Here is a 55,000-nt window from a genome sequence, read left to right on the forward strand (position 1 = left end):
TATATATGTATATGTATATATATATATATATATATATATATATATATTATATATATATTATATATATATATATATATACTATATATATTATATATATATATATATATATATATATATATATATATATGTATATATATATATATATATATATATATATATACTAACGTTTCTATTGTATACGCAACGCAGTATAAAGATTAACTATACACTTGAAAAGGTCCAGTACTAGAAACTGGTAGCCAAATAAACTAAAATTTAAAGAGACAGTCCTTGTACAGAAAATAATTTCATGTTATACAGAACAGCTCGGCTTCCTTCCATTAACGGAACAGTTCACAAATATTTAGACAGACAAACTGCAAGACAATACCATTTAGCAAGGAATGCCTAAGGAATTGATTAAATATAATGGCATCCCGCACTAGTGTACCGCTTAGATTCTAATTTGAGATAGAGAGAAAACCCTTCTGTTTTCAAAGACAAGCTCATAAAAGACCTCGCTACGTTATTCAGGCCAGGTCACGGCGCGACCTTGAGAAACAGGTAGGCGTGGGAATTGCAAAACAAAAGTAAATGGTCGGAAGTCTTTTGAATAATCTCAGTAAACCCTCCGAAAGATTGTATTTTACTGATTTACTTATATTTTTATCAATTTTATTAATCTATTCATCTTTTTTCTCTTCAAATAACCGATCTTCTCTTTCTATATTTCCTATTATCTTCTGTAACTTCTTTCAAATGAACGCCATATTCTTTGAAAGCTAGGATTTCAAGTCATTGGGCCCTCTGTGCTTGTTCCATATGAATTCCATATGAACTGGGCTTTATGTTCTGAATAATAATAATAATAATAATAATAATAATAATAATAATAATAATAATAATAATAATAATAATAATAATAATAATTCCTATTATCTTGTGTAACTTCTTTCAAATGAACTCCATATTCTTTGGAAGCTTGAATTTCAAGTCATTGGCCATTGTAAGTATTTGTTCCATATGAATTGGGGTTTATCCTCTGAATAATAATAATAATAATAATAATAATAATAATAATAATAATAATAATAATTCGTATTTCTCATTTGCAGAAGCGGGACAGAGGGAACACGAGGCCTGAATACATTAACACCCGGACTGCTACGGAGGTAGACCGATTCCTCTCAAGGTAAGTGAAAACAACGAGTTTTTGTAAACGCTGTTGGTCCTCCCGTTCCGGGGAAAATCAGCCATATCCTGAAACCTCGTCCATCAAACGTGTTGTAAACATTAAACAGCTGCTTCCCTGTAGGAGTGGGGGGTGTTGGTGCCGTCAGTGCAACTCATGCAGTTTACTGTAAGCATTACGAGGTACTTCATGCTCTTTGCGGCGTCCCTTCGGCCAGTAGCTGCAACCTCTTTCATTCCTGTTGCTGTGCCTCCGTTCATATCATCTTTCTTCCATCTTACTTTCCTCGACCTTCTTCTAATAACTGAGTCATAGTGCAACTGCAAGGTTTTCCTCCTGTTGCACCTTTCAAACCTTTTTACTGTCAGTTTCCGTTTCAGCGGTGAATGACCTCATAGGTCCTAGCAACTCTCCTTTGGCCTAAATTCTATACTCTACTCTAAAACAGCTCCTTGAGTAATTAGCTAAATAGTAGACAAAGAAGACATACTTAGAGATTTTAACCAAATTCTCCTCATTCTTCGAAAAAAAACTTGTAAATCATTTTCATCCTCATTCATTGAGTTTGATGCATCTGGAGGTTGACCTCCTTCACCTCACGTCACGTTGGGGGTTCCTCACGAGGTGCAAATGGTGGTGGTGTTGTTGGTGTTGGTGTGGGGGAAGGGGGATGGGGGTTGGGGGGGTGTACGAGCAGAGCGGGGAAATGAATGGGGAGTTGCATAGAAAGAGGCGATTTTTTCCGGAGGATTCAGATGGAAATCGTGGGGAGAAAGAGATTTAAAACACGTACCGGTACTTTCGACATTTGCGTGTCCTTACGGCTAGGGAAGGGGGGTAGGACGGGTGAGGGGAGGGATGGATCACGTTTTTCGATTTTTATTTCTATGTCCATCCATCCATAATTTTTTTTTCACTTTCAGTATTTCAATATCGTTTTAGAACTCTTATTTTTGTTTCATGATTGTGGTTTTTTATTGAATAATTGTATAATTGTCCCGTTTGAGCGTTGGTGTGTACTGTACAGCTTACACAAATGTCATGCAGTGTTCATGATTACTCTCTCTCTCTCTCTCTCTCTCTAGTTTTATGAATACGAGGAGCAAAGAGTTGAAATTAACATTCGCTAACTAGACAATCAACCTATTTCAGAAATAATTTCACCCTCAACAGCGCGGGGTAGGGCTTAGTCATCCTGTAAAATCGAAATATTGATATATAAATATTCTGTAAGGCTGTACAAATACAAAATGAAACCAAATCAAATACATCGAAGTCACTGACGACAACTTCCTTGATCTATTTTAATGGGACGAGAAAAATAATACACGAGCAAACGCTTGCTAACGTGCGCTGGCGAGCAAATGTTTGTTTGAGTGACTGTCGGTTCGCTTATCACCAGATCACACTCGTTCAAGGCTGTGACGTCTGTTGCGAGTTGTAATCTCGGATGTTACGAGTATCTAACATGTGTAATGGAACGTGGATGATAGTATTTGCTTATATTAGTCAGAATATTAAATTTTTAATAGACTTTTCATGATAGGATGCAATGTAACGATAAACCAGATGCCTGGGTGTCATTCACTTTTGAGGCTTCTCGGCGAAATATTGGGTGTTGCTTTGGCTTGATATCTACGCATCGCCTACTCAGAGGTGTTAGTACTAAATACTGTATGGTAAACGCAAAGTAGACGGCCGCACGAAGATATAGTTTATCAATATAATTTGTCGATTACACAATATAGAAATAGGAGTATACAATACTTTGAACCCCGAGGGGCTAGTACTAAACACGGTGTCCCAAGGAGCTTCCGCCATGTTAGTACTAGCATCTCGATAATTCCGAACGAACGAAAAGATCGGATTAAGTAAACAAATATAAGTAAAAGAATCTTGTAGCCATGGTAGTTAAGGCCGTCTCTCCCAGCTGTTGTAAATTGAATTGGGCTCAATATGAACTCAACCGATAAGTTGGAGGTACGTTTGCTTAGTCACGTGACCTTAGGGCAAGGTTGGGCAAACAAGTTGACACCCCTTAAAAATGAACCGCAGACTGAGCGTAGGAGGTCGAGATGAAAAGGAGATTATGTATATATATTTATATTATTTTTTTCCTTCGATCGCAAACACTTTTCTAAGAGTCGTACCGCCTTTCGATATTCAGGCGTCGTTTCAAGTGTTTGCTTAAAAAAAATAAAGCACAACAGAAGCCATTGTCTGCTCGGAGTTTCGGGTAAACTTTGCACTGTTTGGTAGACAAATTTTTGGTTGTTATGGAAACGTTAAAATCTTGATTTATTACAATAAAAATTATTTGTATCCAACAAACACAAAGTATAATTTTCTTACTAAATTTTGGCCAATATTGACTTGACACAAACACACACACCCAAATCCGCATTCAGAACTGAAAATAAAGTTCGATAATAGCCTTATATCCTTATACTTATATCTGTAAATATGTACATAGTTACATACATACACACTTATTTACACGTGTACGTACAAGCGCGTTGTGTCTTTACGGTTAACTGTTTAATTGTCTGTATAAAAGTAAAGAGGGATTTCCTCTATGATAAGACATCAGGCCCGTCTTATTTAGCCACTCAGAATGCTTCAAATTGGTCTTTAGAAGTTGGTTTTATTGAAATTATACTTCCTACAGTTATCAAAAGGCATTACTTCACACAACACAGAAACATGTCATCAACACATGTCGGCAACATATCGCGTACATATCACAAACAAGTTGGGTACAAGTCAACGACTTGATGGTAGTTCTATCCAGTACTGCCCATGTGTTCGTTCACCACCCAAGGACGTTGACCTGTTTGCAACATGTTTGAGACATGCATGCGACAAGTTGCTGATGTGTGCTTAAGACATGTTTGACTGCAGTGTGGAGGCACCTTAAGTCATCAGGACTGCTTTACGCAACTAACTTGGAAAGCCACTGAACGCGAATGACTATTGTCCTATCAACTTTCAGCTTTCATGCATAATGGCTGATTTACAGCGTTTCTCTCATTCCCTTCTGTATAATACACTTAGGTTATCTTCGGTTTTTACCATCTGCAGATTTCTAAGCTCGACCAGTTTCTATCTTTCAAGTTCTAAGCTTGCAATTGACTTTTTTCCTCTTTGAAACGAGAATTCCGTTTGCCATGATCTATCATGAATAAATTCTGCCCAAAATGGAAAACTGCAGTATCTGCAAAATTGTCGAAATTGAGATATGCCACCTATTGGGCTCGTGAAGCACTAATACACAAGTTACTGCAGTTTCAGAATGGTTCTTCAATGCTTTCCACTAGTATTTAGGGGGTCCCATCTGCAGTATCTGCAAAATCAGTAGTAAGGCAAGGGAAAACTGCAGGATCTACCATTTTTCTCAGTTTTGTATTTTTGCAGATATCACAGTCTTCCATTCTAGGGCAGAATTCTGTTCAGAGCTTTACTGCCCATGGTAGGCGAGCAACTTGAAAACAAATCAAGGAACTGGGGTTAATTTCATGGTTGTCAAGAAGTCAGAAGTTTAACAAAGGGCGAAAGTGACAAAAAACATGGCCTACAATCCTACTGAGGTCACAGTGGCGGAGAGTATTATAATGTGACCTTCGGTTTCAGGTCACGGCAGACTCTTACTGTTTTCAGACGGAGGTCTTGTCCTTCCCGTGAATGCCATTAGAGTAAAAAAAGGAACTTTTCATGGCATTTTCATGACTTACAGGCGAATGGGTAGACGTGTAGGTTGCAGTACCCTGTGGCATGTGCAACATTGCTATCACGTGTATCCTTATTACCTTGGCTGAGTTGTTCGTAAATTGGATTTAGCATTGAGAATGAATGATGAGAGGTAAAAGGCAGTAACTCACATGTGCTCTCTCTCTCTCTCTCTCGCTCGCTCTCTCTCTCTCTCTCTCTCTCTCTCTCTCTCTCTCTCTGAGGTGTCTCTCTCTTCTCTCTCTCTACATTATATTTAGTATTGAATGAATGATGTGAGGTAAAATGACAGTAACTTGTTTCGTTCTCTCTCTCTCTCTCTTTCTCTCTCTACTCTCTCTCTCTCTCTCACACACACACACACACACACACACACACACACACACAAACATGAACCAATCTGTCTTTCATAAACACACACACACACACACATCAAAAACACGAACCAGTCCGTCTTTCACACACACACACACACACACACACACACACACACAAACTAATCATGCAACCCGCAGAGACGGCAATATCTCGCCCAGAATTCTTGCCAAACGTCACCACATCTGAAATCTTATCTCGATCCCTCGATCATTTTGCACTATTTATGACTTTATTTCCCACCAGGTGGCACACTTTCACATCGGCCTTTGGTGATCGAGGATCGTCGCTCTGGGAGAATGATTTATTGTCGTTTTTGGCCCATTGCTTCATTTATTGGCCTATATAACGCGTCTTTTATCGCCGGGTTTACGAGCGTGAATCCCACAAACGATACTTTGTCGTTAAAGAGAATAATATTGATGTTAATCGCGTTGGTTTTATTCTCGTTTTATGAGCTTAGGATATATATATATATATATGTGTGTGTGTGTGTGTATTGTGTAGATATATATATATATATATATATATATATATATATATATATATATATATATATATATATATATATATATATATAGAATATGAGAATAATAACTGATGCAAAAATGTTCTCAATTTACTAAATATATTGTGCATCACATGTATAAATTTTCATTTAAAAACTGTAAATATACAGGCATATGCAGGCGCATTCGTAAATGCAGTCCTACTTGCATATGCATTATATACCCTTGTTTGAATTTGCGTTTATTTCGGACAGTTCAACATAAGTAACACAGTCCTGAAGAAGTTACAGTAGAGTCAAGCATGTTATAAACACATATCGGCAACTTATCACACACATGTCACAAACAGTCTGAATAGAAGTCAACAATTTATTGGAATTCCTAACTTATGCTTCATATGATAATCCAACATTCGAAAAGATTCGTTCTACACTTACAGTGATCGACTTGTTGTCAACCTGTTTGTGACATGTATGCAATAAAATGTATACATGTTTGCATATGCAACAAGTTGCATACATGTTTTTTTTGCAACAAGTTGCATACATGTTTGTGTTTACAACAAGTTGCATACATGTTTGTGTTTACAACAAGTTGCGTACATGTTTGTGTTTACAACAAGTTGCGTACATGTTTGTGTTTACAACAAGTTGCGTACATGTTTGTGTTTACAACAAGTTACGTACATGTTTGTTTACAACAAGTTGCATACATTTGTGTTTATGAGAAGTTGTGTACATGTTTGTGATTACGACAAATTGCGTACATGTTTGTGTTTGCAACATGTTTGAGACACGTTTTACTGTAGTGCAGATGTACCTATGGGCTCCACGTGTCTAAAAAAGATTTAAAAAATCATTGAAGGGTTACACACCTGACCCAGGGTACTCCACTACTCTCCACGGGGGTTTGCGAGAGAAAAGACTAAATTAACTTCATACATGTCCGGGACGAACTCCCGCTCCCCTTCCCCTCCCCCTCCCCCCAGCGTCCTCATCAACATGCATGACAATCTCCCATAAACCGAACAAAAGGAGCCCTGCGCATGAACACTTTTATTTCCCTATTTAGGAGCGTGAGGTCAAGACGAACGTGTTACCCATAAACAACAAACTATTAATGCGCTGAAGAATCTCGTGCGCCGTAGGAGAGGATGATGATGATGATGATTCTGGTGCGCCTCCGTAAAAGGAGAGAGTTGGTCATTGCAGAAATGACTTCCTAGTAATGAGGGAACGGAGAGACGGAAATTATTCCATTTGCGAGGGTCATTAGCGGCCCTAATTGGGATATACGAATGGTCTCTCGTGAAGCCGGAGACGCTTCGAGATGTTACCAAGGTCGGTTTTCGAAGCGCTACCTCACGGGTGCCTGGGAGGGCTCTCTTTCTCCTCTTCTTCTTCTTCTTCTTCTTCTTCTTCTTCTTCTTCTTCTTCTGTAGATGGGAGAATCTGAGACCTTGTAGTTGTGGTTTTTTTTAGATTAAACTGGCCTTCTTCCAGCACGGGCTCTTCATGCTTGCTGCAAAAGCAGGCCGTAGGGGAAGAATCTGTAGGCCAGAGTTCCTCTTATTAATCAGTTTTTCTTGACTGCCAACGACAATACTCGTCACCTCTCCTCTTCCAGTATTACCTGGAATATGAAAAATAGATAAATAAATGAATATACAAATAAAGAACAAATATAAAAAATCACTTCGAATCATTGAAATTCATGAAATCTCTTACGTCGACCACGGATAATGCTAATAATGATGATGATGTCATTTTACGGAGATGAGATGAAAATGAATGATGAACTTTGTTTGAAAAAAATTATCACTAAGATTAATGGGACACGGTGGTTGGTTTTATTCTTTTTTATTTGAGGTTACGGTAGACAAAGGATGACATTGCCTACTCTGCGTCATATTAATCATTCTCTCTCTCTCTCTCTCTCTCTCTCTCTCTCTCTCTCTCTCTCTAGTACGTGTGTGCGCGTGTAGGTATGTATTCGCGTATGAATTTACCTATTGGGCCCTTAATTTTCGGAACTTATAAGATTTGGTCGCACTTAGATGGTACCTATTAAAATTTTTTTTTTATAAGAACACGTGACTGCGGAATCCTCTCAATTAGGGAAGGAAAATTGGAAAACGATCTTTGCAGGAGAAAAGATGGTCAGACCCACTTGCTATTTTTCAGACTAATTGTAATTCTGGTCACAGTCCAATATCCTGGAAAAAGACAAGGTCATCAGGAAGCTCAATATAACCTGTAATTAATTATGAAAAATATTTTTATATATATGAATTTATGAAAATATAAAAAAAATATTCGAGGGTCTTTGAATATCAAGGTAGTTATTCAAGACAGAGAGATAAATAGCTAAACACACTGACGGAGAAATTCCTTCTTAAGCTGAAGCTTCCCAGACGTGTTCAGCAAATGCATACTAATTACTTAATTGCTCGACCGTGACGGGAACATAATGAAAGAAGGTAAAAGTGGTCGTAAGTGGCCCCGAATAGCTGCGACCCATTCCGTTGGGGCAGTTGTATGATTCACGTATGATTTTATACGTATGATACTTGAGTGGAAGTGTACTTTATTATATTACCGCAGTCTTTGTCATTATTTCTGGCAGTTCCAGTCTCCGATAATCACACAGAAACAGCGACAAATAACGACAAATTATTGACGAGCAACCCCGTAGGGGATAGTGACGTCAGTGCACCTCACGCGGTGCACAGTAGGCTTTACTTAAGGCCCTTCACAGCGTCCCTTCGGCCCTTAGCTGCAACCCCTTTCATTCCTTTTGCTATGCCTCCGTTCATATTCTCTTTCTTCCGTCTTACTTTCCACCCTCTCCTAACTATTGATTCGTAGTGGAACTGCTTTGAGGTTTTCTCCCCGTTACACCCTGGGTCCTGGTTACACCTTTCAATCCATTCCAATTTCAATTTCAGGTTCAGCTCTGAATGGCCTCATAGGTCGCCCCATGAGGTCATTCGGAAAACCCTCGAATGCCACACGGGTCCAGAGATTCCTCATATCTGATTTCAATATCCCACCCATCTGGCTGACTCGTTTATAGAATTATCTGCATAAAGAGCATTGCTGGTTATCAGTACACTGTTTCGTTGATTGTTTTTTTTTGGAAGCCTTGTATATGCAGCTTTCAGATAAATAGATTATTCAAATGCGTTAAGTCTAGAACGACTTTACAACACAGTACATATTGCCTTGTTGTTCTACCACACTTTGTAAGTCGTCTTGTTGTTCAAGTATGTTGTTGGAGACTGAGTGGTTGGGTTTACTGCTTGAATCCAGGCAAAAAACGTCACAGAAAAAAAATCTGAAAAAAAAAAGTCACAATAATCTTTCCTAGATAGTGACCCCCAAGGGTTTTAACCCGGTATGTATCCACCTTTGCGGCGTGTTTAGTACGAGCCAGTTGGAGATTTACGTATAAACATAAACAAATATCTGTAAATATCATAAAGATAATGACCCCCAAGAAATATTGTCAATTTTTCCCCCGTGACTTTATTACGGGCCAACATAAATTAATGTGATTTTTCTCCTGTGACTTTTTTTCTGGCCAAAATTGTGACACTTTTCCTGCGATTTTTTTTCCTTTGACTTATTACCGGCCACCTACTGCTTAGACACAGCTTTAGGGACTCCAGTCACTGAGAAATTACCAGCTACCACGACCCAGTGTAGCTGTATTGTGAAGATATTTTTGATAGCCTGATAGTCTACAAGTGTTCATTATTATTATTCAGAAGATGAAACCTATTCGTATGAAACAAGCCCACAGGAGCCATTGACTTGAAGCTCAAGTTTCCAAAGAATATTAAGGGGTTCATTCGAAAGAAGTAACACAAGGTAATGGGAAATACAGAAAAAGACCAGTTATTAGAAGACCAGATAAATTAACATATAAATAAATATGTAAAATATTAAAATATGAGGTGAATTGCATTAGGGTAGTAATGCATTGCATCTTCGCCTGAACTTCTGAAGTACCAATCGCACGACATCCTCTGGGAGGCATACCTGCTGTTTAAACCCTTATGGAATGCACGATCACGAGGGAACCTTATTCAGTGCAGAGTGTATAAGAAAGGTGATAGGTATGGAAATTGGCGAGATGACATCAGCATTTTAATGAGGCCATGTTGTGTCTCAGTGACTAAGCACAAGTGGTCGGCATGATCACAGGCCTTCGTTTCATTTCCGCAATGGAAGGAAAGCAGTTTGTCCGAATTGCACTTAATGGAGAATTTATGGATCTTTCATAGATAGTGACCCCAAAGGGTTTTAACCCGGTATGTGCCCATCTTTGCGGCGTGTTTAGTACAAGCCCGCTGGGGATGACCGTAAAAACATAAAAGGCTGTAAATATCATAAAGATAATGACCTCCAAGAAATATTAGTCCTAGATAACGACCCCCGAAAACCTTTGGGGGTCACTGTCTAGGAAAGATCAGAATTTATGACCAATTACAAGGAATTTTAATTATCTCTAAAGACCCAAAGACATGAGAATTAAAGTACGAGTTACCCAGTACATAAAATTCATTTCAAAATACTGTACATTCCTTTCGTGATGAAGTGGGAGGATATGTATCAGAATTATTCAGAGATGATACTTTTTCAAAATCATGCCTTTTAGAGTCATATAAAAAATATATCCTTAATGATTTACCTAAACACTCTCATGTACTTGAGATATTCTTAATAATTCATATTCATTAAATCTCTTTGAAAAATGGGGAGGGGGCGAAGAATGCAATCTCTTAAATTCCACCTGAAAATTGTTTCACCAGAAAAAAGGGGTACTGAATATTTCAAGTTTCGTCTGAATACTCCTACCAAAGAGAAATCAGTTCTCATTCAATTGGACCCCGGAGAGAGAGAGAGAGAGAGAGAGAGAGAGAGAGAGAGAGAGAGAGAGAGAGAGAGAGAGAGAGAGAGAGAGAGAGAGAGATTTGTCAATGGATCGCTGATGATATGTGACAGTCCATCACCTCTCTGACATTTCTTTTCGCCTCGCTTGGAAAATCGCTTTTCGTCAGGACCAGTTTGTCACCCCGAAAACAAGTCCTGCTTTACAGGAATCCTCTGAGGGGCCAAGATTTTTCGGTACAAATATACGAAAAGACAAGTTATCAGTTTGATCCCCAACTAAAGTCAGATTTATTTTAGGGGAAATACAATTTGAAAAATAGCGTGACAACCCGTGACTGATAGGAGGTTGCTAGGAGTTTTATCTTGGCTACAACTAAAATGTGGACTAGTTTGCCCTGTGGAATTGTGGAATCTCTGATCTCCAAATATTTAAGCGAGGAGCAAATTCGTTCCTGTTCTCAGCTGCTGCTGACGTCTCCTGAATTATAGGCGTATAGGTGTTATTTTCTGTTCCCTCATATTTATTCATTAATTTAATTAATTAATTTATTTATTCATTTATTTATTTATCCATCTGTAATATCTGTAAAACAGAAACATTTCAGAGTATACATGTATATATATTTATATATATAATGTATATATGTATACATATGTACATATCTCTCTCTCTATATATAGTATATTATATATATATATATATATATATATATATATATATATATATATATATATATATATATATATATATATATATATATATATATATATATATATATATATATATATATATATATATATATATATATATATAATCTGGCTCCCTGTGGACTCGAACCCGTGAACTTTCAGCTGGTGAAGGAAACGTCCCAAACACTGGGCGTCGGAGTGAATGTAATTAAGTGAATGTAATTAACTGACAGCAAGTTACATGGCGTTGCAACTTCCAGGGTCGCACCAACGTCGAAACTGTGAATGCACTGACGTATCTCTTTTGTTTCTCTCACAAAGCATGAAGTTCCTGCAAAGAAATAAACAATTTCTATTAAATAGAAAAATTTCGAATCTGCGTAGAGGGATATAAACCGTACCCATAATACCACATATCCCTCGGTGGAAGGGGAGATGATACCACTGAAAATAATTGCTTTTTAAATCCCTGAAAGTGCCGATGCTTTTTAAAAGGAGAAAATTATTACATTTTAAAACCCAGAAAGTATCGAGATTTTCTGAGAGGGAAAATTTTTACCTTTTAATTAAAAGCCCTGAAAGTACTGGGACCCTTTAAAATGTGGAATTTTTACCTTTTAAAAGCCCAGAAAATACTGGGACCTTTTAAAATGTAAAATTGCTGCCTTTTAAAAGCCCATAAAGTACCGAGGCTTTTTAAAAAGAGAAAATTGTTACCTTTTTAAAAGTACAGAAAGTATCGAGATTTTCTAAGAGGGAAGATTTTTATCTTTTAAAAACCCTGAAAGCACTGGGACCTCAAAATGTAAAACTGATACCTTTTAAAAGCCCAGAAAGTATCGAGGTTTTCTAAGAGGGAAAATTTTTACCTTTTAAAAGCCCAGAAAGTACTGGGGCCTCAAAATGTACAATTTTTACCTTTTAAAAGCCCAGAAAATACTGGGACCTTTATAAATTTAAAATTGTTACCTTTTAAAAGCCCAGAAAGTATCGAGATTTTCTAAGAGGGAAAACTGTTGCCTTTTAAAAGCCTAGAAAGTACCGAGGCTTTATAAAAAGGGAAAACTGTTTACCTTTTAAAAGTCCAGAAATCGCAGAGGCTTTCCAGAAAGGGAAAGTCTCGCTTTACCTAAAGCTGGAAGGAAGCTGAACATTTTCCAAACAACTCGATATTAAGAGATTGATGGAGATTGATGGGCATTGATAACATTTTGACGGTTTCAGTTATTTAATTGTGTGGCTTTTCACTAGATGTGTTTGATATCATTTTGTCTCTATTTATTACGTTATACCGTCTCTCTTGACTTGTTTGTCCATCATTTAAATTTTTGTTTTTGTCTTTTTAAGCTATTTCTAATTTCAAGTTTTTATGTATTTGTTTTGCATTAATATACTGCAATTTTTGTTTCATTTTACTGTTTCTTAGCACAATGCTTGGATGAAAATAAGCAAAAAATAAGGTTATGCTACAACAGAAAATAAAAACGATAAAAAATCGGAATAGACGGTTCACCAAAAAAAAAAAAACTAAATAGTTCTCGAATAACACCCAAGGTAGAGCACATATTTATGCAAAGAGAAGGGAAGAGTGCAAACAATCTGTGATAGATAGATAGATAGATAGATAGATAGATAGTAGTAGTAGTAGTAGTAGTAGTAGTAGTAGTAGTAGTAGTGGGGGATTGATCTTTGGAACGGCTCTCAACCCCCGCAAGGATACGTGTAAGAAGCCTCACATTCTCTTGCAAAACGACACCTCGCTACCGGCCCATAGTGAACGGGAACGGTCCGACCGCTCACGACCTTGCTACACTAATGACCTCACACATGCCAGGAGAGAGAGAGAGAGAGAGAGAGAGAGAGAGAGAGAGAGAGAGAGAGAGAGAGAGAGAGACTGTGACTGCGGGAGAGACTGTGGGTATATAAAGGGATGCCCTTACGAGACGGGTATAGCTGCGACACGACTTGGAATCCGAGAACATCTTAGGATCATTCCTTCTTCAGCTCCGAGCTCCTCTTGGTCTCAAATTTTTTATTTCAACATGAAGGTATCTTCAAGAATGTTTCTCTCTCTCTCTCCCTCTTTAACTTTTAGAATGCTCGATGTGTTATTTTTGCTATTTTTTCTATCTGCTTTTTTTCTTAGGGAATGGAATGTAATCATTCATTTTTTACAGCAGTATAGATTTCAGGATCATTATTTTGTCACAGACATTAATTTGTCTGTTAAATCTGTTTTTGCCTCGTAGAGTATCAAAAGGTAGCTTTTCACATTGGATGTCTTTTTGGCCGTAGAACAATTGATACATTTATATAGAATAATATTTAGCACAGTACTATGCTCTCTCTGAGGACTTCTAGACAACATACTTCCAATTACTTTTTCCTCAAAGGAGGTTGAGTACATTATCTTATTTTGAAATCCTCATTGCTACAACTTCAGATAAAAAATTGCTGCAAGTAAGGGCGCCCATTTCTAAACATTTTGCAATGAATCGTGAAACTGCCTTTGAAAATTATAGAACAATCTCAATCAACGTAAGAGATCTTACGAAATATACCGTAACCTCAAAATCTCATCAAAGACTTTACAGTCGCATAAACTTTGATGCTTCATTTCTTTCTGCTAAACGCTCAGAGATTTTCAGTTTCCGTACTCGTAACTCAACGAGGTACCTGGCGTCACGTAGTGTCAGAATTGCCTGTTATTCTCTGGTAACAATTCTCGGCTCTCTGCAAAATATTAGAGCCATTTTACTCATTTATTCAAATGCATATTCGTTTTGGTTCTGTCGCTTATACAGACGACGTATCGAATGAAAAAAAAAAATTTCACAAAAGATCTGGCGGGACTTAAAATTCGAGAAATTTTCATTTAGCTGTCCTAAGATTTTACGATGAATTTCTACCTTACGTCTGTGTAACAGGTATCACGTAGAGAAAAAAAAAACCTAAGTGCATATACCTGAAATAGGTTTATTCTTTATATTGGTGTAATATGCTTCGATTTTTCATTTCAATATAATATCGCGCACGAGACCAAATGGGAAGTAGGATTGTTACAATGAATAGCCTCTTGAAATGAGTACATCTAAATACATCTAATTAGTAGTCCAGCACTGATTGTCTTCAACTGTGCTAAAAAAAACTGTAAATTACTTTTTAGTGGTCCAGATCAACGTTGTTTCGGTTAATCCTTTTTACAATTTTGTTAAATAGGTCATGTGCAACAAAAAAAAATTACAGTAGCAATTTTGCCCTACCGATATCGTCTGTCCCTTTCAAATTTTTTGCACAAATATTTCGTGTATTGGGTGAATTATTTTCGTGTTTTATTCATTATTCATTGCTTTTTCGTATTTGGTGAAGTGTTTTCTTATTCTACTTTTTATTCATTATTTTTTTGTATTTGGTGAAGATTTTTCGTATTTTATTCTTTATGTATTTGGTGAATTTTTTCGTCTCCTATTTATTATTCATTATTTTTAGTATTTGGTGAATTATTTTCTCATTTTATTCATCATACATCATTTTTTGTATCTGGTGAATTATTTTCGCAGTTGTTAGTGATATATCCTTACTTTTTCATTTTATTCATCATACATCATTTTTTGTATCTGGTGAATTATTTTCGCAGTTGTTAGTGATATATCCTTACTTTTTCATTTTATTCATTCATAATTTTTATTCTATATTATCTTCAGGTACTTTCAGCCGTTCTTCTCTTTGCTGCTGTGGCCCACAGCCTCCCCCAGGGGTACGATTACCAGCCCCCACCACCCCAACCCACCTACCTGGCTCCAGAACCCAGCAACCGGGTGGACAAAGTTGCGGTGAGTAAAAAATACTCGTTTGGGAAAACATTTAATGAATGAGTGAATATATGAATGATTGAATGAGTGAAGTACTCATTTTTTCAAACGTTTATTGAATGAGTGAAGAATATTCTCACAGGAATAAAGTCTTTTGAATTTTCCCGAGGTTGTGAAACCTTAACTCGAGCTCTCGTGGTCGAAAGTGATTATCGTATACAGTGTGATAAATTTTTTTCCTTCGTGATCAGGAATCAAAGATTATCGTACTTAATGTTTGTCGTACTTAATCGGCGTTGTCGTCTTCGGGAGCAAGGCGATAACTGGTTATCGTTTTTCCAAGATTCAGGACCCATATATATATATATATATATATATATATATATATATATATATATATATATATATATATATATATATATATATATATATATATATATATATATTGTGTGTGTATATGAACATACATATTTCTAATTATATATATATATATATATATATATATATATATATATATATATATATATATATATATATATATATATGTATATATAATATATATATATATATATATATATATATATATATATATATATATATTGTGCATGCGGACGTGTATGAATGTGTGTGTGCTTATGACAAAGTTGGCCATTTCGAGACTAGTGCAAAACGATACACGATTTGCTTGGAAACCTAACATCTAAAATAATTATTCATGGCTCAGTAAGCTTTATAGCGTTGCATTTTTCATTCTTTATCCATGTTCATACTTCTTCTTATCACCTGAACTATCTATCTGTCCAGTGTTGCTTATCAAGTTTTATCACTTATATCTTTCTTATTTTGCTTTTCTCTCTCTCTCCCTGTATCTCTCTCTCAGATGGAGGGGATGCCCTACGACTTTACCTGGGGCGTGACAGACTCAGACAGCGGCAACACCTTCAGCCACGTCGAGAACAGCGACGGCCAGAGGACCCAGGGAGAATACAGGGTGCTCCTACCTGACGGACGAACACAGGTAACATTTTTCAAGATAAACAATTTTAAAGTCTGGAGTCAGTTTTCTGTCTTATATTGTGAATATCTTTATCATGATAGTTATAATCTGACCTTTTCCAATATCTGTCCTCAGGTGGTGACCTTCTACGACAATGGAGATGGTTTCAACGCCGACGTCAACTACGAAAAGTAAACAAACAAAAATATGACGATCACGTTCCGCCAGACCGCCCAACTAAGCTCGCCGACCCCCACCTCCCCACGGAATGTTTCCTTGCGTTTCCCATAGCTTCTCGAGGAATTAGAACTGTACATAGCAAGCCTTGGATGTATTTATACGGTCGAAAATAAAATCTGTACCTCCAACCTCTGATTTGGTCATCCTTTTCCACTGGTTTACGAATTCGTGAATTGAAAAAGCTCGGTCTAAGGCTTCGAGTCAGCCAGTCTTCTAGAACCCAAGAGGCACTTTGGGAGCATAAGATCAAGGTGAGTGAGGCTGTTTGGTCTGAACAGTCGGCCGATGTATTACAAATTCGTCATTATACTTAATTTCGTTGCATAAGTAATGACAGATAAGTGGCAAATGCAAAAACGTAAGGATGTGCTTTGCAAATTATAGCTAAAAGAGACAAAACATTTTAGGCCTTTGCACCCTTGGTGTAACACGGACTACAAAGAGGTGTTTGAGAGTAGCACTGCATAATGGAGGCTGGAGAACAATCAGCTGATTGACGAGTGGTGTTGAGGTGTTAATTAGGAGGTCTCCGGTGTTAGGTAGGTGTGATCAGTAATTGGAGGGTGAGTGGTGGTTTTCTCAAGAAGAAACCCGTAGGGAGTTAGTGTAACCTCTCTCCTTTCCTTTACTGTACCTCTGCTCATATACTACCCTTTTTCATATTGCTTTCCACCCTCTCCTAACAATCGTTTCCGAGTGCGACTGCCATGTTTTCCCCCTGTTACACCATTAAAGACTTTTTAGTCTCAGTTTCCCTTTCAGCGCTGAATGACCTCACCATAGGTCCCAGCGCTTGGCCTTTGGCCTAAATTTCATATTCCATTTCCAATTCCTTTCTCGAGATGAAGTTGCGTGCGCACAGGATACAGTCACTGGCCTTCAAGAAACGTGTAGGCTAATAACAGAAATGGCCTAACAGTTTTCGTTCAAAGGAACCTATTATTATTATTAGTTATGCAAGCAGTGATAAACATCACCTAAACCCATCACATTACCAGTAACTAAGATTTGACAAACGCACGAACAAACGACTTTTCGGGTGCATTAAGTATCAAAGGACCCACTTTTCTTATAAGGCGACATTTTTTAAAAGTTTGACCGATCGCGAACGTTCTCCTTCTTATGAAAAACACATGACTTGTCAATATATTCTTGATAATGTTGAACGATGATGCTTCTCCCATGACAGCTTAAAAACACCTTTGGTGAAGGAAAGATTCGTAGGTCCTTTAAGAATACAGGTGCTACTACTCTGCCCTAAAATGGAAAACTGCAGTATCTGCAAAATTTTCGAAATTGAGATATGCCACCAACTGGTCTCGTGAAACACTGATACACAAGTTACTACAGTTTCAGAATGATTCTTCCAAGCTTTCCATGAGTATTTAGGGGGTCCCATTTGCAATATCTGCAAAATCAGCAGCAAGGCAAGGGAAAACTGCAGTACCTACCATTTTTCTCAGTTTTGTATTTTTGCAGACACCGCAGTCTTCCATTTTAGGGCAGCATTTTGTTCTAATCAAATGAAGTCAGTTCTTGAATACACCAACAACTCATTCTCGGGAGAATTCGTAAATATTATGAGCGTGTTGTTAGTAAACACTCGCAAAATGTCATTTACCAGATTTTCAAGCTCCTTAGGATTCAAGGGAGCGTCAGCATTTAAAGTGAAGGCCAGCAATTTCCCAGGCGCTGTTTTGCCCAGAATATGACTTCTAACAACAGCATTCGACCGCAGTTTCGGCAGAGTAATTTTACTTCTGTTATCTGTGCTTGCATACATTTTCTAACGCGCTTATTCTCGTACACGTCGTTCAGATGTTTTACATTTTCTTTGTGTTTATGAAGTTTCTCGTTTACATATAGTCGCTGCACGGACGCTTGAACCGTCTTAGAACTTAGTTTCAAGGTTGCAATTTCTCTGGCCAAACCCTTTTGAACAATGCAGAGATTTAGGAAACATACTTTCCTTAGGCGATGGCAGCTTTCATTAGGGTTAGTTACGACAGGAAGATTTCACTGCTGAAGTTTACCTCAGCTGAAAAGGCAAGAGACAGCATTAATAAATAATAAAAGGAGTAGAAATAAAGTTTGGAGAAACCAAAAACTTACACAAAATAAAAAAAATATATATAAAATAAATTACGATAGTCAGAACATCAAATTATGTGCCAACTCAAAACACAATTTGAAGCCATCAGTTAACATCGGAGAAAAACTTCAGTAACTTTACACAAAAGCACAAAATACAAAGCCTTAAAATTACACTGGGACAAGACTGAATGACGGTCTGAACCCTTCCCTCTTCTCAAAGTTAAAATTAATTTTATGGACTGTATATTGAAACGGATGAGATTCAGTGCTGATTTTGGGTCCAAGGTATTGTGCGTACTTGAAACATTGGCGATATCGAAGATAGTTCAAGCTGTGAAGTGAGACTGTATAGGAAAGTGCATAAGATTAATCCCTCTCATCTTAACGTTATTTGTATATTCAGTAGGTTATTCGCTAATCTTATTGTACAGAACATTTATATGCAAGATAAGGTAAGGTGATGGAAGTATGTGACGCAATGTATGGCAACACTGATCATCAGCCTGATAAGAATTGACTTGCATTGACTTAGCCTAACCTGGCGTAAGGCGGACAGATTTTGCACTGCACCATTTATAAAGGTTTGAAAGTCCCCTCTTTGTTTATATTTTACAGCTTAGCCTTCCTTTATTCAATAAAGCATATTTTTAATGTCTTTTCGTGTATTTATGCATTTTTAAGCTTTGGTGCTGTTTATTCAGTAGCATATTTATTGTAACTTCATTACGTATTCGAATTTATCCTAACTTTCATCTTAACGTCTATTTCTTATATTTTAACGGTTATCTCTCTTCCATCAATTAATCGGTTATTATTTTCTGCGGTAGGCCTATTGCGTCGGGTCTCCGTGTTTGACACGGTACGGCACACGAAGGCAAGATCTCTTCGAAAACTCCCGAGGGCTTTTGGGTTGAGTAGGGATATTTGTCATTATCACAGTTAATGATTTAAACTAACCTGAACCCACAGACTATGCTTATACGTGGTGAATACTTACCTTAGGATGTTTATATTAAAAAAAAAATCACAAGCTTGTCAAACTGTTACGGTTTTCCTTAGACTGCAAAGCAGTAACTCTAGAGTATGCAATTCGATTAGTCCATTCCTAAAACTAATGAAAAGCAAAAGTTTCCTGGGAACTGGATGGACAAGGAATATCTTGTTGCATAGTGAGGCCAAGTTACTTTCAATCTTGACCTACAGTTGGATAAACTAGGCTGGATCCATTCAACTTTATTTTGTGCACATTCATATCTGAGGAAATTCTGTAGCTGCGCATATTGTTCAACTTTGTGGAAAGTTATTTTTTTGTGTTTCAGATTCCGGAACTTGGTTGGGCCGCGAGGGGAGAGGTTTTATTAACTCTGTACTTAGATTCAGCCAGCCTTGTGCTGGCACGGGAACTTGCTCTTCAGCAGCTCGGAAAAATTTTACTTGTTTATCAAGTTAGTTTAACTTCCGACTCGGTCTAAATAAAAACATGATCCTGAACTATTGTCAGAAAGACCGCACGAGCTCCCGTGGCCACCCACGGGGGTAGTTGGGGAGACGTGGTTATGAAACAAAGCATCCCCCATCCTAAAATTCAAAGTTTTTAAGAAAACTTTCAAATGTGCCAACTATCTGGAGTCATGTGACCGTAGGAGGAACCTTAAATCTAATCTCTCCAGAAAAAGAAAAGGATGTATTTCTCTTCTTCTTGTGAAAACGAGTCTTCATTTATTTTCGATTTTTTTTACAAAAAAAAAATGTTTGAAATCTCGAAAATATGACATCCTCACACAGTTGTCTACATTCGCACTAGGTCTAATGGCTTCGTGCATTCAATGTGTTCATGGTTTACTTTAAAGGTTCCATTTTCAAAAGAATGACAGCCAGACCATTCATTTTTTTTTTTAAACAGATCTCTCCTCCACCTTCTTCCATCTCATTGGCTGGATCTTTCGGTTTCGTTCGGCCAATTGGGAAAAAGTTTTTGTCTTTAAACGAGTTTTTATTGGTCACTGGGAAGCTGCGCAGTCTGGGTTCAGTAATGTTGGTCTAGTAACTTCAAGGAAAGCCGGCTTTGTGAGAGGTTTGTCGGTTAGTGAGAAGGCAAGTTGCACCGGATTCATTAAAAACCTGGAGAATTACGAATTATTGAGTCTCTGCAAGGGTGTAATAGTAGATATAGTGAATTTTAGGACGAGGCGGAAGCCTCATGGTTGATCAGGAGAAGCAGATGATTTTGCTAAGTGAATTAGAATTGAAAATTTCACCGAAAATCTTTGGTACCCAAAATCACCGGCTTTAATAAAGTGAAAAGTCAGGTAAGTGTGTCAATTATTTATTCGACGTTTTATGAAAACTCGTCAATGTATTGGTCCGTGTTAAAGGTTTTACGATTCTTGAGACAGTAATCCCTATGCTATAGGCTTTATTTATTAAGGTGGTGTTTTCGATAGGCCTAACGGAACATTTAAAATTGATTAGAAAGCTTAGTCGAACGTCGGCCAACCATAAGCAACCTTAATAGGTAGCCTAGGCTAATTGCGTGTGATGTTAGTCACTAGATTTATTTTACATAAGCATAGGCGTAAGACAGTCATCATCGTCTTATCCCAAGAATGCACATTTTTTTCGTGCACCTGTCGTTATGATGATTGCACCATTCGAAATCGGGAATATTTTTTTGTTTCCCGAATAGGTCAAAGAGGGTGGCATACCCTATACCTAAAGTTAGTGGTGGTCCTGGTTCTTGAGGGATGAAAGGTAAATGACAAGTTTAGGAGAACGGAAGTGGGTAGGCTTAGTTCCAAAGCTTTGCACCAGAATGACTTATTTCCCCAGAGTACACTTGGATTTCAACCTCAAGCTATTTCGTCATATTTCGTCACCTACATGGTTTTGTATGAGACACAATTTATGAGTTATGGTATTTTTTTTAATCCCTAGTGCATCCTTAATGGCAAGGCCGGCCTACAGAGTTGCGTGCCTCCATTGGGAATATTTGTAAGGGGCCAGTCAGGTTCACAAACAATGTGTAGAATAAGACAGTTATTTATTAGACTTATGTCCCATCGATAGAAAGAAAGCCTAACTGAAATTTTTTGTATCAGTCTTGTAAGAGTACAGTGATTTCCCAGTTTGTTACAACACGTTCTAATTATAATTACTGTAACAATTTTTCGTACAATGAAAGAGTTAATGACAGGCTACCATTATGTCGAATACTGCATTGTAATTCATTATTCAGCCCACATATGCCTACTCTGGATAAATTAAAGCAATGAACCGAAGTATTTAAGTAAAACTCTGGAATTGGATTCAGGAATGCTGGCGGTCACGTATTCCGGTTTGTGTTCTCGTTTGTGCTCCTCTCATGGTATTCTCAATATATTTTTTTTTTTTTCCTAATTTGGTATATTTTCCATTGACACATTTTCAGTTTATAATGGTAACGGAAATGCACATCGAAAACTCTTGTTCCCTATAGGCCTAACACCTTTAAGAACAAAAACCTAAATATCAGATCGATGTTAACCTTCAATATGCTCTCAGACTGAATCACAGGCGTAATGCCAAATACCCACGCTTCTCAGCTTAAAAAGTTTTCACGTGCCCTGCTTGTAAGCTTAATGCGTTTGTGAAAAGGCTGCATAAAATGTTGCTTCAGTCACCTAAACGCAGTTAAAACTGAACAGCTTAACCAGAGCATAACAATATTGCATTACTGTGCTATATAAATAATCAGAAACTGTAGTCCATGCTTTTTCTTGGGAACTGCATTTTTAACGAAGTTAAGACTGTATCTGAATATTCCCGTTTTTGTCGCCATACAACTATACGCCTACTCGTGACAAATGTGTACTTTGTTCCAAGAACGGAAGCGTAACTTTTATCACCGAGATTTAATTTATTGATTGGAAACGTACTTCACATGCTAGTGTATACAGGGGGCTTACTAGGTAGTTATATTTATTATTTTATCACTTGAGATATAATTTATTGCTTGGAGACTACATGTCATGGTAAACGGATTGCTTGCCACGTAGTTTATCAAACAAAAACTCTCAGATGGAATCAATAAAAGTCACAAAGTGTGAGAGAAGTATACTTGACTTAATTCACTCCCTTACTGCCAATATTCGACTTGACAATAAAAACTAGTTTTATATCAAACACTGACACTTTTCCGCCTCATGTGAACTCTGATCAGAACAGATATGGTGATCAGAATATATATCATGAATTTCGTGCTGAGGTTTCATAGTAAAAATACTGACGTGTACAAGTGCCCTCAAGTCTTTAGTCAACAAGACCATTTGTCATCCTTAACTAGAGAGACGAAGAGGATGTAAATTTATGGAATGTTGATGTATTTGAAAATGGGGAGAATGAAGATCGGAAGTTTGGTTAACTGAGGTCTATTGAAAGGAAGCATAGCAAGCCTTATAGGCTATTGTTTTAGTATCACAAAATCGCCTTGATAACGGTCATTTTAGTTTTAAACCGTCTTTTTTTGTGTAGATTTTCATTTAATATTTCCACATAACCTTTAATTTTACCAACCATAGCTTCTCTCTCTCTCTCACACACTCTCTCTCTCTCTCTCTCTCTCTCTCCTCTCCTCTCTCTCTCTCTCTCTCTCTCTCTCTCTCTCTCTCTCTCTCTCTCTCTCATACCACACACACAGTCGTTTTTAAAAACTTGAGTCATACCCAATTCCATTTTCTATACCATTTCTTTTATGAAATCGTCCGTTTTCATAGCAACGTCGGCATCTTTTACTATGGTACTTAAATGGATGGCAAAAGCTTCGTGACTCCAGGTCAGGTCATGAGCATTAGGGACGATGACCTCAAGTACATACCATTGCTTAGAAACTTTCGTCATTATTGAAGTCTGGTGAGAAGGATAATAGATGACAATACGGCACGAGAAAGGCCAGCAGGCTGCTCTTGGAACATTATTTATCGTTTTCCTACTTTTTTTTAAAAATTCAGACGTATAATACTGAATCCAAATTCTTTAACTTTTATACAAATAATATAAAGGTGGTGATGACGACATAAACCTTCAAAGAACTGGATTTTTAAGGATAATTCAGAGATCAAGGCCTTTCGTAGGACTACTTAACCAATTCCTTGGGCTCATGTTCAGTGGAGGTTGTTTTTATCAAGTAAAAAAAAACTTTTGTTTTAGTATACCTTTTATCGTCTTATTTGAATAAATTAGTAGTTTCCACTAAAAGGGTGGGATGTATTGGTAATCTCTCTCTCTCTCTCTCTCTCTCTCTCTCTCTCTAGATCCTTTTCTTCATTTTTTTTTATTTTCTAGATCTCTATCTTGTTTTACCAGACACTCCAACTTCCTTTTTCACTCTTTAAGATCTGAATAGCTGAAAGTGCCCAGGGCTTGGTTGGATACCCTAAATAAATTAATAAATTAGTTTCTTACGAGGCCATTTCTAGCTATAGTGCCGAAATTACCAGACTGACTTGATCACTTACCCACATAAACTGTTAAGTAGGCTACCCTTTTACTGTCGCAAAGACTATACTGTTAAATTGTTTCATTTCGCATTTTCGAAGTTTGTAATTTATGATGTTTCAATAAGCTGCTACAATAAACATTTTGTTATTAATAAATACCCCCAAAGTCAGTAGGTTTAGGGATAAAGTGGAATACCTTCTTGATTTATTTTTATACTGGTTAGGCTGATGGGCACAGGTTGTTTATTCATTCAAGTGTCTCCCGCTGCTGACACAGACACAGTCGTAGGTTGCATGTTCATCAGTGTGTCTTGCCTCTGATACAGATTTGTCTCCTGCTTCTGATAGACATGATTGTAGTTGCAAATTCATTCAGTGTCGTCTGCTTCTGATAAAGACACGGTAGTACGTTGTTTTTACAATCAAATGTGTTTCCTTGATGTAAAGGCTGGTGTGATTTTCGGAGAGCGTTTCCACTGTGTAACTTTTCGTGCTTTGTACGGCTGACATGCTGTGTCTAAATGCAAGTGTGTGGCAATTACAGGCTTAAAAGTACCATCCAGTCACAGATAGATATATCGGTTTTAAAGGGAATTCTAGTCCTTGAGGTGTTCATGGACACTAATGGATGCAAGCTGTTAATAATAAGTTTCAGTCTAAAGATACCATGTACCCGGAATCACTTTTTTGGAATTAGAGGAATTTTCGGTGTTACTATAGTAGGCTGTCTACCTAGGGGATCAAATGTGTTTCGCCATGTTGAGTACTAGCCCCTCTTGGATCAAATGTGGTAAAGTGCACTCAGGACATTTGATCCCCGAGGGGCTAGTACTAAACATGGAGAAATAGTGTAGAAACACGCATGTAGACCGCCTGCTGTAGTAGAAACACGCAGGTAGACCGCCTACTATAGTAGCACCGAATTTTCTCTGAGGCCTGACAGACAGGCAACACAGGTTCCCTTGCCTTGAAGGGAAACGTGATCTACTTGAGTGGAAAGTATTATCAGCCCTTTGGGCATAATGAGACCTTATGATGCAATCAACAAATCTGCATCTTGGTCAGAACTCGGCAGGTTTCCAGTTCCTCTCAATAGGGAGAGAAAATGTGTTAATCTGGTTAAATGTTAGAACGACAACCTTGCAAAGTTAACAGTGTGGTTGTTAGGTATACTGGTACGGTAGTACTGCAGTAATTGACCGTTACTTGATGCACGCTCCCTATGCTTTCGAGATATAAAATACATGCTCCTTATGCCTTCAGGATACAAAATACGTGCTTCCTAGGCTGTCTAGGTACTAAATATATATGAATTGCATTAAAGTAAGTCGTTTATTTAAAAAGGCACTGAAAACCGTCCGATAGTTTGGATTGGTGCTACTTTGTCTTGGCGGAGACTCAATAGGGCGCCTTGTTTAGTACTAGCCCCTCGGGGATCAAAGTATTATAGACGCCCATTTCTATATTGTGTGGTCGACAGATTTTATATTAATAAACTATACCTTTGATCCCCGAGGGGCTAGTACTAAATACGGCGTCCCAATGAGCTTCCGCCATGTTTAGTACTAGCCCCCCGGAGTTGACGCGTAGATAACAAGCCAAAGTAACACCTTTGAGTTTTTGAAGTTTTGATGAATCTGTAACTACTGAACAAATTCACTCATAGACGCAGGGCACTTGGACTGTAATAACCAGGTATTCAGCAATATGTTCTGATCGAAAGCGTTATCATTAAACGCTGTACGCTTCGTTTTAATGAGTATCTGCGCAGTGTGGTAGATGGGGTCAATTATACTTAATTATGTAAGGGCCACTATCTCGCTGTCAAATTTCCTAATGCTGATACAATAATTGTAAGTAAATATCAGGTCCCTGATTTTCCTGTTGCTCTTGGATGAAAAATAGATTTTTGCACTAGCACCTGATGTACCACCAAGTTCTTCATTGAAACTCATTCAGAATTAACAAGAAAATGATGAAAGTAGAATTTATATAATTTATAACAGTAGGCACATGAGCAACAGGATTTTTCTTATGAAACTTTGATTTTGGTTAACCGTGACCATTAGTCCTTCGAGGTTACTAAACGCTCTTAGAATTTCTGTTAGTTAAAGGAAATAGAAGATAGATTTTGCCTACGTAAATCCGTCAGCCTGTCAATTCGCTTATGAAAATATAAGGGCCATATTATAAAAGGTTGTTAAATCGTAACTGTTTTGAGATTGAGTTGTGAAACCCTTGGTCCTTATAGAAAGAACCGTTAAACCTTTGTAGGAATTTTTACGTAAGTTTATTTTGAAGTGGGGTTTTGTTTAGTTTAATCGGGAAAATAAAGTAGTATATTGAGAATAATCCTTAAGAAGTTGGTTTGAGATTATGCAGATCACAGCTAGTGTTGGAATTTCTAATGGAACTATAGTTGGGGCCAGCACTAATAGGTTCTTAGCATGCGATGAAATTTTAGAGATATGCAAATATTCTCTCTCTCTCTCTCTCTCTCTCTCTCTCTCTCTCTCTCTCTCTCTCTCTCTCTCTCTCTCTCTCTCTCTCAAATGTATACTCTAAAAAGGCACTGAACTGTCCAGTTATGCCAATATGTTGCTATATTCTTGGTCTTCCTTACAAAAATCAGCCATATTCTTGGTCTTCCTTACGAAAATCAGCCATATTCTTGGTCTTCCTTACGAAAATCAGCCATATTCTTGGTCTTCCTTACGAAAATCAGCCTCTTTTTGCCAAGTTCCTCTCTCTCTCTCTCTCTCTCTCTCTCTCTCTCTCTCTCTCTCTCTCTCTCTCTCTCTCTCTCTCTCTCTCTCTCTTCTTTGTATGTATGCATCTGTTCTTGTTCAGTAAAATCGAGTGTTAATTCCTGTTGTCTCATTTCAGACTGGCTAGAACATCAGTGTCGGAAGGACAATGTTACAGGAAGAGAGCAAAAACTGACTTTCACTGAAGACCTTTCACCCAACCGCCCTACGTTTAAGCAAGATTTTGTCTTTACTCTTCATCAAGCTGACTTGTCGTTTCAGCAAGGTTTTGTCTTTACTCTTCATCAAGCTGACTTGTCGTTTCAGCAAGGTTTTGTCTTTACTCTTCCTCAAGCTGACTTGTCATTTAAGCAAGATTTTGTCTTTACTCTTCATCAAGCTGACTTGTCGTTTAAGCAAGGTTTTGTCTTTACTCTTCATCAAGCTGACTTGTCGTTTAAGCAAGGTTTTGTCTTTACTCTTCATCAAATGACTTGTCGTTTAAACGGGTTTTGTCTTCCTCTTCCTCAAGCAACTTATCATTTAAGCAAAGGATTTTATCTTTACCACTCTTCATCAAGAAGCTGACATCGTTTAAGCAAGGTTTTATCTTTACTCTTCATCAAGCTGACTTGTCGTTTAAGCAAGGTTTTGTCTTTACTCTTCATCAAGCTGACTTGTCGTTTAAGCAAGGTTTTGTCTTTACTCCCCATCAAGCTGACTTGTTTAGGGAAGATTTGGTCTTTACTCCTTTACTCATCATCAAGCTGACTTCTCGTTTAAGCAACATTTTGTCTTTACTCTTCATGTAATATTTTTTTACTTTTACATGGAATTGTCTTACAACGTGCAGCTAAATTCAGCACTGATAATTCAAAGCCTGTTCCTTTTCAAGAAACTGCCTGGTAATAGCAAATTCCTAAACAGTGCATGGACTTTGCCTGAAATTTGGGTTGTTCCCAACAGCCTGAGTCCTTTTACAGATCTGTAGGAGCCACCTGTTAAGAAGCAGATTTTATCCAAAGAGCTAAGAGCGTTCTGGAGATTTTATGGAAGTTTAAACAATGGGTCTCGGTTGCAAAGTGCAGAGGTAAGAATATTTAAGACCAGGATCGTTTATCTTCAGTATATGATTTGGGTTCAGGGTATTTTGACTTGCATAATGGTAGGAATATTTAAATATCTGTTTTTCTTGGGTGGTTTCCTCTAGGTAGATGTGTCCTTTTTTTTCTTGACTAGATTTTTATGAAGTTTTTGGTCTTAGCTTTATCATTCTCTCTCTCTCTCTCTCTCTCTCTCTCTGGTTCCTATGAATCTTGAAGCATTGTGTATGAGAAAAAGTTGAATATATAAGAATTCCAAACAGGCTTTTCTTGGAGCTATTACTTATTCTAGAATTCTTGCAACAGCAAGTAATTTTGATTCGTGGTGCAGAACTTTGGTGAGATAACCAGCCAAAAAAAAAAATCAGAACTAACTATAGATATGTTGTGCTAGAATAGGACCAATTGAACATCCCTTGGAATGGATTGGAATATAGAATTTGGGGCAAAGGCTAAGTGATGGGACCTATGATGAGGTCATTCAGCGCAGAAAGGGAAACAGAGTAAATAATTGCTAGGAGAGGGTTGAGGATAGTAAGATGGAAGGAAGAGAAGTGTTCCTTGAAAAAATATTTGACCAGAACGGGACTTTCAAGGTCATCTCGAAAGTACCTTTTAAATTAAGCAGGTAGTTCATTGCTAAAAGAGTTGGCGGTGATTACTGTGGCAGCTGATATATTTGTGAATCACCAATGATTAATAGAACAGTGTCATTTCCCTTTGAGGTTTCTGGGAACGTTATGAAAGAATGAATTCCATCTTGAAACCAACGAGGTACACGATTCTCAGGAATGATTTAGTAGGAATGCTGGAGGTGTACTAGTCCTGTGTAATTTACAGGAGGTTAATCCTTACTGAGCAGTGAATACAACCGAGGCTCATCCGTACCCTTGGGTACTGGGGCATTTTCATTATATGTCCTAAATTTAGGATTTTAGGTCATTAGTAGCAACCCTGTTTAAGGAGAATGATTTTTGTCAAATACTTAAGACCAAAATAATAAAGGGCGTTCGAAGAACCTTTGCTTGATTAAATTTGCCCAAAAACTTCTTAATGGTAAAATTATTTTTTAAATATTTTTCTGAATTGTGCAATTATGGTTTTATTAAGAACTTGGTGCCCGATTGTTTCTAAGGTGTGGTTGGACATTAGTTTCTATTTAATTTCTTTATGTACATTTTTACTTGACATAATGATTATGCATGCATACCTCTAATACTATTTGAGATTGCTCATTGATTTCAACCTGGAAAAAGTAGGCAATGATCGATCTTTCAAACTAATTAAAATAACTATACCTCTAATTTATTAAGAGATTTTTCCGCAAAAATATATCTATTTTGTATGTAAGTAATTTTTGTTTTATGTACAAAATTGTTTTATTTTCAGGTTTGCAGAAAACGTACCTGGTAGAAAGTGGCAGCGAGATAATAGATGCTTCGAAGATTTCACGAAGATTTATAGTACTGTAATTGCAAATATGTTTAACAGAACTATCTAACAACCAGGTTGGTATATTAGACATTTTTCACTTTATTGCTGAAATAGTAATAATAATAATTTAAAATTTATTCGAGTAAATACGTACCGTAGTCAAGAGCGCAACTTAAGGAACTTTGTCTTTGAAGAGAACTTAGCAATTCCGAGAATTTTAATTGGTTAATAAAGGAACTTTGTCTGAAGAGAATAAAGGAACTTTGTCTTTGAAGAGAACTTAGCAATAAAGCAATTCCGAGAATTTTAATTGGTTAATAATAGAAGTATGATAAAATTCCTTCGAATTTTTGGAGTATTTATTACTTAGGTCATGCTAGGTGTAAAAATTGTTTTGCAAGGAAACTCAAGATTACAATGAAGTATGCTTATACTCAAATGTCATATTTCAGTAGAAGTACAGTGAAGTATGCTTAGACTCAAATGTCATATTTCAGTAGATGTACTATGTTAAGAGAAGGTTGTTCTTGAGTTCTTATTCGGCATATAGCTAACAAACAATGGTTCATTTTTGTAAAAAAAATAAAGTTTACTCTCGTCAAAAACTGCGACTTTTTGAATGGCGGTTTTACTGTGTGCAGTAAATATAATATTTTTACCTTTCAAGCCTGTCCGAGTAATGTGTGCTTTGCTTTCTCTCCAGGGTTCAAGATATGGAAGTCATATTTCAAGTGCAACTGACCTCTGTAACCCCTAGTGGAGTTACCCCATACCAGGTGAGAATTAAGTAGCATTTCATTTTCGATAATTGCGCTTAAGAATTAACTGGAAGATGATACTGTGTACAAGTTCTCTTATCTCTCCAGAGTTGCTTAGCTGACAGCCGGGTAATACGAAAAAAAAAAGTTCAGAAAGACAACTAATACAAGTTTAGTTTGCACAGTTCTAAAACTTTCCTTTAGATATCTATTGACATTTTTGTCTATTTACATTCTCAGAATTGACAATCATCAAAACTGTGTACAATAATCATGAGAAATAAGGATTTGATACTACCATTTACTAACAAATTTTTATTTTTCAGATTTGTCACATCTAAGAATGACCACGTAAAACAAGCTGGAAACAGTCTCCGGGCACTAATAAAAAGTGAATAAATATGCAGACCAGTAACACAATGAAAACAGTTGGACGAGACAAATTCACAAGAAATAGTGTTATACAAAGTGTGTATAAGTTCAGCATCTAGGAGCAAGAGAGATAAGCTGTCTTAACACGACCTTTCTTAAACTGTACCGACATTTGTTTCTACTAAACTTCTTACGGGTAAAAAATTGGCAGCCACTGTACTCCAGTAATTATCTACCAACATCAGAAAGATGGACTGCGAGTGACAGGATGTTTAAGGCGATGTTTTTTAAACTGCTCCACTTCAAGAACGTCCAAGTCTTTTCGTCCCCCTTCGTATAAGGGGATTTATCTGCCTGGAAGTTAAAGTCCCTTTAATCCTGACATTATATACAGATAGGGTATCCCAGCACTGCTCATGGATACCTTGAATCTGCAATATTCTTCTCCATCAAACATTATTACTCTCATGTGGCTGCAAAAGTGCCCTTTATGTGGTCGGCTGCAAAACGCCCTCTATCCTGACAATACAAGGTTTTTTTTGTGGACTATTTTTCATTTGCATGGTTACACTCAGGCTGCTTGTAAGGGTCATGTGGCTGAAGGAAATTTTATCCTGGCATCATAAGGACCATGTTGCTGGAAAGTAGACGTCTTCAACTTTTTAATATTGAATGCAATGCTTTCACAAGCATTTTGCATCTGCTCCATTTTTTCTCTTAGAGCGCTAGCCTCCTTCCAGCCGAATAGCCCTTTTATCTCCCCTAGGTTGCTTGATACACTGCTGTTGGCCTGCAGATTTGTCCCACGCCTGCTGCGTCTGCAGATTTGTCCCACGCCTGCTGCGTCTGCAGATTTGTCCCACGCCTGCTGCGTCTGCCGTTTGTCCCCGCCTGCTCGTCTGCCAGATTTGTCCCACGCCTGCTCGTCTGCAGATTTATCCCGCCTCTGCGTCTGCCGTTGTCCCACGCCTGCTCGTCTGCGAATTTGTCCCACGCCTGCTGCGTCTGCCGCGGTTTGTCCCACGCCTGCCTCGTCTGCCGGTTGTCCCCCATACCTGCTCGTCTGCAGATTTGTCCCACGCCTGCGTCTGCAGATTTATCCCACGCTACTCATCTGCTGATTTGTCCCGCCTGCTGCGTCTGCAGATTTATCCCCGCGCCTGCTCGTCTGCGTTTGTCCCACGCCTGCTGCGTCTGCAGATTTGTCCCACGCCTGCTGCGTCTGCAGATTTGTCCCACGCCTGCTGCGTCTGCAGATTTGTCCCACGCCTGCTGCGTCTGCAGATTTGTCCCACGCCTGCTGCGTCTGCAGATTTGTCCCACGCCTGCTCGTCTGCTGGTTATCCCACGCCTGCTCGCTACGGTTTGTCCCCGCCTGCGTCTGCAGATTTGTCCATGTCGTCTACGGTTTGTCCCGCCCTGCTGCGTCTGCGTTGTCCCACTGCTCGTCTGGGTTTGTCCCGCCTGCTACGTCCTCTGCGAATTTGTCCCCCGCCTGCTGCATCTGCAGAATTTATCCCACGCCTGCACCGTCTGCAGATTTGTCCCACGCCTCTGCGTCTGCAGATTTATCCCGCCTGCTGCGTCTGCAGATTTATCCCGCCTACTTTCGTCTGCGGATTTATCCCACGCCTGCCGTCTGCAGATTTGTCCCACGCCTGCGTCTGCAGATTTGTCCCCGCCTGCTCGCGTCTGGTTATCCCACGCCTGCTCGTGCAGATTTGTCCCACCCTGCGTCTGCAGATTTGTCCCCACGCCTGCGCGTCTGCAGATTTGTCCCGCCTGCCCCTGCAGATTTGTCCACGCCCTGCCGTCGCAGATTTATCCCACGCCTTCATTCTCTAATAAAGTCCTCATGGGCTGGAGGAGAACTTTTCTTCTGACGTCGCAGAAAATATGGGCAGTGTTTTGAGACACCCTTTAGAATCTGAATTATTATTGTCCAACTCTTTGTGAGTGCCATGTGGCCAGGAGGAGAGCCTTTTATCCTTCGACATATATTAAACATGTTCCAAGGGATCACGGCTTCTTTCAGCACTGGACTGTAGTCTAAACTTCTAAAAATATTTACAGCAGTCTCACGGGTAAAATCAGTTCCATATATTCTGAAGCCTAAGGTAAGCTGCAATTCACACATCTTCAGTTCAAGCGGTTCTACAATTGGCACCACTGCTAAAAAACGCAACCCCTGAAAAAACAAAAAATAAAGTTTAGCTGGTAATGTCAATGGCCACTGATTTAAATTAGATGAGGCACAGCAACAGTACTGAGGTTCAAATTGTTTCATGGCTTCATGACAGCTCTAAAGCATGGTCAACTATTAAGTGAAATCTATTAGGAAAATGAAAGCTAATTCTTTGAGTAAAAAACTTTTGAATAACATCCTTCAAATCATACAATAAAGAATTACTAAAATGGAATGGAATATACAATTTAGGCCAAGCGCTGAGAACTATGGTTGAGCTAATTCAGCGCTGCAAGGGAAACAGTAGGAAGGTTTTAAAAGGAGTAACAGGATGAAAACCTCTGTTACACTATGGAAAAATTGTCAGAGGATTGAGGGAAGAAAGAATATGAACGGAGGTACAGTAAAAGGAATGAAAGGGGCTGAAGGGACGCTGTAAAGAACCTTAATGCCTACAGTGTACTCCGTAAGGTGTATTGATGGTGCTGCCCCCCTACGGGAAGTCGCTAAACAAAAGTAATCATACAAGGAAAGCCTACATCTAAGCCATCATACAAGGAAAGCCTACATCTAAGCCATCATACAAGGAAAACCAGAGATTAACACATCCTTAACAGAGGATTGCCCCGTAGTGGGTAGTGACGTCAGCGCACCTCACACGGTGCACTGTAGGCATTACCCAAGGGTCTTTGCAGCGTCCCTTCGGCCATTAACTGCAACCCCTTTCATTCCTCTTTACGTACCTTCGTTCATAGTCTCTTCCATCTTACTTTCCACCCTCTCCTAAAAATTGTTTCAACATTATATCAGCGCTGTAGGACTGACAGGTCCCAGGGATTGGCCTTTGGCCTAAATTTGACATTCCGATTCCAATCCAACACCGAGGATTACACATATTATTATTATTATTACTATTACTACTGATTCAGGAGATCAACCCTCTTCATATGGAACAAACCCACAGGAACCACTGACTTGAAATTCAAACTTCCACAGAATATAACCGAAAAGCAATAGTTTCTCTAGAGGATTACAATCTTCATCGTAAATATTCAATACTGAAAAGTAATCGAGTTTACCACCATAACTCTGAATGCTCACTTAATCTGACCTGGAACTGTTTACCAAAAACGAAGTACAATTTACACAAATTTGGAAAACTAATTATGACTAATTACGACCCATGGTCGTTATTTAGCACTCAACATTGCACCTTTAGAAACATCGTATAACAATTCGAAATTGTGTTAAAGAATATGCATTTTATATTTCGAAACTTTTTGCACCAATATATGTTAGTGTAATTAATATTTTCTTACACTATCTCTCGTTGATTTCAACCGAAAGCCATAAAATCCCTACTTACAACCAGTAACAAAGAAGGGTATTATCACCTATACATATGTAAATTAACATTTTCAGACCAAAAAACTATAAAAATTTCCACTACTAAATATTTCACTTAAATACGCTATGCAACGTCAATATTTTGTTTGAATCTTCAATAAATATAACCTACTGCACGTAAGACTATTCAATCTGTCAACTTTCAAGCAACTTGGGCGATCCCGAATTCAGACCTTTTTTTACGAATATGAACTCGTCATTTTCTTAAAACAATTTACCAATTAGCTGATTTTTGGTTGTAGCCGTGCCGGACAGTTACCACAACTCCTCCTCCAACCCAACCCCCACCACTTTCTCCAACCTCTACTACCTCAACTCCCACCACTTTCTCCAACCTAGACTACAACTCCAACACAAGCCCCACCACCACCCTCTCACACAACCCCCACACACCACCACCACCCTCTCCAACAACTCCCACCACCACTCCAAGACCACTGCCCCGACCAAAAAAGTACAACTCGTTTCGTTCTCCATTTGGTTTAACGTTTTTAATTACTTTCGAATTTGTTGTTACAGTTGCCGTGTGTGCGCGCGCGCGCGCTCCTTTAGAGCCAAGTGCAAAATCTTAAAAAGTTAGCCAGGCATCGCTACTGACGTGCAACAAGAATAACTACTAACATTTAATTGAGACCAATTTGAATTACACGTTAAATTTTGACCACGCTCTAAAGCAAACGCTTTGCCGGGACTTCATGTAAATTCATTTCAGATAACCAAAGATTTGTTGAACACTGAGAAAATTCTTTTTCAACACTGCTGTTCGTATGTGTATATTGGAACCGAAATGTAAAATTTAGGCTAAAGGCCAAGCGCTGGGACCTACGAGGTCACAAGGCGCTTAAAGGAATTTGGGAGTAAAAATGTGTAACAGGAAGAAAACCTCGTAGTTGCATCGTGAAACAATAGTTAGGGGAGGAGTGTGGAAAGTGCGTTGAGAATATTAACGGAGGTACACAAAGTAATGAAAGGGGTTGCAGCTAGGAGCCGAAGGGACGCTGCAAAGAACCTTACGTAATACCTGCAGTGCACCGCATGAGGCACACTGACAGCACTACCCCTCCTACGGGATTCGCATTGGCTTAGGATAGGTTATGTACCATTTTAACTCAGTACAGTCATGCCGAATATACTCTTAACAGAAAACTAAGAGCAGCAATTATTGGCCTGAGAGATGCTGGGATGACGCAGGCAGCCATCACCAGGGCCATGGGACTAAACAGACTGACTCAGCGGATACGGCGATCAGAATGATGAGGGTGGTAATGTGGCCCGCCCAAGAAGTGGTCGACCACGAACGATAACTGCTGAGGATATTCAGGATCGTCCAAACCAGTGATTAATACTTATTCATTCTGACCCAAACTGTGATGGAGAGTCCCCACTCATCAGCTATTGACAAATTCAGGAGACTTCATCATAACGAGCACGGTTTACGATATTTTATCCCAGCTAAGAAAGAAAAACTCTGGCAAATAAGGAATCCGACTGGAATTTGCTATACACTATACCCAGGATGTGTATAATCAAAACTTTCAGAACTCTGTGATCTGGACAGACAAGAAGCCATTTCAGACAACGGCTGCAAAGTATTTGTTGGCGACCTCTGAACACCAGGTTTGCTACGCAAAACATACAAGAATTGAAAGGAAATGGACACTGTACTGTGAGTTTCCACGGTTGGACGTGGTCTGGGTGACTATAAGACTTAACACGGATAGATGGTAACCTTAAATCTGTAAAATACATATACTTGAAACCACTGTTCCGTCTAATCGTGCAACATCTATTCCTGCTCTTAACCCAGTTCGATTTGTTCACGATTGAAGCCCCATCCATACAAGCCGCTTGGTCAGGGAATGGTTTCTAGAACCCCCAGATACTTTATAGACGGGTCAAGTAAAGGATGTGACAAACTTCATTGAAAAGGTGTGGGCAATGATGGTGAGAAACTTGGGATATAGAGGATTAGCGAAGTCAGGCAGCACTAGTTAATCATGCCCAACTATTCTCAGTCTTGTTGAATCTGTTCCAGAAAGGCTAAATACAATTATTGAGGATATTAGGGGTTGGGGAAAGTATCAATTCTTTGGTGAGTTTGCTTAGTAGCATAACTTTTAGTGTTCAGAAAATCTTTTTTTTTTTGGGAGGCAGGAACTACTGTAATTGCTTTGGTGGGTTTTGTCGGGTGGCTGTGAATCAACGCCTAACTTTTAATATCTTCAGAAAACCATCTCTGAAATGAGAAAAACTATTGTAATTGCTATGGTGGGTTTCGTTAGGTGGCTGTGAACCAACAAGCAGTGTAGGTGATGGTAAGCTGTGTTTAGTATCTTAATTGTTACGGGTATGACTTATGCCATGTTGTATTTGTTTACAATAAACATGGCAGTCATGTAATATTTTTTGTCTCTTGAAAGTACTTTTACATGTTCCGTTTCTTTATGCTAGTTTTATTACACGTAAAAATTAAGTTTTACATTAGTTTCTATTCATTTGGTACTTGTTCTTTTACCAGAACGTTAGACATTGTGATGCAGTTTTTTATCACCATGTCATTTGATTCATTCACGATCATTCGTATGTAGGTTTTTTCTGACCAAAAACCTAACCATAAATATGTATTTATAACAAGATTGTTATTACTGTAGTTTGTTCAATTCCTTTTAACTACTCGTGTAAGACAATGCATGCAAATCATCCATGAAGATGGTTCTGCATTCTACAAAGAAATTACTTCATAAACTGCTTAGGAAACAACGTATTTTGCACTTTGAGTTAAGGATGAATTTAGTCTTGTACATCCTTTAGTCTTGATAATGTCTTGCCTTAGATTATATTCTTTATTCGGCTTATTTGAATAAAAGAAATAAAAAGACCAATAAAGAAAAACCAGAGAAAAAGAGCGATAGAGGCAGAGAGGGGGACATAGAAAGAAAAAAATGGAAAAAGAGGGAGAGAACGCGTCTCTTAATACCTTTAGCTGAAGAAATAAGGTAAAAAAACCTCACCACATGTAAGTTACGTTAGGCCGATTTTTTTTCCCATTGTGTTATATTTCAGGATATGTTATATTTCAGGATAATTTTTTTTCTATAATGAGGCAGTTTTCCTTCTACCCCTGTCTATTTGCTATACTCCCGACTGGGATTGGGTAACATCACTGATACTGAGGACTAAAATTACTAGTTTATTAGCTAACCAAGCTGTAATTGTCATCGATATAGAACGTATGCGAGTCATTCACAGACTCCTCGTTGTCCATAGGTCAATGAGCAAAGCCGGTGGGTCATTACCATTATATTTTACTTCAATTACTACAGCAGAGTTAAGGTAGTCAAACATTTGGCCCTTTTCGCATTGTACCGGGCCCAGACACCAGTCATTCAGAAAGAGGGTAAATGAGATTCATTCTCACACACGGTGACCCCCAAGAACTTTTCTGAGTAACTGTACCAGTTCAGCTCTGCAGTTACAAGCTATATCAAATCACAGAGAACTAAGCACAGTGGGCTTCTTTAGCTCATCTGCCTTTGATATAACAGTTAAATCTGAGCCCAGGAGAGAGAAGGCATCAAAACAGTAAAACGGAATATTAACACTATAGTCACATGTTACGGGAAAAACCAGTGTATTGGAAAATTATATCCTTTGCTTAGCTAACGAATCATTTTTATTAACCCCAGTTAACTATTTACATACTATTTACATACAAATTCATTCACCACATACCAAATTCAAAACCAAACTTGAAACCTTAAACCCCTAATATACTGTAGATTCGAGGATTCGATGACATCCAAATTTTAGCAATTTGAAAATTGCCTCGGTTTTAGTAATCAACTAACAAGAGGCCAATCTGTTAAATCTTGCAGTTTCACAAAAACTAAACAGGATTATAAACAAATACCTTATTTACCATCTGTCACTGGAACAATTTAAATAAACTAAAGTTTCAACACTTCTGCCACAATGTCAAATTAGACCATTTTTACCCCACAACCAAAATACTACAGTAAAATCTTGCTCCCGTCTTATGCCCATAACTTTAAACCTTGATGCTCAAACTTATATAGTGTATGATCTACAGGTAATTTTTTTAGAACAGTCCCAGTCACATTTACAAAACCTTATAATCATAGTGGGAAGTCGTACATAAGGAACCTCATACTGCGGGAACCTCATACAGCCTCTTAAGTGCATTTCAAGGCTTAACTTCATCCTTTCGTAGTGCATAATCTCGACACGCGATTTTATGCTAACATGATAGTTCCAGGCACACAATGGCCAACTTACTTTGCACTCACTGCAGACGGAGTTACTGCCATGGTTCTTGAACAGAGGACTAGTAAAACAGCACCTATCTGTTGAGAAAATTAAAAAAATTATGACAAGAACTTTGCAAAATAGTAATTTTAATCAGTGAATGTGAAAAGTAAACATTATAGACTAGTTTTAATAGATTAAAACTCCCATGCTTTTACTAGTCAAGGTTATGAGTAAAAACTAGTTTTCAAGCAAATTGATTACCAGAATGTAAGTGAATCAATAACGGCAAATACAGCAATTTATGTTCTGATATAAGATGCATAGAACAATTTTGAAAATTTTAAACATCACACTAAAAGAAATCGACTCAGAGAGAGAGAGAGAGAGAGAGAGAGAGAGAGAGAGAGAGAGAGAGAGAGAGAGAGAGAGAGAGAGAGAAATTACTAAGATGGAAAGAATAATTCACAATTTGTGTACACTACTTACATCTCTCTCCCAGATGGAAGACCTCAACAGTTTACCTGAAATAATTCCACTTCCGAGTCATTGATAAGAGCGTTTGGCAGTTTCTCCGATCTTGTAAGGAACTTCCTTCCTCATATGGACACCTGAAAAGGTGAACATTCACCAATTAAAACTATATCCCAACTTTTTACAAATTGTTTTGTATACGTCAAACTAAAGACCCTACTTGCTAAAAGTCAAAAGGCACTGAACAAAATATACAAGTTCGTAATTTCTTAACCCTATCGCAATCAGAAACTGTTTAATCTTAAAAGGGCATAAGAATATATAAATGGCTATGAACACTACGACCATGTTGGAAGCTTTATCTTCATGAGACTGCTAATTCCCTATCTGTTCAACTGGGGGCGAGTATCTATGCAAGTTCGAAAAAAATCACGTAAACTAAATTATCCAGAACAGACTCTAGAGGAATCAAACAATGGCGAATTTTCCCAAATTGGCAGAAAAGTGAACCATTTTTCAAACACTGGTAGTATAATCCGCAGTTTCAGATTTTAATACTGTATGATGTATTTATTAAAATTGGAAAAAGTTGCTGTTAATGGCAAATCTCCCTTTTGCGTTTTCCACTATTACAATAATGCTATATCCTCCAATATTTTTTACACATTTCGTGTAAATCTGGCCATGGGACTCACTTTTTTAAAGGGAAATTTTTCATAGGCTTGCCCTGCAGCCATCTATAAAATCTTATAAAATTGCTGGTAGGTAGTCATAATCCACAGCTTTTGCAACAATACCTACGTCCTACAGTCCTATGATAAATTCAACAGCTGAAAAAATTTACATGCACCTACTACAGCAATATCAATATAAAATCTGTGGTCTGCTGAAAAAAAGCAATGAAATAACTCTTAGGTATCAGCATTCGCTTTACAAGGGAGTGATACTAGTGAGCCTTCTATGGCAGCAGCAAGGTTGACAGTAAAAGCTTGCCACCGTACAGCATAGTACAGTGTGCCCTAACAGTGAAAGTGGCATATCAAAAATATAACCTGCCTGCAAATAAAACACTGACCAGCCTGATGTAACATCTAGATAGGTGGCAGTCTATTAAGGCGGTGAGAACTGCCAATTGGCTGCTAGAGGCAGCAACAACCTACCTCATATGGTAGTGACTGCCAGTCACCACAGCAAGACAGGACTACCTGCCAAGACTATCATCATTCATCCTACCAGCTAAGGGAGCTGAGCTCACTGGTGTATCACAAACCCACAACCATGGCAACTTGGCAACTCACGTTTAGGAAACTGTAGGTGTGGCCAAGACCATGACAAACTTTGGTCAAGGTGTAGCAGAGGTTCTGAGGTCTATCAGTGGGTTTAAAGCAAGCAGCAGATATTAGAGGAAAGCTTATCTTCTGAGTACATACTTTTAAAAATACAATTTCATATATCCTAAGTGGCGAGACCATGAAATCTACAGATCAAAATCAATCGTCAAACCCAAGAAAACTTAGAAACACTGAAAAGCTGAGACTACATGAAGTTCAACCTATAATCCAACATGATATACAACCACAAAAAAATCCCTTACGAACAACCCTGGGAGAACCACAGTTAAAGACTAGCAAAGGAGCACCAACTCCCACTTATTGCAGTGCTATATAACTGAATAACAGGTTCACAACAAAGCTGAAGCATCATTAAGAAATAGCAAACCAACTTCACCAAATGGAAAAAGGGCAAAAGCTGTCAGTTTCAAGGCTACACAGGAGCTTAAAACCCTAGCAAGACAGCTGTCAATACCAAATTGTGTTAATGGAAACTAACCATGATAAAGCATTCTGCATACAACCAGAAGATATAATTTGAACCAAATTAAGACTGCTTTAATCAATAGTGATGACCTTCAAAATTTGTCTGAAATAGACAATCTTGTAATCAAGGCAATCCTAGATGGGCAGGTAACAACTATTATAACACCGAAAAAAATTATGTGGCTACCCACATCTACAAAAATGAGTGAAAATTGTCGATTTAATCAATGTCCCATAATCACCAACCACAACACTAAAATCACATTCTAAATGTTTGCTAGAGTAATAACCTACAACTGTGCCAAACTGACATATGGGAGCAAGCAACTGCAACCAATTGACAATACGTGGTTAGGATACACGATTCGTGCTTGCAGGCCACTGCCAAGGTAATAATTATCAGCATTTATAAAATTCCACCCAGTTCTGAAGATGCGTTTCGTTATGCGGAAATACATGCCAAGGTAATAATTATCAGCATTTATAAAATTCCACCCAGTTCTGAAGATACACGTTTCGTGCTTGCAGGCCATTGCCAAGGTAACAATTATCAGCATTTATAAAATTCCACCCAGTTCTGAGGATACACGTTTCGTGCTTGCAGGCCATTGCCAAGGTAACAATTATCAGCATTTATAAAATTCCACCCAATTCTGAATCTGAAATAAACAGTTCATGTCAACTATCTTCCACGTACTTTTGAGCAAGTTTTTCACCGTTAATCTTATTTGTACAAACATTTTCACACAAATGCTGCCTAAGAGTAGTGGGGGTAGATCTAAGCCGGCTGTCCGCGGTGGGCTAGGTTATGGCAGTTGACATTTTTCTATAGAACTTTACTTGCTAACAAGAATTTAAAGTAATATTTTGTCGCTCAGCTGTAATTAAGCTGTAAATTACCTTGTGGAACTGTAGCCAGATGAGGGACCGTTTGGGAATCTCTGGGTCTGGGTGGGTAAAACACTTTCGAGAATAGCTCAGTGAGAGGACCCGTTAGAATCAGGGTTCTGGGTGGGGTAAATAGCAGGAAAGGTTTTGGGCAATTTATTGTTGTATTTCCATTATATGTCATTTTTAGGAACACGAAAACAAGCGTAAAAATAAGGGATAAATGGACAGTCGGACCGTTACAAAGGCACTTTTCACATACCACTACTACTGCTGATTCAGGCCATGTCACGCATGGCAGGATCTTACCAGGGGAGCTTTCGGTTCATCAATGCCTCCAACTGAGAGAGTAGTTGGTGGGTTTTGTGGTGGCTGTACCCAACCAATCACGTTGCAGCGTTACCCCAACATACGTTTCAACCAGGTGGAGAATTTGGGAATACATAAACTCAGTTACATGTATTCCTTTTTGCTCAACTGTTTATAACCATTTCTATTCGTTTGTAGCTTGTGCCTGCAACGTTCTTGTCTTTTCCGTTCACAAATATGACGTCTCTTTCCATAGCATGATTTTCACCATAAATAACACAAGTGCTGTTTTAATGCGGACACCTGAAGCATGTATAGGGTAGGAGGAGAAGGTCTTGCAGGACGTTTCCTTTACCACTCTCTCAGTGACGTTAGCAGAAACCTTCTTTACATTTTTATAAGCCCACTGTAGTTGTGGCGCGCAGCATCAATGCCGCTTGCCAGGCATGAGCCTGCAGATTATTTTAAAAATGCGGATAAAGCGCAGCTCGTTCCCTTCTAAAACTAAAGCAAAATACACTTTACTTTCCCAACTTTATCGCTTACCTGTTCCGGTGCAGTTCACGGCTGCAATTCACTCACTCTTCAGCCCAGCATGTGTGGTTCGTAACCCCGGAACCTCCAGCTCCTCTGAGCCTGTAACCAAGTGCAATTTGCCTCTTACCTGTCAATTGCTACATTAGTTATAAGGACTACATTGTACCGGGGACAACTGTATATCTGATTGCTGGAGAGAAACTTATGACTGCCCTGAAGGACCAGAGGCTACGTGCGCCAACCGTCAATCACTCCATAAACTTTGTGGGCCCAGTAACTGAGTGCGCGCCAAAATACTATTGAGAGGAGGTGGAGGAACATTGAGACAGCGCCTAGTGCGGCCGGAAGGGGTACAGCTTTGCGTCAGTACCAGTAGCCCATTTTAAAATCCAACTGATGACTCCGAAGCCCAGGGCTCCACAACGTTTATGGCGGCGGCTGGGTGTACCCTCCACCCTTTAGTGGTAAGTTCTAAACTATCTTCTTGGTAGGTAGTTAGGTCACCTGTGTTTTGGTGTTATTGAGGTTTGAGTGGCTTTTCATGTAGGGCGTTATTTTTTAGGTGGCTTTGTCATTAACGCCATGTTTCTGCACCAAGTCCTACGTCCACTTTACCAACCTTGCCTTTTGTGCAGGTACCTCTCCTTCCCCCCGCCCTGCTACAGACATGGCTCCTAGTGGTTCGTAACCCAAGATGGCGGATTTGTTTTACGTTTCATTTTCGCCCCGATGGCAAAGCAGCGGTTGGTGTGTAGTTGAGGTAGCCTGGCGGTTGACGTTTTTTCAGTGTTGCTTTGCTTGCTTTGCATGAGTTTAGGGTAATATTTTGCCCGTCGGCTGCAATCGGCTGTAATTTACCCTTGAGGCTGTGCGCCAGTGCAGGACCCGCGTCACCGGTGTGCCGTCTTCGAAGGGTCTATTGCGCTTTGTTACAGCCGACCGACAAATTTACTTGAAATTCTTGTTCAGCGGGTCAAGTTCTATAGAAAAGCATCAGCTGCCATAAAACCTCACCAGCTGCCAGCAGACTTAGAATTAAGTGTAGTGAGAGTGATGAAAGAATGCTGCACAAAAAACTATAATTAGCAAGGCCATTAAGAATATAGTTTAGTTAGGATGTAATCCTACTGAAGTTTTATTTTACTAGTGCATTTTCCAGTGTCCTGCAGCATTGTACAATTTCATTTTGCTAGAAATGGGATTCTTATTTTATGGGGTGTCCCCTGAATTCAAAATCATGTCTTTACAAATGTCTCCAAAACCAGAAAATTTACCAGAAGATATATTTCAATAACTCACTCATTCCAGTATAAAGGTTATTTAAAACTAGAGACTCGCAAAAACCAAAGTAAGACTAATACACCCTATGACCAAGTTAAAAGTCAGGGCAAGAGTGGGCTGAAAATCTTGGGAAAATCCAAGACAGACATCTACAAAGTAGCAACAAATCTGAATGCAACTGGAACCTAGAACCACTGAAAGTACTTACAACACGCACAAGTTGTGAGGAGACAAATTAGCAACTGAAACCACTGAAACCTTCCAAATCTAGGCTAAGGCATTTATTAACGTTCTATATGACAACCCTTCACAAGACATTCTGGGACTGCATTAAGACTAGGAGACAACATTCCAAAGCTACAGTAAGGCAGGCATCCCAGTGCAACAACCATAACTGCAAAACTTAGTTAAAATAAACTCAGCATCAAGGTAACCTATCATAACAGGATGAAAACCCACTAACAGGGCAGGGTTACCTACAACCAAATCGATATTCAAGCCATATCTGAATTCCCGTTTTATTATTCCAGTATTAGAAATAACTCAAAACAATACCTCGTGAACTGAGCTGTAATCAAGGCAACGTACTATAAGCATTTACAGCTTTCTTTGGAAAGATTGTCTATGCCTGAACCCAGGCTTGTACCGGGTAGCAATATGTTATCAATGATAAAGATTGCTTTACAAAGCCAATTATCTAACATGTTTTAAATATTTCCCCAATTACTTCTGCAACAGATTACTCATACATCGTAATTCAAGTTAAGGTGGACGTAAGTTTTAAAAATATACAAAACCAAAATAAAATCAACGTAATTATGGGCTAATTAAAAATTTCCAAAATTAACCGCATACAAAATCAAAATCATGGGATTGGTAAAAAAAATTTCCGCATGGCGACAGACTGCATAAACCAAAGTAATTATGGGCTTCGTAAAAATTTCCCCTATGACAGTAACTACCTACATAAAACCAAAGTACTCATGAGATTTGTAACAATTTCCCGCATGCCAACATAGCCTACATAAAACCTAAGTAATTATGGACTCTGGTAACAATTTCCCACATTACATTAATAGCCTACATAAAACCAAAGTACTATGAGATTTGTAACAATTTCCCTCATGACATTAACAAGTTACATAACGTCATAGTTACGTGCTTTGTAAAAATTTCCCACATGACTAACCTACATAAAGGCTTTGTAAACTTCCAGGATGACATTAACAACCTGCATAAAACCAGCATGACACTAACAACCCACAGTACATAAAACCGAAGTAACAGCTTTGTAAAAAATGTCCAACATTACTAACCTACATAAAACCAAAGTATTCAATGGCTTTGTAAAACTTCACTGGACAACCTGAAAATCATTTTCAGTCTTAAATGAACAGCAAATCTTCTCTAAAAATGCGCCCACCTAATCTGATAAACCAAAATTAATCTAAAAGTTTACTTCCTTTACCTACACTAACTTAAACTTAGCTCCCTCAGTAAACAGACTCAACATAGACCTAAGCCTATGTTGATTCGCTAGGCTACACAACATCGGACTCAAAAACCAAAAAATACCATAATCGTTACTTATCTAGATTAAAATTACGCTCTGAGGACATGAAAACCACATCGTATTCTAGGTAGACTCCGTTAAATTTTGCCTACCGTTCTGTATAAGGGACAACTCTTAAAATCCACAATACTTGTAAAAGCACTGAACACCACCTCCACACTTTCGAGTCCAATCACCGGAAAGGATAAATACCAGTATATATTGGCTTTTAAATTCTAAAAAAAGACAGTAGTTCATGAATAAATATTTTAGCAACGAACCTTGCTACGTTACCATTCGTAAATCTTACCTTGGCAAAACGCCATTAAAATTAACACGAGCTCAACCTGCCACTACCAAGTACACGACACAACTGATGAGCGCCGGCTTTGTTTTCAGGCTTCAACTTAGGTGTTAAAAACAGGGATGAGGAAGAAAGGGAATGAAAAAGGAACGGCGAAGTCGCCCAAGACAATTGAGATAGAACGTGTCAGAAACTAGCGACATCTAGTGCACGCTATGAGAAACGTAAGGAAGCCTGGCGTGTCGCTATTAAAACTAAATATAGTCTATGTATTATACATAAGGAAACGATAATTGTTGATACTGGAACCAAGATAAAATATGTATCGTGCTTACCACACCACAATTGACTTAGATTTTTATCAATTTATGCATTAACTTGTTAAATTTTTTCTTTTCTAAAAACTGAACTCCTCTTTCTGTATTTCATATTTCTGTTACTTCTTTCTAATGAACACCATAATATTTTTCGGAAGCTTGAAATTCAGATCAATGGCCCCTGTGGCAGTGGCGTAGCTGGCATTCCACCAGTGGGGGCGCCTAGGTGGGGCCAAGATATTTGTTTTGGGGGGACAAAGCAAATTATACAAAACTACTGTACCAATTCTGTAATTAGTAAAACATACTATTCTCGAATGCATATATCCATGTGAATGAAGGAAAATAATAGTATTAGTAATTAGTAAACCTGTATTCGAAATTATAGAACTCAATTTTCAACTCTTAGTATATGCAAATGTATCAAATACTGTAAGAGTTATAGTTTAGCTACAAAGAGAATTTCAACTGGGTTTTGGGGCCGGGTACCGCCACAGCGACGCCACTGCCCTGTGGTGGGCTTGTTCCATATGAATATGGTTCATCTTCTGAGTAATAATATGATATAGTTATCCTGATACCTATATCGTAATCATTTGCGTACTCCAATTTTTTGTTTTGTCAGTTATGAAACCTATCTGGGACTGTGATGTACTTACAGGAATTTCTCATTTAAATAGCTAATGTTTATCTAAACAGTTTCTCAGGAATATTTTTTAAGGTCGGTGTTCAAGGTTTAAATAATACTCAAGTTTTCTGCTTTAAGTAAACGTTTATTTTTGTTTTCCTGTATACAGTACTGATAATGGAAGGAACAATAATGTTTTTAATAAAACGTAATGAATCCTACTAAGAATAACATCTGTATATTGGCACTCAGTGCTAGGTGTGTGTCATCAGCATCTGCTATTAAGAATAAGGCTTATTATATAATTTAGTTTTCCTGAGTCAAGTAAATTCAATATATATATATATATATATATATATATATATATATATATATATATATATATATATATATATATAGAGAGAGAGAGAGAGAGAGAGAGAGAGAGAGAGAGAGCACAGGGGGCAGGAGCAGGAACAAACATGGCGTTGTATATAATTCATTCCAGAGCGTTTCGCATACACTTGAATGCATCATCAGGGTTCTGTACGATAAGCAACGAGCAATATGAATGATGTGAATTTGTAAGTTGTCTAAAAGTCACATATATAAACTGAAATGTACAATAAAACATGTACGTATAAATAAAAGTAGCCTGAAGATTGACATAAAATTACACCAGAAATTAAAAGCACACATGTTGATTGGAAGTTCAGATAAAAATACATAAAAAATATGACAGAGTTAAGAAATGTTCGAGGAGCAATGGGGGTCGATCTACCATCATAATGCCAGAAACGATGTTAACTATTTAAACTGCTTTTCAAGACTGTTCTCGTCACTTTAAAATGAGATTCGTGGTTTTTTTGAAATACGGACTGCCAATACAATATCTTGAGCCAAAAAGCATTTTTTCTTAACTTTGTTCTTTAATGGGTATACTCAAGTCATTTCACGAGCAATGTTTAATTTTTTTACCTTGTTGTATTTTTCAACCTTCTGTGTGCTTTTATTGAGAAAGCTGCAAGCCTTTGGCTGTCAAATGATTTTAAAGTCAAATTACAAATTTTTCAAGGTATGAAATCAAATAGATTAACGGATATAAGCTGGATGAACCCTATTCGTATGGAATTAGCCCACAAAAAGGGGCAGACTTGAAATTCAAGCTTCCAGGAAATTTGGTGTCCATTTGAAAGAAGTTACAGAGGGGAATAAGAAATAAAGAAGAGATCACTTTATAGAAGAGAAATAAATTGAATTAACAAGTTAACAAATAAGCAGTTGAAAATGTGAGGAAATTATTAAAATACAGGAGATGACGGTAGCAGTGCATTGCATCTTCACTTAAAACTTTTGAGGTTCCAATTGCGCAAGGGTTGTTCTAGTTTATAATCTATGGGCAACACACGGAGTACACCCCCAAAAAAACCCACTCAGCATATAGTGGTGAACTACTCTTTGAACTGGTCATGATTTTCCATAACTGCTGTTCTAAATTTGGTGCTATTTTGGCTTACTATCTACGCATCACCTACTCCAAGGAGCTAGTACTAAACATCGCATGGCAAAAGTAAAATAGACGGCCGCACCAAGGTATATTTTATTAATATAATTTGTCGACCACACAATATAGAAATATGTGTATGTAATACTTTGATCCCCGGGGGTCTAACTCTAAACATGGTGTCCCAAGGAGCTTCCGCCATGTTTAGCACTAGCACCTCAGAGTAGGTGACGCGCAGATAATGCGGGTAACAAGCCAAAGTGGCACCCTAAATTTATAGGATATTTCAAAGAAAACGGAACCATCCTGTAAATATATATTTAAATTTGTACAGAATACATTGCTCCATTAGTACAATCTGTATCATTCTGAAAACACGAATAATCAAGCTCTAAGGAATTACCCAGTAACATTGATTAGATACATTTTTGTAATATTGGTCAACTTCTGAATCTTCAACTGTAACATGGGCTGAAAGAAAGAAAAGAGCCTTTGATGGAAACAGTCATGTGGTGCTACTTTGGCTTGTTATCTATGCGTCACCTACTCCGAGGTGCTAGTACTAACCAACAAATGGTGAATGTAAAGTTGACGGCTGCATGAAAATATCGTTCAATAATGTATTTTATTGACCACACAATATAGAAATGGGTGTATATACTGTAATACTTTTGTCCCCGAGGGGCTAGTACTAAACACGGCGTCCCACTGAGCTTCCGCCATGTTTAGTACTAGCACCTTGGAGTAAGTGACGTGTAGATAACAATCCAAAGTAGCACCCAATTATACTTCGTTTGTTCATGAAACTGAAAACTCTCCTCTGAATGTAAATTTGAAAATGACCCTCCTTTTTTCATTATCATTAGGACGGATTAAATCTTAATATGAACTGAGCAAATAACTGAGGAGACCTGCAGAAAAGAACAAGTTTATCTTTATTACTCAGAGCTATCATATACTAGAAAGAAGTTCTGTGTTCCCTCCACTGACCAAGTTTTTATGAAGAAAGTCGAGCTATTTACCTTTTTTCTTTTTTCACGACAGAGCTCCGCGCGGGAGAATGTATTCACCGCAAAAACACATCAAGGAGATGTAGACTCCTCCAACGAACATGTAAAAAGGCCCCTGGAGATGGGATAGTGAAAAGGCCTGTAGGCCTATGCTCCTCTGCTGTGAAGAAAAATAGGAAACTATTCAATGACTTCTGAGAAAAAAGCCCACTGGCATTAAGAAATTCTCAGATTTGTAGTTGACAAACTAACCTATCATAACTTGTCAGGTCGAGTGTATAAGATTGCTGACTTCAAGATGATAAAAATGTCAAGGTACCGTACTGAAAGCTTCATGACATGAAACGAAAGAAGGATAAAATATCATCAAACTAACATAATATAGAAGGGAAAATGTCCCCACCTCACTGAGCTTGTCTTTGAACTCATCCATTGTGTCATAGTACCATTTCTGAATGAGCCCTGCTTCTGTCAAACGCCGCAGTCCTACGTCGATCTTGTACCGCCAAGGAGAATGTTTGTACATTAGGAACACGAGGTACCCTGGATAAAGTCTTTCTTTCATCCTGTAGGTCACAGAACCATAGCCGAGAATGTTGTAGAAGATCTGGATGAACGAATAAGTGTCAAAGTGGGCATGGGTGCCGTTCAGCACCTTATAAACGCAAGGTTCGATGCCGCCCCAGAAATAATAGGTAAGATTTAGAGGCGCTAGGTCTAACTTTCGTCCAAGTTTGGCTAGTACTGGATGGCTGGACGTTTTCAAGGCATCAGGAGCGGGGTCCCCGTAGTCTAGCACGCAAAGCCTGCAAAATGAAAAAGGGAAATTGTAACACGACTCCAGGTCTTTAAAAAAAGGTAAAGCGATTCTTTTAGTGGAAAAGGAGACAAGAATCAAATTGCGATTCATCTATAGACAAAGTATATCAAAACTTTTCAAACAGCTTTGTAAAATGTTAACAATTCAGCAGTCTTCCCACATTCATAACTGATGGGATGTGACACACCTGTTAAACCTATCTATCTATCTATCTGTCTATCTATCTATCTATCTATCATCTATCTATCTATCTATCTATCTCTACCTGTATGTATGTATGTATATATATATATATATATATATATATATATATATATATATATATATATATATATATATACAAGTATATATATATATTGCTAGAAAGATTATACTGACGGCATGATTGCATCTGCATATCTCGTACAAGGCCAGACCACTTGCCTCGAATTAGACTAAAATGAATAACCAAAGAGCACAGAGAACTTGTTTGTTTGGTCAACTAGACCCGCTAGATTTGGAGTTTCCCTATTCCTCGTCTAAGACACCCAGCCCCCCTCAGACCTTAATCCTCCTTTCCTGGAAACGGTAATTCTCGCTCTCTCTTCTTCTCTCACAGGACCTTGTTGATGGGATTAGCGGGTTAATGGCCACTGGCATAGCCAGAGGACACCATCAGCGATGAGAAAGTTGGTGCAAAGACAGACCCTACCTTCCAAGGATTGGTGCCAGAAATTAAGGTGCGGCGCCACCTAGGAACCACATAGCCCCAACTCCCACCATGCATCTGAGACCCGTGGGTCAGACCCCAGAAAAGGGAGTGGCTCCCGAGAAAGTCTGACTCAAGATTCCGAGAGAGCCAAGTGAGAGGTGCCACAGCCTCACTCCTTTGCCCCCTTTAACTCTTGACCTAGCGTCCGCCAGTCATAGCTTTGGCACCCCTCCCCCAAAGTGCTATAGTCCATTGTCAATAGCCCAAGGAGACGTCCTCGAGGACAAGATCAAACCTGATGCTGTGAACCGACTCTGCCCTGATTGTATGACCCCATTGTGCCTGCTAAAGTGGGATTGTTCTTGTAGAATCTTTCTGCATCGAGTGCCAAGAAGGCCCCCCCACCTGTAGAAGTAATTCACATATCCCGTCAGTCCCCCTTCAGTAGTGCAGGCTCACGTTCTGCTTGTGTTTGTCCCCTTTTAAAGTTATTGTTATCAAGTGTTTTTCCAAGTATCACCCATTACTGTAATGTATCAGGACCCTAGCAGCCCTCCACAACCTTGAATTAATTGTCAATACATTCTTGTCATTATCTTGAGATTTTCTCTTAATAATTACCTGTATAACTGATTGACTGAATAATATTACTATGTGTGGAAGCATGGTCAGATGTGACCTTCCCGCCCCCCGCCTCCTTGTGCCAATGAACCCAAGGCCCTGCATTCATGTAGAAATATATATATATCTATATATATATATATATATATATATATATATATATATATATATATATATATATATATATATATATATATATATGGATAGTCTTTGAGTCTTATAAATATTAAGTTCTAAGGAAACCAGACATGAACAGAATATGCCCTCATAGTGAAAAAGAAAATTTCATGTGAAAAAAAGTTTTGTAGATAAGGAAGACCTGTATATACGTAATTATATATATTTATATATATATGAAAACAAAATGGCCCAAAAAACACTACATATATATTGCAACCATATACTTCGGAGCCATAACTTCTGTATTCTAGATCACTGGTGAAATGTGGACAATTGTTGAATATGAAAGGTCGGCATGACACTGGTGGGAGCTAACAAGGACCAAAACACAAGGGAATGACCTCTTTACATCTCAGGTCAACCGACTTGACATATACCACCCAAGTCATGTTGCCACACTTGCATATGCCACATAAATACCCTTGCCACTTACCTACTGTCCAAATTTCACCTGTGACCAGGAACACATCAGTTTTTGGTATATATTATTTACCTGTAATCACTGTCTGCCAGTTCTTGCAGTGTCTCAATCTTCTTGGGAAACACAGGGATGGAGAGCACAGCAATCAGGTTGCTCGTGTAGCAAATATTCAGAATCCAAGAAGCTACTGACCATATCAACAGGAACAACCGAATACGCCACGGCTCAGGTATCACATCTGTTGAACGTGACAGCAGGCACTGTAGAACGAATAAATAAATAGGTAAATAAAGTAGTTTAACCCTTGTTCCACTCTCCTAAACAGCAATTGGTCTCAATCGACCCCACAGCTTCAGCATAGATGCTCTCAGCACCTACTCTCTGAGCCTCAGCAATCCTACTCCCTTCCAACAGCATATTTTATAGATCTTCAGCTAGATTTGTCCTTTCTCCTTAGGGGTCATAGTAAAACATGCCATAAATTTGTCTCGGCAACTCATCGTGCACACATCACAAACAGCCTGGATACATATCAATGACTTATGGGTAGCCTTAACCAGTGCTTTGTACAACATCTAGCATTTGCCAAAGGTTCACTATCTACTTACAGTCGTCGACTTGTATTCAACCTATTTGTGATATGTATGGGATAAGTTGCCGACGTGTGCTTAGTTGTATCTACCACTGTCGTTTCCATTAATATTAGCAAAGTCCATATAGTTTCTCATCTAACATGCTTTTTTGTATTTTCTGGAATGTGACTAAACAAGATACGCATCTTCAGGTCAGAGGCTGAAGTCCGTATTCCATAAGAAGTGCTCTTAATTAACAGAAAAAGAAAGACTCTACCTGAAAAATGGTGATCGCATTGTTGATGAGAGACTTCTCGTACTCGCGATAGAGGAGATGGTACGCTAGCGAAGCGGAGATGGTGGACACGACCGTGGCAATCCAAACAGATACATCAAACGGATACAGGATATTTTTCCACCTGGGAAGAAGTGGAGGATCCTGAAGCATGATCCCATACCTTAAAATGTATCAAAAAAAGCCAAATGATAGAATAAAAATAAAGTGATGATGTGAATTTTACAGCAATATATACCTGATATGTTGAAGAATCTTGTCACTGTAATTCATGTCAGAGAGCATCCACATTACAGTGAAAGATGCCATTGACACACATCAGCAACTTATTGTATACATGTCATAAACACATGCTGGCAACTTATTGCATACATCATAAACACACATCAGCAACTTTCTGCATACATCATAAACACACATCAGCAACTTTCTGCATACATGACAAACACACATTAGCAACCTATTGCATACATGTCATAGACACATGTCAGCAACTTACTGCATACATGTCATAAACACATGTTGGCAACTTATTGCATACATGTCATAAACACACAGCAACTTATTGCATACCTGTCATAAACACACAGCAACTTATTGCATACCTGTCATAGACACACATCAGCAACTTATTGCATACATGTCAGACACACATCAGCAACTTATCGCATATGTCATAAACACACATCAGCAACTTATCGCATATGTCATAAACACACATTAGCAACTTATTGTATACATGCCATAAACACATGTTGGCAACTTCTTGCATATATATCACACAGTCCACAACTGTAAGAGTAGAATGAACTTTGGGCATACACTGGAATGCTGGATAATTGTATGTGCATCACAGGTTATGACTACCAGCAAGTCATTCATTTGTATTCAGGCTGCTTGTGATGTGTGTGCGATGAGTTGACGGCGCATGTTTACGACACGCTTATAACTCGATTGTGTTTGTCTAAATGAGTTCTACTAAACACAGTGAATGAACACAGACCCTTCCAGAAGATAAGGAACCGTCATGTGATATTCTCGCAGCCTCTCCGGAGTCATCAACCCGAAATTGATGAAGATGTCGTTCTTGCCTTCCTTCACAGGTTCAAGCACATCAGTCCAACTCATAACTGAAAGAGACAGGATAAATAAACAAGATAAACAGCATAAACAGAGCTTCCACTGACAACAGTGCTAAAGACACTCTTACTGTAAGTTTGTTGTGACTTCTGTGCTTATTAACAATATCATGATAGTTTTTTTTTTTGGTGTGCCACCATTGCAGATGTGATAAATTCTTTTGATAAATCTCTTGAATTAAATCTTAACTGTAAAGTTCCACTGGGTCCAGTTTTCCAAGCAAGGAGGGCTGCTCAGGAAAGCTCTGAGGTACTCAGAAAAATTTTTCTGGATTCCCTTTAAATTGTTTTATCATGCAAAGTATATATATATATATATATATATATATATATATATATATATATTTCATTTGACCAAACCTAATACTGTAAAGCATTCAGGAGCACCCAGCATCAACACTTAATTCACCTGATCCACCGGAAGTCCTTTAAAATCAACGAAAGGTAACAATCACTGTCTGAAGTTGCAGGAAAAAATATAACTCATTTGGAGCTTCGAATGTCTCGCCTGCTTAACTCTCTCTCTCTCTCTCTTTTCTCTCTCTCTCTCTCTCTCTCTCTCTCTCTCTCTCTCTCTCTCTCTCTCTCAGTTGTTTCTCTGTCTTTCCTACGTCTAAATTGAAAGAGATGTCTCTCTCACTCTTAAGTTGTGGAGATGATGCCTTCATAAGCCCTTCATTACCATTTAATTAATGATAGATTGATAACAAACAACAGTAGGGCCTAATAACCCCTCTCCTCTCTCTCTCGGTTCCTCTCCCGCTTTCTCTCTCACTTTCTCACTCTCTCCCAACACACTCATTAACTACCCTAGAATTTAGCATCCTTGGGCCGTATATTCACCATCACATGGTGACACCTGGCAACTACAACAACCCATCAATTAGTACCCGTTGCTGATGTAATCATGTACAGTAAACTGATTGTTTATTCTTATAAATTCGAATGATATATATTCATTTCTACCTTTCATCAACGCGTATTTATTCAATACAATAAATGACCGATTGTCTTACATTCCTCCACGAAGGGAATGATTTTGCTCGTTACATTATTACGTAATCACCAAAGGTACGAATTTATAGATACAGCATGGACAGGCATAGCGGTAATTTTTTTTCTACCGATCTACGCATGCGCGTAAAAGGAAGAATTTCCCACGTCTCATCTTTTCTCTCTCTCTCTCTCCTCTCTCTCTCTCTCTCTCTCTCTCTCTCTCTCTCTCTCTATACTGTATATATATATCTCTCCATCTATACTGTATATATCTCTCTCTCCTTTTCAGTCAGATCAGAATCTAACAGCACGATTTCATAGCAATAACGGAAAAACAACCGCAACTGATGAAAGACATATCAATAGGTGTAAGTATTCTCGGCGCCCTCCCCATAAAACAACTCAAA

The 55,000-nt window shown here is 38.3% G+C and overlaps 2 protein-coding genes and 2 long non-coding RNA genes across 6 annotated transcripts in view; 2 read left to right on the top strand and 2 right to left on the bottom strand.

Annotated features, from left to right (window-relative positions):
* The first annotated feature begins 13,326 nt into the window (after positions 1-13,326).
* LOC136841259 (pro-resilin-like) lies at positions 13,327-16,539 on the top strand. The gene is made up of 4 exons (XM_067108263.1): positions 13,327-13,417; positions 15,074-15,202; positions 16,062-16,199; positions 16,314-16,539. The coding sequence occupies exons 1-4, from the start codon at positions 13,412-13,414 to the stop codon at positions 16,371-16,373; spliced, it is 333 nt and encodes a 110-aa protein (XP_066964364.1). The 5' UTR covers positions 13,327-13,411; the 3' UTR covers positions 16,374-16,539.
* A 4,007-nt stretch (positions 16,540-20,546) lies between these two features.
* Positions 20,547-31,215, top strand: LOC136840793 (uncharacterized). Of its 3 annotated transcripts, XR_010853735.1 has the most exons (6): positions 20,547-20,821; positions 26,873-27,019; positions 27,717-27,823; positions 29,226-29,344; positions 29,974-30,046; positions 30,355-31,215. It is a non-coding gene; the product is annotated as an uncharacterized lncRNA (long non-coding RNA). The 3 variants fall into 3 exon arrangements; XR_010853733.1 differs by lacking the exons at positions 20,547-20,821; positions 26,873-27,019 and adding an exon at positions 27,330-27,638; XR_010853734.1 differs by lacking the exons at positions 20,547-20,821; positions 26,873-27,019 and adding an exon at positions 27,330-27,541.
* A 316-nt stretch (positions 31,216-31,531) lies between these two features.
* On the bottom strand, positions 31,532-45,525 carry LOC136840792 (uncharacterized). Its single transcript, XR_010853732.1, has 5 exons — positions 45,427-45,525; positions 38,748-38,869; positions 38,289-38,356; positions 31,978-32,588; positions 31,532-31,725 (listed from the first exon to the last, which is right to left on the bottom strand). It is a non-coding gene; the product is annotated as an uncharacterized lncRNA (long non-coding RNA).
* A 2,819-nt stretch (positions 45,526-48,344) lies between these two features.
* Positions 48,345-55,000, bottom strand: part of LOC136841132 (glutamate receptor 1-like) — a 13,179-nt gene continuing 6,523 nt past the window's right edge. The window contains exons 2-6 of the mRNA XM_067108178.1: positions 53,462-53,588; positions 52,441-52,621; positions 51,664-51,851; positions 49,262-49,664; positions 48,345-49,018 (exon numbers count right to left, since the gene is read on the bottom strand). Coding sequence (XP_066964279.1) covers positions 48,884-49,018; positions 49,262-49,664; positions 51,664-51,851; positions 52,441-52,621; positions 53,462-53,588 — 1,034 coding nt within the window. The 3' untranslated portion in view covers positions 48,345-48,883. The remainder of the gene's footprint in view (positions 49,019-49,261; positions 49,665-51,663; positions 51,852-52,440; positions 52,622-53,461; positions 53,589-55,000) is intronic.

This window comes from Macrobrachium rosenbergii, chromosome 8 (assembly GCF_040412425.1).
Source record: "Macrobrachium rosenbergii isolate ZJJX-2024 chromosome 8, ASM4041242v1, whole genome shotgun sequence".
NCBI lineage: Eukaryota > Metazoa > Arthropoda > Malacostraca > Decapoda > Palaemonidae > Macrobrachium > Macrobrachium rosenbergii.

What these genes read in the sequence shown, in the direction of transcription:
- LOC136841259 (XM_067108263.1), top strand. An exon ending in ACCGGGTGGACAAAGTTGCG is followed by an intron (nt 15,203 to 16,061) that starts GTGAGTAAAAAA and finishes TCTCTCTCTCAG; the next exon opens with ATGGAGGGGATGCCCTACGA. An exon ending in TACCTGACGGACGAACACAG is followed by an intron (nt 16,200 to 16,313) that starts GTAACATTTTTC and finishes ATCTGTCCTCAG; the next exon opens with GTGGTGACCTTCTACGACAA.